Source organism: Rhyacophila brunnea, unplaced genomic scaffold (assembly GCF_057557595.1).
Source record: "Rhyacophila brunnea isolate RB1 unplaced genomic scaffold, BYU_Rbru_1.0 scaffold_58, whole genome shotgun sequence".
NCBI classification, from domain to species: Eukaryota; Metazoa; Arthropoda; class Insecta; order Trichoptera; family Rhyacophilidae; genus Rhyacophila; species Rhyacophila brunnea.
In genome coordinates this window covers 447151-519239 of record NW_028233255.1, presented here as the reverse complement: position 1 = coordinate 519239, position 72089 = coordinate 447151, and positions in this window count along the sequence as shown.

Below are 72089 nucleotides of genomic sequence, written 5' to 3'. Positions count from 1 at the left end.
AATTTATAAAAATCTATATCGTTAGAAAAATATATAAATAAAATTAAATGAAAAAAAATTTTACAGTTTAATTTAGTAATAAATTCATATATCTTGATTAATGTGTATTTTCATAATAATCAAGCGAAAATTTTTCTTGCTTTAAGGATTTGATAAAAAAATAAAGTTTATATCCCATTTAAGAAAGTTACTTCTATGAATTTAAGTTTCAATAGATTTATGATCTAGATTGATTGAATTATATGGTCGATAACTAATTGGATCTTTATTAAAAGAATATAGAACTTAAAAAAACATAGTTTTTAATGGTAAATTAAAATTTAAAATATCATAATAAAATTGAAAAGAAACAAATAGTATTTAGATTATGATTAATATTGTATAATCTAATCATTTTTATAATTACGAAATTTTATATCTTTCATCCTCTAATCTTTGTCATCTATTAACAAATAAGATACTTCATTTTTCAGTTTAAAATTCCTCATAGACAACATCATCTTGTTTATTTATTTTTATTATATTAAAAATCAAGCTTTAATTTTTAAAATTTTTAGTACACAAAAAATATCCTAAAGTGCATATATTGAATTCTAATTTTATTTTCCGCAATGTAATTCTTCTCTATAATCACCAAACTCGATTATTTCTGTATTTTCGGTTCTACGCGGCACTATAGAATTTTCAAAAGAATTTTCCGCCCTATTGGTGTAACCAAGTCTCGGTTGAATATTCCACGGATCATCATTACCAATTTTGTTTCCCTCACTATTCGATAAGGAATCAGTTTCACCATGATCATATATTTGTGAAGGCATAGGAGAAAGCATATTAGCCATTAAAATGACCATAGTAAATTCAGTCACAAATGCAATCTTTTTAAGAATATGAAGTGTTAGAGGCGAAAGAATGACCGGAATGGCAATTATGTTAATGTAGTATCTAACAAATCCTTCAATCATCAGTAATATTATTAAAAAGTTAATATTTTGCACTACTGTTTTTTCGCTTCGATCTGAAGCAAAGCTTCTCGAACCAAAAAGATTATTAAATCCACCATAGGCACTATCTTTTCTTGACATTATTGTCATGAACCTCGTTTCTAAAATTAAGAAAAATAAAACAGCAATATATATTTCTGTTCCGTAAAATACAGATCGATAAAAAATTATTGTTTTTTCTGAAGCATAATCGTGATTCAATTCCAGAACTAGCGCGAGAGGAATTCTCAACCAAGCATAAAGTTTTGCAAAGGTTACTATTGTTGCGTGTGATAATGCTTCAGCTACTTCGTTTTTTCTTTTAATTTGTTTTCCAACACCGTCATTCAAAATAAAGACACTACTCATTTCACTATTTCGATCAATGTCTAGGGCATCTTCTGTAGACCTTCCATTCCTTTTCTTTACGGCAAATGAATATGCACATGGAAGCCAAAGACCAATCAACATGAAAAGTGTAGATATTTTAAGAATATGGGAAAGACAATAACATAGATTAAGAATTTGAACCAGATCAAGTTTTCTTTTAAAATCAAAAATTTGTATTATATGAGATCCAGTTAAAAAACCAATTTTCTCAATCGCAGATTTTTCAAAATCGTAATAGTTAGTCAAATATATTACCAAAATGTTAAATGAAAGGGTAAATATTTGACTAAACAAAAGAAAAAAAGTTCCTGCTGCTCTCATATTCCCTTTAAACAGTTTTAAAAGACTGAAGCTTTCACTTTTTAACATTCGCCAGGCAATGTATAAAAAAAGCAGCGATAGAATAACACCTTCATCAATATACTCGACTACTTTTGCATTGCCATCTCCGATTTCCCCATTGATAGATCCACTAGCAACAGCTTCAGATAAATGGCTCTCATCTTTTTGATCATCTGATTCACGGTTATCTTCTTCATTCTGTTCATTTAACTCTTCTTCCTTTGATTTATTCTTTTCTTGAAAAATCTTCTTACTGATATGATTTGATTGTGAACTGTCCATATGAAAAAATCATTACATTACTCTTTTATATATATTTCTTGTTTCGGATTGACAAATTGAAACTTTGTTTCCAGCACCAATCGATGTGAAACGATAAATTATGTGTAGATAATTACTGATCCGTTTTACATGAAAACGTCATGATTTGGTCTTATATCAAATTTTACAGGTTATTAATTTATGTTATCGCTTCTTTGATTACTAAATTTTACGAGTGATAAGTGTTTTTATTATAATTGCCCCTTTATTTGCACCATTATAAAAATACCTTGATAACGTGGTTTTATATGATCTAAATCATAATTAAGAAACTATAAAACTAACCATTCATTCATATTTCTAAAAAATATCCATCTATTGATTATACGCACAACTGTCATATACTTACAATGCAAATATATTTATCTATCTATTCATCAGAATTCCTTTGAAAAATGTATTTAAGTTTATATATAATATTATTTTTAGTTTTTAATATATGCATTCATTTATGTTATACCAGAATTTAAATACATAAAAACATGAAATCTCCATACTTACGAATTTCACTATTTAAATTATGCTATAAATATTCCTTATTTTCATTATAAACATATTTTAAAAGCATGTATTATTCATGATAAAACTACATAATTTGAACAATAAAACGATATTCTTGTTATACTGTTAGTTCTCATTCATTAATCTAATTCGGAAAAAAATTATATAAAGACATGTTTCGGGAAGAAATCTAATACATATTAGTTTATTTTTTTTTGCTTTTTAACTTTATATCTACATATTTAAAAAAATATTTTATTCACCTACATTACTTTAGAAAAAAATATAATTTATTAGGTTTGATTATCTTCGATCTTATTTACACTGAAAAATGCTATTAATATTATTACAATTTTTTGAATATATAATTTTTTAAACTCTCAGTTTAATTTTCTACAGTAAAGTTTGATAAAAGTATACAACGGTTTTTTTTATATTATATTTTAATTTTATATGGCGTATTTTCATTATTATCTTTAGATTCAAATATTTCTTTTGTGGTATGAAACAAGTAATGCGATTGCGAATTATCTATTTATCATTTGAATCATATATTTGTTAATATTGCCTTAGATTTTTAAATTAGATCAATGAAAAATATAAATAAGCAGAAATGTTTATATATAAATTATATGAAAATTCTTGACATTATCGATACACCTGTATTTCACACATAACGCAATAAAAGATTTATTTTTATTCAAACTTTAAATCATTTGATTGTCTCGAAAACCGTCGTTGCATTACAATTATTTTGATTATAGGCAATCATATCGGAATTTTATTTGTATAGTAGCCTTAAGCAAATATAATACAATAAGCCGTGACATGTTTTGGTGAATTAACAGATAATCGCAAGGTGTATCGGAAGGATTACGAAGTTTATCGCTTAATAGAGATAGTAGATTTCAGACTGAGAAATCTTACGGACAATATAAAAACGCTGAAAAGTAAACAAATAATCCTTATTAATGAATTCTACAATCGACAAAATGCAAAACCATATATATAGAGGCGTTATATTTACTTTAATAGTTAATAAAAAATTAAATTATCATATATACTAAAAAACACCATAAAAAAACATGAGCGATGATATATAATCGGTTATTTTAACATTGGAAGGCGGAAATAAATCTATGTTTTAATTAACGCACAGAATTTACTATTTATAAATAGCGAAAGACTAGAACACACTAAATACACAGAAATATATGAATTTACATTAGTCGAACATATAGAAAATAATTTTAAAGAATACGTGTACTGCAAACAAGAAAATAGTTTAGATATAACAGGGCATTAAAAAAAGCACGATCCTTAATTTATATTCAACTAATATAAATAAACTATCCATCAATATTTCTTAATAACATTTGAGATGGTCAACCACATTGAAGTACATCATATAAAAAAAAAGTATCAACTGTAAAACAATTAATAGTAATGTAGACCAAAAAGCTCATATATAATTTTTAGGCTTGGACTTCTTTCGTTAAATTTTTTTGTAAACAAATATTACCGTTATAATTTTTTTAGTTTCTAAGTGTTTAGTACTGGTTTTCATGTGGTGAAACTGATAATGATGGTATAATTCTTGCTTAAAGATAATTTATATCACTTGATATTTTTAGATTACGGTTTAAAATGTTGCGGTCGTAAATAAACGCTTTCTTGTAGGTCTTTTCAATATTAGTATAAAAAACTTCAGCACAGATGCGATATTATACGAAATAAATCTAGTTTTATATTTATAATCAAATTCAAAACTGTTAAAAGATGGAAAAATTATCTAATAACATAAAAGATTTATATTATGATATAAGAATTTCATCAATATGATTAGATATATATCTGATTTTTTCCGAATGCTTTTCATATATTCAAATATAAAAGAAATACCTTCTAAATATGCTAAAAATGCGATAAAAACATTATAATCTTTTTGTGCTTACAAGATGTTTTGAAACTCTTTCGAAATATTTAACATAATAAAAAATAAATTTTGATAACGTTTAATATCACGCATAAGTAAATAATTTTATTTTTGTTGATAGCACTGTAATATAATAGGATTGCGAATTTGTCAATAAAATGAAATTATTGATGATTCGATATTTTTTATATATTAAGAAAACTTTAGTTGGCAAAGAAAAGATTTTAACAATACTTTTTGCAACATAAACATTATACATTCAATCTCAGTGCCGATTTTCATCGCAAGATTTATGATTTATGCGTTTCTCTTAATTCGATTTTTTGTGTGTATGTTTTTTTGGTATTTTACAATTCTTTTATGGATGATTTACATAATTTTTCGTTAATTATATTTTCGTATTATGACGTAAAAGGTTTTTCTTGTTCAGCAATTATAAAAAAGCTAACTACTTTGCTTTCTAGATCATGGTATCATTTAATTTCATTTACAATATTGACCATAATCTATATAACTTAAATCATTTTCAGATATTTTTTTTCTTGTCAAAATGCTAAATATCTGGTCAATAATGCATATATTTTTTGCAATAGTGTCATCCTTCATCCCACATAATGTGATTTATTATACTTTAATACAAATACTTTAACATGTTCTATTATCCTTTAAATTTAAAATTATAAAAAAACATTCCGATTTTATGAATAAAATATCAAATTTACATTAAAGGCGTGTTTAAGAATTTCAAAACAAATGTGTTTTTAAATTAGGGATACAGTTTAAACCCACAATATGCATTATTTCGTTTACTGGATGGGTAAAAAATTCAACAGGATGCAATTAATTTTGATATTAAATAATTTTTGAAGAAATTTTTGCAACACAAACTAAATTTTTTTCTTGTGATATACTTATTCAATGAAAAAATTATATGTTTTGGTGCGATACATCCCACGGATAAATTTTAAAAGCGGTGTTAATTTAAATAGAATCATGAAACTTTTTTTTTGTAAGCCTGTATAAAAATCATTTATTTATTTTATTATATTCAAATGTGTGTGCGGTGGCGTAGTTAATTTATCTACGGTTGCATAAGTGGCTTCTGTTTCAAGCTCAACTTACATCGGACTCATATTAATTTATTAAAACTCAAATACAACTGGGTTCTTTCTGTTAAAAGCATAAAAAGAGACAAGCTGAGCGTAATTTAGGGGCTTGCTATGTAATACGCAAGGTACTGGTCTTTAGAATTATAGGAATCCTGTATCGAAAAGCAAGGAAATGGACAAATATAGTGTGATGTGATATAATTAAACAGGAACGGAAACAAGATATAATCTCATACCCCCACCATATTGATTATCCCAAAGTCAAACTGGTTCAATCTATATATATCAAACTGGTAACAGAAAATTTGAGGGATCACACGCAAGGAGGTATCAGATAAGCATGAGTTTCAAATAATCATAAGCGGACTCTATAAACAGAAGATACTTATGAGTAAATAAAAAAAAGTCAATTTGTGTAGGATTTAGATTTAAAGTATATCGTGTTTATATATTTTAGTGCTATATTTTTTGCAAATTTTATACCAATATTATTTGTTATAATGCATGATTAAAGAGTACTTAAATATCGTAAAAACTAGATATTTATACCATTCTAGTGACGAGTTGAAAATGTATACCAACAGTAATAAGCTAAAAACATAAATGTTTCATGGGATGAAGTTTGTAATTTATATAAACAAATAAAGGCTTCAAAAAATATAAAAATATTTTTCGACTATACAATAAAAAAAAATTGTGTTTTATAGATTTTATATTTGACTTATCATCGCTAAATATATGTACATAATTGAAGAAAGACAAATATACTTCTTTTTTCAAAATTTCGGATTGTTTTTTTTATTAATTTACTGTACCTAATATAAATTTATTATATGATATATTTTGTGATTTTTTTATGTATATTCTATGAATGCATATATTATTTTTATATTGTATATTTTCTAGTGCTATATATATATTTTATATACACATTGCTATTAGTACATTTGTCTTTCAGGTACTTTTTATATATGATGTAGTTTTTTTTCACTTACGATTTACAATATTTATAATATATATTACCACTGGATGTTTATCATGCACTATTAATAATATGTATTATGCCACATTTATATTACTATACTATATGATCCATGTACTATTTATAGGCATATAATTCCAAAACCATTTTTACTTCTTTTCTTTTGTTTTTATAATAAAATGTGCTTATGAAGTTCGCAATTGCGTAGTTATATATTACGCATCATATGCAGTGCAATTTTTCATTTGTGCTTAATTTATGTCGAGACCATTATTTTTTGAATTATCTTGAACATGTATTCGAAAATCGGATATACGCTATTAAATCTTGTGTACATAATAATACATCAAGTTATATTCAGCTTTTTCTATTTCAGTGCACTTTTGATATGAATATTTCATTTTAATTATAAATATTTTAAATTTCTATTCTTCTATAAAAACATATTTACACGCAATTATGTTTATAAAAAGAATTTGAAAACCGAATATGAAGAGGTAATATGTACCCATATTTATCTGCAACATTTTATGCATTCCATGTAATCTTAAACATCCGATTTATTTAAATTTTAAATCAGCCATATAAAATATTTTTGTTTTGAACGTAAATAATTATTTACATTTGCTAAATTAAAAATAGATTTATTTTCTTCTAACCCGCCCTGCGCATTTTAAAGTCATTCGTTAATTATTAGAAGTATATAATGTTCTTAATAAGTAATTTTATTTATGGGTTGATTTTGGTATTATGATTTTGATTTTTTCTTCAAGCTTAACTTGATTGATTTCCTGTGAATAGATCAGGTATATAACTTGGCCATGTCCAATCCTCTTCATTTTCTTCATTACCTCTCCACTTTTTATAAACTAAAATTTATTTATTTATTTTAGGACTAAATTTTTCTTATAGTTTCTTTACTGTTCTCAAGCACACTTGCTTGACCTCACATGTGCACAGCGAATTAATGCTTTCAGCTTTTTTCTTCTCACTGAAGTCTTCTTCATTACCTTTGCTCAGTTTTGAAATCTTATTTAATTTAAATTCCAAGCAGACCAATATTAAAATTTATTTAAGGGTTAATTATTCTTAGAAATTTATTTTTTTCGCACAAAACTTTAGATTGTTCTATAAACAGACTGCAGTATACTATTTTCGAGGACATAGTTCTTACAGTCTTTCTCAATACATCATCTATGTTCAAGACTTTTACACTCAAGCTTTGAAACCAAAACATAATTCGATGGAATGCTCCTTACAGTCTTTTAATTCAATCATCTGTGTTCAAGACTTTTACACTCAAGCTTTGAAACCAAAACATAATTCGATGGAATACTCCTTACAGTCTTTCTGAATACAAAATCTGTGCTCAAGACTTTTACATTCAAACATTGAAACCAAAGCATAATAATTTTTGCTTGATACCTAAATTATTATGTACATTAGCTAAATTAATCAATAATTAATTTTTTTCTAACCCTGCATTCAAAAATTCATATTTTATTAAACTAGATTTAGAATATATTTTGAAACCAACCCATTTCCAATATGGAACGAAGAAAAACTTTAAAGATGATAAAGACCCCAGATGCATCACTACATCACGAAGAAGGAAACACATTATTTTTCGAAACACCAGACAAGCGAAGATACGGAACCAATCGCAAAAAGAAAGTATATCGAGATTTAAGCGAAACAGATATTAATAATACTATAGGATTTACACAAGATTCGATTGATTTGAGCAAGAAATTATCAATAGAGTATATTAAACAAAACAAGATCACAGTACTTATATTAATAAATGTAAGTATTATTTTTTTGCTGGTTTATTATGTAATTTGTGGGCAAGAATACAGTGCATCCAAATATATTTATAGAGAAGAGATAGCTGAACTTAAATATGCGGTAGAGCAGTTGCAAAATGAAAATAAGTTCCTGAAAGTCAGTATGAATTCTATCAAACAATTGAAGACAAAATCTGATATTAAATATGATTTTGCACTTTTGGAGCATGGTGCATCTATTGATTACAGAAAGACAAGTCCCATTTTTAAATATGGATTTCTTAAAAGAAAGAGTGGACATGATGCATCTATAATTCTTAGTAATCGTAATTTTGTAGGTGAATGTTTTGCTTTTATAGGAACACAAGGATTTGTCACTATAATATTTGCAAAACCTGTCATGGTAAATGAAATTCATTTATATCATCCAGAAACAAGTGATAAAAGAAGTTCGGTTAAAGACATTGATGTGTTTGGAATAAATAATATCAAGACAAGTGAATATGAGGGCCGAGAAGAAAAGAAAGGACTGTCAAATAAGGATGAAAGAAGTAATATCGATAATAATAGGAACGAAGAAAAAATGAATTCATCTAAAGATATTGATTCAGGTGAAAAAAGCAGTAATACATATAAGAAGCTTCATATGGATGAATCAAAGTCAGTTAAAGATATTAAAACGAAAGGCCATATCGATGTAGATGAAACAAATAATGATATTAAAAAGAAAGGCTCTATAGATGTGGAAAATTCAGCAGAAGATATCAATTTAAAGGAAACAAATAACTTTAAAAGAAGGCATATAAATGAAAAAAAAGTGAGAATAGGAAAAATTATGTATAATGGTGATAAAGGAGGTTTACAAGAATTCAAGGTAGACGCTGGTATTTATTCTGGACTTGAATTTATGATTAATAGCAACAATGGCGATTTACGGTATACTGTGATCTACAAAATTTATGTTTATGGTGAGGCATTAGAAGATTAAATAGTGGGGTTTGAAATATCTCAAATAAAATTAATTGAATAGAGGTTTCTGGAACCATTATCTCACATTTAAGAAGGCTATATTAAGTTATTGATTAAATGGTTCCATTATATGTTTTATATCCTTTATGAATACACGTTTCTCTATTTTTTAATCTTTTTCAACCAAACAAGCTAAATATTTATACTAGTTTTAACCAGTTATATGGATTTTTTGTATTTAAGACTGAATAACAGAATAGGTAAACGATTTCAAGACTATTTTGTTTAGATAATAAACAGCACAATAGTCAGTAATTATATTATTTATATGATCGATTTGGTTTAATTAGACCCTACCCTTTCTCTTGTTCTAGTAAAAATCTTATTTTCATTTTTTTGTGTAGATTTTGAATATTTCTTTCAATATCTCCAATAAAACCTTCTGTCTTATATCTCAAGATAACTTATTCATTATATATTCACATGCATAGTTTTTCATTCATATTCATAAGTTTGGTTTTTTATTTATTTGATATTCACATGTTTTGTTATTTAATTATTCGATATTCACATTTTTATTTATTCAATTATTTGGTATCACATTTTTATTTATTCAATTTTAGATATTAACAATTTTATTTATTTAATTATGTGATATTCGCATTTTTATTTATTTTTTTGACATTCACGTGTTTTTTATTTAATTATTTGATATTCGCATTTTTACTTATTTAATTATTTGGTATTCACATTTTTATTTAATTATTATTTGATATTCACGTGTTTTTTTATTTAATTATTATTTGATATTCACGTGTTTTTTTATTTAATTATTTGATTTTATCAATTTTTTTTATTTTTTTGACATTCACGTGTTTTTTTATTTAATTATTTGATATTCGCATTTCCAGTAATAAAATTGTTTTTTATTCAAATTCATATTTATTTACTCATTTGAAAAAATTATCAACTTATTTTATTGTTGCCTTAATTTTAATTGTGCAGTTTTCTATATTATACCCTACGCATATTGTAACATTTCCCGAGAGAACATGATATCAAATGATTCAATGCAATAAATCGTACTTAAACGACAAAATACAGCGAAAATATCTCTTATTTCATTGTAACCCATTTCTGTTTCAGCTATTAGATTGTTTAATCTCAAAGTACTATTTGTATTTTCAACATTGTGTAATTAAGTCGAGTAATCATTATATTTACCCTGGCAAGTAAATTTGTTTAAAATATTATAAATCAGCTTCTTTCAATTCAAATTTAGTTAAGTGATTATTTAGATTATTAAAGAGTTTATTTTTCTATATCTTGTTATTCAGATATTATTCCGTTTGAAAATTTTTGTTTCTATATAATTTTTTTGATTATAAAATGTTTATTATCACCCAGCTAAAACAATCTATTGATTTTACCCTTAAAATTTAAAATCAAAATCGAATTCGAGGTCTTATCTAAATTCATGAAAACAAATTTATAATAAAATAATTGAATAGCTAGTCAATTTAGCATCTTTATAATAACAAATAGTAACTTTATTTAAAACTAAATTTAGCAGTATCTCGAGTAAGAATGATATTCTTGAAAAGAGCATACAGTTAACCATTTAAAAATAATTCTAGAATAATTCGCATGTTTTAATGAACAATAACACAATTCAAAAATATAAAAAGCTAAAAATTTGAACAAAAGTTAACAATATATCGTATTAAAACTATTTTAATAAAGTAGAACTAGTATATATACATGTATCATATAATATACCATCTAAGTCGACTTTTTTAAAAAATAAACAAATTAATATGTTCAGAAGTAAGAGAATCTTGTTAATATATATATACATAACTAAATTTTTTTATGATCAAATTCTTATTCTATTAAAAATATTGATTTTTATTTATGGGTTATTTGATTATTGGCTTTTTAAAGTAGTTAATCAAGACTTATGATTGCTCTATAGAATAGATTTGGCTGATAATTCTTTCCACCTCATCATATTTACAATCTTACTCAATACATCTTCTTCTCTCAAGACTTATTAGTATAAGTTTATTCCTCAATTCCATTACTTGTACATATACTCGTGCTTCAGTTGGCATCTAAATCTTATAATACGACTTTGATAATATAAAATAGAGATATATTTTTGATTGATTATAGCTTTAGAATTTTATATTTTAATAACAACAAGAAAGTGATATATAGATAAATTGAAATTTGGACCTGCAAAAAAAAAATTGCCTGTGTATGTGTTTTCATAGCTGTCGACATGAAAAAAATGTTAAAGCTAACAATATTCAAAAAGGCTACGGATAATAAAATGTTAATGTTAATTTGTAAACCAAGAGAATTCGAAAACGCATCACTGCGGGTGCATTCACAATATGTAGGTTTATATCATAGGTTCGTTGATAAACTCGAATATGATGCCGATTCGTTTAACATTAAAATCTTTATTGTCTGGATTCAACGAAAAAATTGCTCAAATGACGCGCTTGACAATTTTAGTGGACAACTTTTAACGGAATTTTACATTTTTATTAGAATACACATCGTTTTATGATTTTTTTCGATTCAACTGATTCAGATTATGTACTAACAGAATTTATTTGGACAAGTTAGAAAATAATTTTAAAAACATAAAGAAGAATACCAGTTTATGCATATATCGAAAACAAACAATTAAATGTATTTATCAGATTTCTAATATTAATTCTGAAATGTTGGAAAAAAATATAATCTTAACCATTGAAGGATATGAGATGGTTATGAATAAATGAACATCATAATAATTCGTAAAGTGACCGATTAAATTGAATTCATTATAATTTTTACGGCTAGGTCAATGAATACAAGCCATAAGAAGGTATGGAATTAGGGGAAGAAAAATTAAGTCATTTAAAAGAACTATTGCGCGTCAAAAATACTAGAATAAGGAACAAGAACTTCAATCTGATTTCTTTATATATGACTTCGAGGTGCAATACTCAATATTCCTACATTAGTAAAGGAATTAACGAAATTTAAAAGCGAAAAAAAAGGTTTACGCACTCCTATAGCATCAAATAAACCTATTAAATATTTCCAAAATTTGGGCGTACTTGTTAACTAGGTATATAAAAATTAAATATTATGGAAAAATCTTCACAGGAATAACTTAACAAGAAATTAAATATACTTGATCAAATTTTATCTTCTTTAAAACATAATTATATAATAGTTGTGTTTTTTGATATCACAAAACAAGCAATTGAAAGTTTTTTATAGAGCACCAACATCTTATTTTTGGCTAAAATGATATAATTGCAGTAAATTTATTGATCGATATTTTGAATCTACCATTTTGGAGAATTCGCAATTTCAAAACTCCACCGTAGAAGAAATAGTTAAAAGATATCAAGAATTTGCTCAATGTATTTTTAACAAAATGCGTGTATGCTTTGACTACAGCTTATTCAATATTTATATGTTAAACCCAATTTCAATATTCAGAAATGATATGGAAAAAATCTGCTATTTCAACATTAAATATATCGCTGCTTAATTAATGTTTAGGATTTATATTATATAAAAACTTACTCCTTAATTTTTTATGTTCATTTTTATATCACAGAAGCTTTCTTATTTCATGGTATATTTTAAATTTTTTAAAATTATTTCTTTCCAAAATACAGATGATGTATTTCATCATGTCATAGAATATCAAAATTCAATTTTGATACCAAATAAATACAATTTCATGCCAAATTTAATTTTATTTATTATGTCTTGAATTTCTTTATATCAATTTTATCTATTGAGACACGGTTAGCCTATTGGAAATATTGCATAACCCCTTAATACATCTTTAACACCTTACCCTTTTCTATCTTCTCTAAAATGAGATGAGTACATGTGTATCGCGAAGTATATTTAAATATTGCTTTTATGTTTATGAATTGTTTATTTGGTATGAATACATGCAAGCTCTCACACTCTGCAAAATACTTAAACCTATCTAATTTAAGAGAAGAAGAGCAATTGATAAAGATCGATCAGGGGAAGAATTTAAAAAATACATCAAAGGGTTATGCAATATTCCAAATGGACTAACCATGTCTCAATAGATAAAATTGATATAAAGAAATAAACCCATAATAAATAAAATTAAATGTGGTATGAAATTTCTGACTTAAATATACATAGTATATATAGAGGGATGCGATAAAAATGAATATATTCAAAAATAAATGATATGTTTGTAAAACGAAAGCTGCGCGGTTTGAAAATTCAAAAGAAATAAAATCAAATAAATATTAAAAAATTATTAATTTGCACTACAAAAAAATACTAGCGAGATAGGCCTTATTTTTTCATATTACCTTGTTAAATGATCCATTTGAACAGATTTTTTGAACCAACTTCCTTTTTTGTACATAATTGAGGAATATATATAATAATACTAGTATTATAAGTAAATAAACCACGGTAATTTTTTTTAACAATATAAACTATAATAAAAGTAAATAGACTTATATAATCGTCTGTATAGAAAAAACATGTACTAAATACTACCATCAAGAATTGCCGATTGCTAATATACTTGATTACGCAGATTTTACGAATCAAAGTTTTTTTTTAAATTGAAGTTTTTGTAATTTAAAATGCAACCAAACAATCCAATTTGCTTGAACAATGCATTAATACAATTTTATACGTATAATATTTATTTTCAAAGGAAAAGCATTGGAAGTACAAATTATAAGAAATTAAAAATAAAAAAATTACCGCGGAAATGCATATAAATCGCATAAAAACTTTCGTAACGATTGAAAAAAAATTATTGAATTATAATAAAAAATATTTTTAGTACTTGAAGCATGATTGTGACGATCTTAAGAAATGAAACCAATTTTAAGCTAATTTAAATAAATAGCTTGTTTTTAATATGATTTCTAAAAATATGTATCACATCGATCAGCCAATACGATTATTTTAACGCCAAAAAACATATAGCAATATTTCTATTCTAAATTTCTTAAAAATTTTTCTTGCGTGAAAAAATCAAATTTTGAATAACAAAAAATTATTTCTCGTTCTATTTTTTGTTTTGAAAAGCGTAAATTTCAGTAAACAACATTATAGAGCTATACAACAAGCACAAAAAATTTAGTTTGGCTACAAATATGTTTTTTAGAATATTATAAAGGTTTTATATCCGTGTAGTACCACATATAAGCAAAAAAGAGGTATTTTGCACTGAAATAAAATGTATATTTTCGTATATTATATAGGGCTTACACCACATTTTAACTACAGAAAAACCTCTGAACATCTATGATTATAAACACATAAACTCTAATAAATCTCCTAAAGCGAACATAATAGGTTATAAATGTGTGTTCTAGTTTATAAAGAGAATAATTACAAAAAAGGAAATATTTCGGTTTTTTTCTAAGAATACAAGACCATATGGTTTAATTTTATTTGAAAAGCAAAAATATAAATTTTCCAAATTTGCATTATTTACATGTCTAGAAATGGTAGTTTTGTAATTTTAATGATTATATAGAACAAAAAAAAACCAAATATTTACGAAAAAAAACACAATTTTCATACATCTATAGAAATAATATTATAAGAATTTACTGACCAGCTATCTAAGATATCTAAACTTACTTCATTCAATGTATTTACTCTATTAAGCATTTACTGAATAATCATTAGGTTTTATGATTCTATGTCGAATCAAGTCTCAAGTTCACATAAAATAAAGTCGCCGTTTTTCTCAAATAGAATAACTGTCATACTTCCTATATAAATAAAAAAATGACGATAAATATAGGATGGTGAACAAAAAAACCTCTTCATGTAGAAAAGAATGTGATATATCCGTCAAATAAATCATATAGCGATTCTTATGAAACAAAAACAATTAATAGTGCTTGTAAATTTAAATACACAGCGCAGTTTTCTTCGACTACAATTACTAATCCTTTAGGAACTAACTTACAGCCTATCACACAATTGGTAAAACTATATTGTAAAAAACATTCATATATATATGCTATGATCATATTAAATTCAAGAATCATTGAGAGAAGCTTTCAATATATTATAAATGAAAATAACAGAAAAAAAAGAATTATCGCGGATACTTTGCAAAAACAAAGAATTAGCTTCAAAATTATTACAAACTTTTAGCGTAGTTTGCATCATATTATATTTATTGAGCAAAATAATATATATGAAAAAGAATTACAATCCATCTTTATTAAAACACAAATATCACTACAATATAACAACTATTGTGTGATTTTTTTTTATACATCACTTAAATATTTTGATTGTCAACGTGTTTAAGTAGATAAAAATTCACATAGTTGAATGCTTAGTTTCACATTTTTTTACATTTAAACATTGATACTTTATAAAAAGAACCCTCTGAATTCATTTATATTAGATGAGCAGGCTAATAAAATTTTAAATATATAGAAAAATAGTAAAATACTAATATACAAAAATGATATTTACATATACTTTATCTTTAGTTTGTATTTTTACGATTACATGTAATGCAATTTGAGGACGTTACCTTACAAAAAGACAATTTACGTATTTTAGTGTTAATTGTAATGTAACACAAGCGAAATTTATGTTATTGACGCATCAACAATTTTATACTTCAAAATATCATAGATGATCTATATTTGATGCATGTGAAAGCATTACATACCGTTATAAATCATATTAGTAGTTTTTGCAAAAAAAAAACCATTTAACAACCTTTGAAAAAATTTCTTTTTAATGATAAATGATAAGATATTTTTTTGTTTTTTTTTCATAATTATGTATATTATTCAAATTGCACAAAAAAAAGATTTTATATATTCTAAAAATGTTATGGGTGTGCAATTGCCATTGAAACGATCTTAATTTAAATTATATTCACCCAAGAGAGTATTAAATATTGTAAACTCATGATCGATACAGAATTTCATGCTTTTAAATCCTAAGATGTTTTTAAAATTAATTATATGCTGTTTGTTTATCCTATCATATTTTAGATTTATATTTTTTTAGTGATTATACTCAAATACAAGCAATCATTGTAAAAATTTAAGGATTAATATAATCTAATATTAAAAATTTAAACACAAAAATACATCATATATTACGCATCGATTTGACAGCAGTAGAAAAAATGTAAACATAAAAAAAGGTATTCAAACATACATATGAAAGTTGAGGCTGTAATAGCCGTTAATCAAGTTATATATTTTAGATTAGCTTAATATACAATTTTTAATTGATTTACATGTAAATTATTATCGGAAATAAAATAATTTATATAAAATGCATTTCTTTGAGTATAAAACTTATTTTGTTTACTTAAGCCAATAAAATGAGGCTGTAATTTTTTCACGATAAAAAAAATGTAAAACAAAAATTTAGCTGTCTTAATTAAGATATATATATATCCAAAAGAAATTTTGATGATTAATTAAATGCATATTTTTACAGAAAAACACAAGAAAAATTTTATTACGGATGTTTTCTTTTCTATTATTTTCAGTTTTCTTTTTAGTTATGCGATATTTCGGCAAATTTGAAAATATATCAAAATAAAAACATACGTTTTTTTTGTTTTAAAACGCAAATATTGAATATTTTAAACTATAGTAATTACTTTGATCTTTTTTATCAAATGCAAAAATTTGAGCTCTGCACATTTAATACATAGAAGAAAGATAAAGGTTTATTTTTACTGGTATTTTTCTTACTCTAAAAAATTTAAATTTGTATATTTTACCTTAAATAGAAATTCCATTGTTAAAAAAGGATTATAAAATGAGAGACATACAAAAATAAAAAATATTTTTTAAGATTTTCTTGGCAAAAGCACATTTAATTCTTACCTTTATATCTTGGACTCTAGCCCTAGAAAACATAAAGATTTTTGTAAATAAAGGAGGAAGATGCATGTTTTTCTTAGATAATTTCGTGTTTTTTTGCTATATTACGCAGCTCTGCAGTATTTGCAACAAAAAATTCTTTAGATCTTATGGCATGAAAAAATGCGCAATTTATTTTATTTTGCTTTTGCTGAATTCATTTGACAATAATATGCATATTAAGTAATCCTATACAAAAAAAACAAATAGACGATCAATTGACAACCATGTTATGTATATCAATATTTCAAAAAGAAAATTTTGAATAAAACAAAAAATGGCTATAACAAACAAAGAATTACATTTTATGGATTAATTGCTGTTAGTGATGCATATAAATTTGTTTTAGAATTATAGAAAAATAAAGTAACGTCATTCTGTAGAAAATCCATTTTTAACCCTTAAATTGACATAAAAGAAAAAACCAAATATGCACAAAATATCGTAAAGAAAGCTGAAAACTCCGAATTAAGTCTCAATTAGTTTCTGATTACATACTAACAACAAATTTTGGTGAATTATAATTGATTAAAACATTTATTCGATATCTTCATCCACATTTCTATATGGAAAACACGATAAATAGGTTTTATCGCAATAAGTTATTTTTATTATGTTATTCCATGCACATTAAAATTTGCTAAAAAAATATATTTTAATTTTATAAATTGATTTAAAGGGATCCAAGATTTATATAAATAGAAAATAAATGCTTCTATTTGAACAGTATCTTGATTCACTTGTATTTAAAAAAGGGCACAATTATTAAACTCACCAAATATATAATTTCTCAATTCACAAGCTTCAAATACAGTATTTTGTAATATTTTTTTTTCTAAAATTCATTAAACTATGAACCAAATTTTAATAAATAAAGTAAATGCTCAAATTTTTAATTTGAAGCTTAATCTAGATTATTTTTCCGCATGAAATTAGACGATTTTGTTTGATAAAAGCAAATTGATTTTAATCAGATCTATTTTTCAACATACAGAAGTTGAAGGTGTAATCAATGTTTAAAAGATAAACAATATAAACTACGCTAAATTAGTTACAACTACAGGAAAATAAACTTCAAAACAATATTATGCGTCGATTTAATGTGTCAGAAGAAATTTATTTACGCTGTGTCTGCGCCAATCAACCGTATTTTAAAATCGAAAAATTCTTTTGACTGCAGGTATCCTTAGAAATATTAACTGTATCGCTTAAACCTAAGCTTCATAAAATTTTGCTTAGTAGCTATATTTGCTTTTATCTTGGACGGGTAATACTTTTTTAATTTATTTTTAAATTTATGATTTGAGGCCCATAATATACAACACAGAATTATCGCATATAGAAATAAAGTTTTTTTTGGAATGGGAAATCTTAAAATATTAAAAATTACAATATAAGCTATATAAAAAATAAAAAGACTGATAGAGTATATGAATAAACTGCGCAGATTAACTATAGTATTTAATTTAAATATTTTTATTTGCTATACTGGTATATTGCATCACAAAAAAAAAGAGCTTATAATGATAATACAACAAAATCATAGAGAGAAATCTGAATAATGGTATGATAAATAAATTTAAATTGCGATAAAAATGTAATTATAGGCCTACTAACAAGTTTCTAGAGCTCTTAATCGTAATTAATTTTTGAAGTGTCTTTATATTCATATAAAAATTTCTTATATTCAAGTTTATAAACGCTACCACATAGAAATCCAAAGAAGAGCTTAATATTTAAAAACTCCGTAAAGTTGTGTATTTTTTTCGATTATAAAATAAATTAATATTTTTTTTTGAATTGAAAAATCCTCTTGATTTTACAAATATTGTATTATTATTTGATTTCTACGACACATTTTTGAGAAATAGTTTGTATTTAGTTACTAGATATTTACATATTATAAAATTCACCGTCAATAGATTGAAATACTTTGTAAAATTTCATCATGAACTGTAATTTTTTTTGCCTTAAAAATTTAGAACGTACAAAAGATTTTTTTTGCATAAAAATTAATAGATAAAAAAATATAAAAATCTATCATACTTTTTTTATTTGTAGCTATTATTGAAAAACGAAACAATTTTAGATAATTTATCACACTTATTGAATACCCTATTTAAATTAAAGACTTCTTAAACAGATTCGTGAATAAAAAATGCCAGACTCATTTCCACATATAAACTCATTGTAAAATTTAATTTTTTTTATGGAATTAAACCAGTCAAAAAAAATTATTATATAGCATATATACCATGTAGTGAAATCGAAATTTCTCAAAATCCTTTTTTTAAGGTTTTTATGACCAGTTTAAAAAATTATATATATTGATTTAAAAAAAAAATAAAATGCAAATTCAGCCCAACATACATTATAAATATCGCTGTGATACTGTAAAATCTATAATATAAAACATAATATATATAATATCATTGTTTTCATATCGAGAAAATGTTTAATACTTTAAAAAAAAATATGGTGTAATTAAGTTTGTTCTTAGTGATGTGTATTCTGGAATAGTAGTTAGTATGACTTTTACCAGTAGTTTGCGCTATAAATTACTTTTTTATAGTATAAATTAGTAGATTTTTCTTTTCAAACACATTCTAACTTACAAAATTTTTATATTTATTTTATTGGAGTCAATGGTATTATTAAAAACATAAAATAATACCAAAAATTTATATAAATAATTTCTCCTTTTTCTTGTGTATAGTAATAGCTTTTGAGAATAATGTGTATATTGAAGACACAAAATAGCATTTTAATAAGGTTTTAATCATATTTTTTTTTCGGAAAAGCACACATATATTTTATAAAAAGGTTTGTGCTTTAATTATAAGACACGTTAATACTGGTTCGTCTGATCATGTTTATCTTTAGCGATTAGTTCAATATTTATATTTTCGTATACCATTGCCTGTATGTTTGATCCTTATTATCTGGAATGAAACAAAAGATGCACAAAAATGCATGTAGTAGATATATGAACTTACAAATTATATATAAGTTTATATATTTCCTTATCCCCTATTCAATCAAAGTTAAATATACATTTTTATCATGCATGAAATTACTATATTTTAATAATATAGCTGATCTAAAATTGAAAATATGTAATTTTATCCCATCTAGCATAGAAATATCAGACGATGATTGACTATACAAGTAAAAAACTGTTTTTATGTAGACCCGCAATTGAGAGTGTGCTATAGAGGCTATTTATAATCCAAAACGTCTCGATTATATTTAATTTCATTTCTGATGTTTTTTTTCCTAACAACTTTATATATAAAATGAACAGAAAAAATATTTATCAAGTACCAAACGAACTGACGGATCTATGAATTTATATCTTAAATAATACCGAAATATATTCCGTGAGATTTCTTACAACATTTACATTTATGTATCTCTTATTATATAGATTCTGTGCGCCTATCTTAGAATGCTAATATATCGAATATTTCTTAATTTGTAAAAATAATAATTAATGGCGAAATCTTTACTTTCTTAGAAAATGATTTTGAAAAAAGCTTTAAAATATGTTTTTAGTGCTAAAATGATATAAAAAAGTTACATTTTATAATAGCAGGTTATCTGTATTTATATTGTATGGTTTTATGCCGAAATCTGTAGAATTGTTAAAAGTCAGAAATTTAATAAATATAAAATTTTCAAAAGCAGTATTATATTTAGATTTGTATTTTTATATCTGTATACTTTACACTACATGCAACAGCAAAAACATATACGTCTATGTTTTTATAGGTTCTGATTAAGATAGTTTTGATCCACAAGCAAATCCGATCAAAATGATATGTTTCATATGTGTAATGTCTGATTTTTTCTTTGTTTACAATTTAATGAATTATAATTTGAGCGTTTCTATCATAAATTTTCTATAATATACACTGAATACACTGAATCGTTCTATTTGTCTCTTAAGTTCTAAAATGTTATTTTTTTGATGAAGCATTTATTCAAGTGGTGATACGGAGCAGTTATTTTGTTAGAAAACTTAGTTTCTCATTAAAATTTGTGTTCTTCCCAATATTGGCTGTTATATTAAGTTCTAGAATAACTATATATTGTAAAAAATAGACATTTATTTATGGGTTAATTTTCTTTTTAACGATCTTATCTTTTTAGACGTGGTCAGAGTGTTGGAAATATTTCACAACTCCTTGATGCATCTTTTGACACATTACCCTGATCTATCTTCCTCAACTGCTCTTATTCTCTCAAATTAGATGAGTTCAAGTGTCTTGTGGAGTGTGAGAGCTTGCATCTATGCTTCTACTTCGTCCGGGATTTTTAACTCCTAAACATATTTTTTTTGATATTTACTGATCACCCCACCCCATCCCAATATACCTCATATGGTACTATATTATAAAAAATACTTATATTTAATTATATGTGGATTATTTAAATCTTATAACGAATTTTAATTTTACGAGTTAGATAGTTTAATAGAAATATCGCAGCTTTCCTTAATGGAACTTGTGAAATCTTACTCAGATCTATCTTCAACAACTGCTCTTCCATTGTAAAATGATTACATATAAGTTTTTTGCGTAGTGTAGGAGCTTACATGCCCAAATCTTCTTTTTTTGGAATCTCCAGCTCCTTATCATATTTTTTATGGAATTCTATAACCACAAGACTCCAACTCATTACATCCTGTATTGTTTTTGTTTTAGATTTGAAAACTCATTCTTTTTATTGACCGAATTTAATATTTCCATATTTGCATTCTCAACTAGAGCAAAGTTGTCAAAAACTGTTATAATCATTTAAATCAACGTGATCGTATAATCGTTAAAGCATTATATAATATAAATTAAATGTTATATTTTCTTTATTAGAATATTCTCTTAAATCTGTCACTTTCTAGTTTATTGCATGTTTATAATCGCAGATCTCTTGTACTGAGTTTGTTTCGATCTTACTGTTTTTCTCACAGTCGCTGCGTCTGGATAAAAAAATAGATATAACATGAGATAAGAATGTTTTTTTATGTGTAATAATGTCTAAATATACTCTTGCATTTTATTGCCAGATAAAAGATTGATCATTGAATATTTATAATAGGGGCACTTTATAAACTCACCGGGGAATGTATTTACGTTTTATATAACAGAAAGTAACTTATTATTGGTTATATATTCTCTTTCTGATATCATTTTAAAGATTTAAAGACAACAATTATAGCTTTATTCCTGCCTATAAAAAATTTTGATGCAAAATTTTACTCTTTATTAGACACAATAAACCTTTTTTTATTGTTTAGTTAGAAGCAGTCGATGATATCGAATTAAATTTATTTTAAGAAATTACAATAAAAGATAAGGTTTAAACCTATATTTATGTATACTTCACATTGAGGCACTTCTTAGCATGCTGTTTTGACTACTTTTAAGCAGTTTTTAGAGGGTAATTTAATATATTAGCCATAAATTAATATTACATACCCACGTTTTAATACATTTTTCTTTATATATAATCTAAGTTTATTACTAAGTTGGTGGTGGAATAAAATTCTTTTAAAACATCCTTTATCCAATAATTGACATTGTTTCCTCTAGTGATTCAAATTTTGAACACCTTTATAGTCTTGACAATTTAAACCATATAATATTAAAAAATTGATTTTAATGTTTTTATCGTAGTCTCAATGGAACTAGTGTCCATTTGTGTGGCATAAAATTCCTAAGTTTGCCTTTATATTATTTTCATAGCTTCTATTGTTTTAAAAAACCCAAATTAATATGATAGTAAAAACAATTGTTTATAGCATATAGTATTTAAAGATTTTTTCAGGGTATAAGTATATTTTATTTTCCATCCTGAAAACTAAGAAATTTCTACCCATTTGTATCGTTTACCATCATTTTTCTATCTAATACGTCAATTATTTCTGAATTATATTGGGTAAATTTTATTTTACATTAGCTGATTTACTTGTAAAATACTTAAAAAACGAGAAAATTAATTTTCGAAAATATATTAATCTTACAATTGTGTTAAAATAGATATTACATTTTTGCTAAAAAAAATTCACATGAATATAACGTTTTTCTCTGTTTTAATAACAGCTGAAAGAAGAATTTTTTTTTTGTGGGTATAAAAACATAGTTACATAATTTAAAATGCGAAAAAATATTCATCCAATATTTAAATACTATTTTATATGAAATATTGATTTAATCAAGAATTCTAGAGATATTTGACTAAATAGAAACAGTTAATATTTGATAGATTTCAAAATTATTCAAGGTCTAAATATTTCATTGCGCATATTTTTGTTTGGTTTTTATATTTGATGTTTCAATTTCAAAAACAATATATATTAGTTTACTAGAATTTAATTCAAACTTATTTTTCGATTTTTTTACTTTTTGTATCATAAATGATAAGAAAATTGTACATTTAATTTTAAAATTTAAAATAACCATAATTTTATAATTATGATTTGATCTTTTTTTAAACGTACTGCTTTATATTTCATAATAGCTGCTATCTTAGTTTATGTCCCACGATCTTTGTATTTTTGATCCAAATCGGATTAACAAAAACTATTTTCTTATTTATTTACATGAAAACTTCTTCTTAAGCGAGAAAAGAGAATATAGTTTCAAATCACAAACTACAATTTTCTTAAGCTCCAAATTTATGAATTTTGATGGATTGTATACGTTATAAAATCCAAATCGATTATATTGTTAAAATCTTTGTAATTTTATTTTTTAATCATTTAAATTGGTTTTATAATATAACGTAAATAGTATAATAATATTAAATGTATAAAACTTAATCACTGTATTTGAAGGATAGATATATGTTTGACATATGTAAATATTCAAAGACAAACTTATAATTAAGTTATAATCAAATCAATTTTCTATACTATTATGTAAAAAAAAGATCACTAATATATAGTCATATTTATACAGTTAAGCATATTTTGATATTGAAAAGGTTTTGCTTGCATGTTGTTTTATAACTCTGAGAATTAAAACCCACTTTTTTCGATGTAGACTAAGTATAAGCAAATTAATGTATATAAAACCCATGAAACAATCATTATAAGATTTCCTTTGTTTTTGTAAACAAATTTTACTATGTCTATTTTTTGACAACTTTATGTTATGTATCTGGATACTTTTAATCATTCTAAGCCTTAAATTTTCCGACCTTGTGATATTAAATCATAAATTACCCATATATTTATTTTGTAATTTTTATATTATATACAAGATAGCTACCTAAATTCTTGTATTAAAAAATGCCCTGGCACATATTTAAATAAAATAAAATTTTTTTTATCATTTTATTTTGATATAAATTGCATCAGTGGATGTGATTTTTACAGAGCTATTCGGCCCGTAAATTACAGACAATTTTATATAATAAAATTATTCTTTATTTTTATTAAATTGATTTTAAAAACATTTGTTAAATAGCACATGGGGCATAATAACACGCCTTTCTTATAATCGGTACTATATCTATGGTTAATTGTTATTTTATATGGTGAACATGACAAATTTATTATGTAATTTCAACAATAAAATGTAATAAAAAAAATTTAAACCATTGCAATTGTAAATAAAATATGATGTCTAAAACTTACCCTAATATACAATGATACATATAAAAGATAACAATATAACAAAACATGATTTTTTTTATAAACTAACAAAATATCATATATTATCGGACCATTGTTTAAATTGAGCAACGAAGAAAATATGATTTACCAACCGAAAATAACATCATAATATATATGCATATTTAAAAGGTGCATACTTCATGGATTTAAAAGCACGATCATCAATTCAAATCTGTAGTATATCATGTGATTAGAAGGTCTCACTAAAGCTGAAGCATACAGACCAACATTAGGCTGACAGAAAATTATACCTACAATAAGAATTGAAAAAAGAGAAAAATATTAAGTGCTATATTTATGAGTGGGGTACAAGAAGTATTAGCTCTACCGAATAATATGTATTTTAATTTTTGCTTGAAATTGATTAAGTAGATTTGAATTAGAACACAATAAGCAAGTCGCAAATTTTAAAATATAAAACCCAATGTAAAAAAAACAATAATTGGCGACAATTTCAAAATTTTTGAACACTTTATTATATTGTAAGCATAGTGGAATGACTTATGAAAAAAATTAATAATATATAAAATTTGGATTCATAAAGTAAGTTACGATGGTTCGATGTTTTATATATTTAAAAAGAATCTTTAATTTACATCATTTAAGAATCAAATCATCTTCAAGCAAATATAATGTAAATTACACAACAGGATTTATAAGCCTCATAGCAGATTGCGACTTAGCGAATATTTGTTTAATAGCCACAGTGCATATAAGCATTTTCTAAAAAATTCACTAATTATAGAGCTAAATCAACTTGACTATATTTTTTATAAGTAGGGGCAAGAAAAAATAGCCATTATTTGTATGAAGAGGGTTTTAACTACGATCTACCACAAATTACGTATTTAAATCTGTATTAATCGTATTAAATAATCAATTTATAATGGAACCACGTAGATTACCCTGGCGGATATAATAACGAATATATTAATGGTGTTTAAATACCCGGGCAACCTATAAGACATTCTAGAATATATATTTCATAGAATATAAATAAAACTAAGTTTTATGAGTATCAGAAGGAGTCTTAAATATATAAAAAACAAACGTAATAGAGGCTATTATAACGATTTTATCTTTTTATAATTATATCCACAAATGGTTTCTCTTCTTAAAAGTAAAAATTAGAATTTTAATAATTCAATAAGAGTAACAATATATATTTACATAATTACATATTTTATTTAGCATATGTTTATATTATCGTGATTTTGAGCCTAAAATTACTACATATTATCAGAAAAAACATTTAATGTCATTAAATATATCTTGCATGGGGCAAAAACTAGTCATTTCATCTTTTCAAATGGCAAAATTTTATTTTTCTTCTGCTCAGAATCATCAATTAGATTTTATTGTACTTCTAAAAGCCAAATTACTTGAAAATACAATTTTCAGAAAAAAAGGATTTGAGATAATGCTATTACCTTTTAATTCTTTTCAACATAAGATCTATTATTTAATTTTGCGACAGATTTTTAGAAATCGATTATTATTTTCTATATTTATAAATAATTCAAGTTCCTTAATGATTAAAACGATTGAAAATCAGAAACAAAACGCGGCATCGAAAATATATATTTTTTCGTGCTGCATTTTGATATATTATACATTTTATATTGTTTTAGGGTATAATACACATCTATTTTATTTATAGGACTAAAAAAATAGAAAGGCATGTTCATAAAAAAGAAGTTTATTTTTAGTTGTAAAATATCTCACGATAAAAAAACATGATAACTTAATGATACTATATAAAAATTTCATTATTCTCGCACAAAATTATTTTTAATTCTTTAATGAACTAAATAGCATTTTTATATTTCGTAAAGTTTAATTTTAATGAAATTCTATGAATAATTCGTTCTCGGTAATAAATCTAAATGGTATATAACATACATATAAACAAAAACGTATATTTTAAACAGTCACAAGAAGTTGTCCATGAATTAAATTATTTTTTTTATTATTTAAAAATTTTGTCGTTATAATATTTCATTTAAATGCATAACATATTTGTTCTTAAAAATTTATGTAAATAGTTTTTTAATGGAATACATTTTTGGTATATACGTAATAATACGCAATTCAAGATGAAATTCGACCATAAAATACAATATATTTTTGATTGCTTGGTGAATTTAATGTGAGTCCCTAGAAAAATTTACTTACTATATTGTAAAGAAATCTCTAACGATCAGATAACTAAAATAATTCAAAAGAAAAGGAGTATATGTTATTATTATTTATTCTAACTATATTTTTAGCAAAACTATTAGTCGCAAACTTTTTATTCACATTTTTTTGTTAATCTTGATTTATATTTTCTATCTTCTTTGAAATTTCCACAGTGTCAATTTCCTATTTTAATATATAATTATATGGAAAGTAGTTTTTATTGTACATCATTATTATAATATAACAAAAAAAAAGATTTAAACAACATATATTGATATAATTTTATACTTTGGTATTAAAAATAAGGATTGTTAATTTTTTTGTACAAACAAAATATCTTAATACGCTATACGTGATTAATATCTTAAAATGTAACCATAAAAACATATTAAAAATACACCTGTCAAATTTTAAAATTCTAATTTGTCTGTATAATACAATATTACACATTTTAGGGTATGAAACGGTAAGAATTATATTCGGCGTATTAGTAATCCAAATAAAATATACAAAGGTATTCATAATGCACAAACAAATCAGATATTCCATCAAATATTAATATTCTACGACGATAAAATAAAACAGCACAAATTGCATCATTAGTTGGCGCATTTAATGATGATTTATAAATATTGAACTGTTATTCTTATTCACATTGAATTATATTGTTGCCGCCATGAAAAGTTTTTCATAATATACAACGTATAAAAAAATTAGTAGAGTTTAATACACTAAATAACTGAGCATAATATCATTATCTGTGTGTCATAAGATAAATTAAATTTTAAACATTCATACACCAAAAAACAAAAATATTTTTTATAATAACACCATATTGTAATATTTTTTATGGTATAATTAACAATTTTACTAGATCGAAAGTCTCAAAAAGTTTAAAATCTTATTAAAACGCGTTATTAACTTTTTTCACACAAAAAAAGAGTAATAAAGATGGATTCGAACAATTTCAATATCATTATTGCACATAAATGATGTGACATATATCACACAATATATATACTTCCATTTTTAATTATAATAGGCCAATAAGATAAACCATACTTAAATGGCATAATGTAAATAATTTCTATATTTGCACCATAGCCCCTTTTTTGTCTTTTCTTGATTAGTTTGCCTCCAAGTACTATTTATATTTTTTACATCATGCGGAATTTTCAATTTATTATTATATTTACCAAACCAAGGGCAATTATTTCAAACATTTTGTTTTTGCTTTTTTCATTTTAAATTCACAAATTTAAACCATCTATTATACAATTTATGTTTAATTTAAGCATTTATTCCGTTTTAAATGTGTTTTATAATAAATTTAGTACAACAAACATTTATTATCACAAGTCCTCAAAGGAAATCATAAGATGATCCTAAGTTTAAGATTAATCATCGAATTCGAGATTTTATAAAATCTTTCAATTCAAGCGTTCTAAAAATAAATCACCAGAAACATTTTTATTTAGCATAATTATTATAGAAAATTATCTGTATTAAAAAGTACATTTGGCGATATGAAGGATGATATAATTTTTAAAAATTTACTATACGATATTTGTTGGTAAAATTTGCACACAATATATATTAAATTTGAAGGTAAGTCACGAAAAATTTATAATTACCATATATAATATTCTTAGATTCTAGGGGATTTTTTTTGGTTTGCCGAATTCGTTTATATAGCAATCATTTTCAAATTAACAACGAATAAACTGTAAAGAACAAATATATATTTAAACTTAGCTTGAAATAATTCGAATTAGGATTATATAATCATATGCCAATTTACCCTCGAATTTGACGTTTTAGATATATATGGCATTTAAAATGATCATATCTATTTTTAATTTCGTTCTATACTTTAAAAATAGCTTTTTAGTCAACAGCAATCTTTTATCTTTGTCGATAAGTTTTCGATTGGCTAATTCACAGCTTAAGAATTTATCACTATCTTATCTACCCCTAGAAATTTATATATAAATAATTTTAATATTTTTAAGCTAGATTAAATGAAACGTAAATATATTATCATCGGCGTGACAATTTTTTTTGTTTTTGTTTTTGTGTTACGTTTTCTTATTATCCCACATTCAAAGGATACGCAGGATTTTAATGATGCTGATAAACCAATAGAATATGTCTTCTTTACTACCGAAAAAACCCATTTATCGAATAGAAAAGTCTTTAAAAAGGAGACTAAGTGCGAGGAAAAGCCCATAGAGGTAGGAAAACAACAATTCGCAAATAGATTTGGATACGATGCAGATTCTATTAATAAATTAAACGCTATATTATCAGAAACAAACAAAATAAATCAAAGAAATGATAATATTGACATTACAATTGAACAATTAATCAAGGAATTCTTAAAATTTATTAAATGGGAAATTCCTCCAAAAAATGTATTAAATTCAACTGATTCTAAAAATTTAAATGTCCCAGAAAACATTTTGAGTGAGTTAGAAAATTTTAGTTCTTTAAATCAAGAGGTGCAATTGTATTTATACAAATTGAAAAATTTTATAAAGCTTGTATGCCGTTCTTCCAACAGAATTTTTAAAACGTTGTATAAATATAAAATACATTCAATTGAAGCATATGAGATGGTTGTGAACAAGGGAACTCGTGATAGAATTCTCAATGCGTGTAGAAAAAATTGTGTTCTTTATAAATTATTTAGTGATGTAAAAGAAATACAGCCATTCAAGTGCAAAAAAATAGGAAAAGAAGCATTAGAAAATCTATTGGAGCTATTACGCGGCAAAAAAGACTATTATACTGAAAAAGATTTAAAAGAAGATTTTGTTTTATTAGACTTTCGGGACGCAATACCCAACACTCAATCATTCTACAAAGATCTATTGATGAAACTGCGTACAATTATTAATGATAACACCAAGAATAAATCACCCAATATATGTGATAAATTTTTTCCTTCGAACTCACAAAAACCCTTTTGCAGCGATTTAAATGATAATGATAAATTTTCTATGGAGTATTTAAATAAGAAAATAAAACAACTGCTTGAATTTATTGCACCTGGAAATAACAATATTATAATAGATGAGTATTTAGTTATCGCAACAAAAGCCAAAGAAAATTTTAATGAACAATATAGACAACGTGTAGAAACCAATGATGAATTGGCGTTAGAAAATGTTCTAGATCAATGTTTTGGTTATTTAAACATGAACTATAATTTAAAACAAAACGCATCTGATGACGAAATCGCTAAAAGATGTTTAAAGTGTGCTAAAACTATCCTTGAAAGAAATGCTGGCATATTTATTATACAACTTATGCACGATTTCGATATTTTTTATAAAGATAAAAAATTCAAAGAGCAAGAAAAAAATATCCTTTCTATACCTTAAAAATATAACAGCATTATGCATATTAAAGATCTTTTTAAAAATATTTTTCTTGAAATTAAATTTATTGTGGTGTTTTAAAATTTATCTGTACGACTTTTCTTTCTAAAACAGATATTGATTGAATTTATTTCGTTTTTTTAAATGGAATATATATTATAATGCATTATTTAATCGTTTAAATTGTTTAATTAAGGGTTAATTTTCTCTTTATCTGCTTCATTTATTCTAACGTAGTCAGCTCAATTGTAATATTGCACAACTCTTCGATGCCTCTTTTGAAGCCTCCCTTGTTCCTCATCATCAACTGCTCTTCTTTTCTCTAATAAGAATCGATAAAATATAATTATAAATATAATTATAAATATAATGATAAAAATTGAAAAATTGCATAAAAATTTTGTAATATGAATGTAATATGCATAGATAGATATAATTCTGGTTTATACTCTATAAAAATGTGAGGTTGTGCGATAAATTGTATTATTATACAATACATATTGTATTTTTTAATAATTAAACCGTAAAAACGTCAATATTAAATAAGTAATAATCTTTCTTATTAAATATATCAATTTTTGTTTTTGCAGATTAATAGTCTTATATAACTTATTTTTTAATACAAAAAAAACAAACTATATGCATGTTATATTCTGAACGTGTAATTTATACATATTTCGGTTGCAAAAAGTAAGAATTATACGCAAAAGGCATGTCTATCATAACAAATATACTATATAAAATATTACTCTTCTAAATTCAAATGTAATTAAATAACCGGCTAATGGCAATTATAAACGTAAATACATAGAAAATTCAAAAAATCAAGATGTAATCGGTTCATTTATCATGAATTACATAGAATTATCATTATTTTATTTACATATTGTCTTTGTTTTTCGTTCTACGTTCGATTTTGCAAATATTACATATGAAGTTTATACTTGAAATTTGTTAAATTAAAATATTGCCAGTACATCAAATATCATAAAAACTAAAATTCAACAAATTTATATAAAAAAAACATATTAATCTTATGTTAATCAGCATAATAAATCCCATTTTTTTTGCTTTATAAAATGTAAAGCCTATTGATTTATATAGTTAAATATAAGAAACTATATTTTATGGGTGGTATAGTTGAGTGGTTTATAATTATGACTTCAGTGTAGGGTCGCGGGTTCCACCCACCCCACTAATTTTAAACAAATTTACTCTAAAGATAAATACTCAAGTTGGTGGCCAGAGAACAATAAAAGATATACCAAAAAGCATTGACAAGTCATGAGAAATAGAAGATTGCTGTGTAAGATGTTAAACTGTGCCCCCAGAATGAAAAAGGTTCCACACCGATAGGAAGGATGTAGGTTAATGTATAGTGTGGTTGTGACTATAAGCAATGAACATAAATGGAATCACATTCTCTCTTTATTAATGATTGCCGCCTATGAGAAAGGGTTCGATCCACGGTGATTATGGGTGACAATAAGTGCTAAGAGAAAAACAGAGAGACGCATCAGTTGAAAATAGTTTTTATTAGTATAAAGCGAACTTCATAATATGTAATAGAATTGATACATAAATAAATAAAGTAAATTCGATTTAAATATTTAATTATTATGATACTGATCATTTTATGAATATACATATGAAGACTTTGAAGATTGAAGCTTTATATATATTGATATACATTATTTTTATTGCATTGTTTTATAATCAGATTTTTTTTTACGTTACATTTACAATATTAAATATGATTTTTTAAAATTTACATAAATCACTTTGCCTAATAAAATATAAAACCTAGAACTAAGAATAATAGTTTTACAAATGATAGCGTTCTATTTATTACGAAATCTATAACAATATAATATAAAGGTACATATCAAACCCATAATGACATGATGGCCAAAAAATCATATATAATATATAAAGTAATATAATTTCGTATTCCTGCGCTGCACTTGTGACAAAAAATAAGCGTAGAATGTCACATTATGAAACTGGCCAATTATTTCTCAATGGTTATACCGCATAGAACATAATGTAAACCAGATTAATCTAACAGATGAGAAACCAAGTGAATTAATTTATTATAAAAGAAAAGAGAATTCATATTGTGATTTTACGATGCTTTTAATTAAGAATATATACAAAAATTTTACATGTTTACATATATGATACGATTTGCTCATATCTGCGAAAACAATCTTTAATATGTGATATTTTATGGAAAAATACTAATATGTTGCAGTTGTATTTAAATTATGCCCAAAAACCGCAAAGAAGGATTTTTTAGGGGTATATTTGCTCGTAATTACAATAATCAAGTATGTTTTATCAGACTGAAATGCGTCTAAAAAAGAAAATCTAAGTATATAGCAGAAATATTTTTTTTCAGATTTACAAGTAGATTTTTTCATATATTATATCTTCGCCAAAATATTCATTTTATCACATAAATAATGATCAATATAATATCTAAAAAAAACTTACTTTTTAATTCTTAACAAAATTTGTGAGTTTCTATACATATACTATATAAGAAAAAAATTATAAGTCTGAATATCTTACATGCATGCAAACTATTTTTCAAAAAGTAAACAAAAACGTATATTGATTCTTTTACAGCTATAATATTTTAAAAAAAATCATACATAAAAAGCCCAGTTATTTCACAGTAAAGCTTACATTATCTAAGAACTCACAACTAACTAAACGTCATAGAAATTTTTTTTTGCATTTTGGTTTAGTGTATTATTGGAGAAGTTTTTTTGAAATATATTTTACGATGATAAAAAAAATGTAAATATCCATTATATTGAATTGGATTTTCAAAGCATAAAAGTTTTGCCCAAAATGCCTAAAACGAACATATTTCAATAAATAATTTGAAATATATAATTGTATACTACTTGCAACGTAGTCGAATGAATTTTAAATGCCAATATTATACCAATTGAAAAAGTATTAAAATACTCATTAATGATAGCGGAACGATTAGAACCTATTCTATGAACCAAATTTTATTTTTAGATTATATATGAAGATTATTAAATTATAAAAGCGTCTATACAATGCAACATTTCTTTGTTAAATATAAGTTTTAAAATGATTTTTATGGATTTATTATTGCTACACAGAAATTGAACCCACTATAAATCTATTAATTCGCATAAATATTCGCAATAAAATAGCATATACCAGTAAAAAACAGAATAAAATAAAAAAAGTTATAAAAAAAACACCGAAATTTATTTTTTGTTTCTGTTACTTATATTTGTAATTTTAGGCTTTAATTTTTTCATATAGGTAAACTTAATATATGAAGATAATATATGGTAAAATAAAGGCGATTTTGTGTTGATGTCGGCTCGTAAATTTCATGCTGCAAAATAAATTCTGTACATCAGCACCTTGAAATCATTGGTTTTATGTGTATACATGAACTAAATTATATTTCAAATTCATAATTAAACTTTTTTTTGAAACGCACAGCAAAAAATGGTCTAGTTAAAATCAAACCATTATTCCCATATACAATAAGTAAAGAAAAAATCCAACACTTATGGCAAAGAGAAAAAAATAATAAAGCTACATTAAATATAATAACAATATATCATAAACATAAGAAAAACGGCATCTTGCTATAAATTTACACCCAAGAAGGTTTACAAACTAACAAACATAAAATTTATATATGTGTCATTATGTGAGTATTATGTATTTATAAATAATAAATACTTTTAAATTGACAATTTTTTTTAGTGATGATATTTTAATCAATTTTGTAAAATGTCTCAACTTTATCTATCAATATTTATAAATAAAAGATTTTATTACGATATTTGAATTTTTTCACCGATAAAAGATTTTCTGACGCGTTAATGAAGTCATAGCTAAAAATAAAATTTTAGAGATAAAAGTTAAAAGTTTTTTTGGAAAAATCTATGGCTATTGTATATACACATGTTTCTAAGATCAAGAATAACACAGATTTTAATACTTTCGAACTTAAATATATATTGCAAACTTATTATATGCTTCTAACTTTTCAGCTATAAGTCATAAATATAGAATTAATATATATTTATTATGTATTAAACAATTTTTACATATTAATCTACATAAAAGATAGTAAAAAGACAATTTGTTATCTTTTTTTGCAATTTTCTAACAGCCGATATTTCATTGAATACATAAGTTTTGCTTTTTGATAAATTTATTAAGCATTTTTTCTTTGAGTTTATGCTGGTAAAAATATGCGTTTTGCATCAGCTTCTTGTCACGATTTAATATATTATGGTTTTAAAGATTATAGAAACTCGAAAGATATAAAAAATACGCATATAAAACAATTTTTTAGCGCATAATATTTAAATGTATAATCTTTTTGGTATACTGTTTATTTGTTTTTTTATGAAATTTTTGTTGACTAGCTCAAATAATTTAAATAGAAGTTCGTTTAGTGTTCTATATTGCATATTATTTAAAGCTCGATAAAATACAATTGATGATATTTTCTAGCTAATATGAATTTTATTGCACCTCAAATTTAATAATGGAGATAATCTGGCTCTCGGATTAAATTATTGTGAATTTATATTATAAACGGTTTTCTTATATAAGTGTATGCAATATGAAACTTATTTTGGGTAAATTTTTGTAAAATGTATGATACTTCCAGATTTTATAGTTAAGAGTTACATTTGAAATTATTTCTAAATCTAAAGTTGATTTTGCTGTTTAATATAGGACAAGAAGCCTTTATATAAACAAAATAAAATTCAAAAAATGTAACTTTAAATAAAATAAAATATAGAATATTGTATATAATGTAATTTTTTTCGGATTTTACCATAAAAACATTGTTAAAATGTAAAAGATATATACAAAAATTCATTTTGACGTTTTTGAACGTTAATTTTTACATTTTGCTTCCATAAAAATAAAATAAATAAATTTATTTTTATATGCTTCTAGGATATAGATCGTGTATCATAGGATAATATGATGAACAAAAAATGGACCATTATATTTAAAACATATAATTAATGTTTTTTTTACGATCTTGAAAGAAATATTATTAATTTTTTTTATATATAAATAATATTAATGGAGTATCTGTGGTTTGGTGTAAAGGGATGTTTGCGAAGCAAATAAATTATGCAACAAAATTCGCGAGTTCTAATCTAAGAACACGGCAAAGACGTGAAAAAAAGCTATTTAAGAGAATATTGTATTTTACTGTAAATTTTTTTTGATATTTTTCATAAGCTCATCTGCAAACAACAAATATATTAAAGATTCCATTAGCAGATTTTTATGCATGTAATATTATAGCGTACAGAATAAAAAATTATTACGTTAAGTCTATTTTAATAACAGAATATATAAATAAATAATATTGACAATAAAAACTATAAATAAATATTAAAATTTTTTTTTTAGATCTGTATCCATGAAAGTGTCAAAATGCGCTATTACTATATAAAAAACATCAAATGGCATATTTAAAATTAAAGCACTAACGCATAAAGTCAATTAGATGTTTTCTATACTCAGTAAATTGGTGGTTTTTTGAAATATAGATAGCGTATGATCATTTGTAAATTTTAAAATTCGACTTTATTTTTTTTAGAATGGATTGAAAATTTACTTAAAGTGCAATAATTGCTGATTCACTAAAATTAAACGATTAAATTCACAATAAACTTTTTTATGAAAGGTTTTTATCAAAGAGACGGGCATTAAAAAAATTTAGAACCGTCTTACTATTTACATTATTTATGTTTAAATTATATTTCAATAAAAATAAAGCGATACCACCATCTGTATCCTGCATCATTATCATAACAAAAAAACCTAGAAATCTTTGTTGAAAAATGCACTCTTAGGACCATTAACATTCGCACGTTCTTTTTCAATGGATTCTATTATCCAGCGAATAAAAAGTATTGCTATTTTCGTATCGCGTTTGTAGTTATATTCAATCAGCCCCTTGGTAGAAATACGATATCTCTTTGCTAAATATAATTTTATTTCTAACTGATAGCTATTTTTATTTAAATACATATAAAGTTAATTGATGCAATTTAGGGTGAATTAAATTTCTTTGGGTTAAAAATTTAAGTTCTATATTACATAAAAGAAACAGATAGAATAAAATATAATTCTTTATAGACTGGTTTTTGCATCTGTCCATTTTCTATTTAACATTTTTAGATTTTTTGTAAAAAATAAAGTTCTATTGTTTTTGTATCTTGTGTTTGTGTTTATTTGATTTTTAAAATATAATTTTGATTAATTTGCATGATTTTGTTCATTTTTTCATAATATTAAACAATTATGGAAAAGAATGTAAATAATATAACCTTTTACTATAAATGTTCTTTTTTATGTATACTACTAAACAGAAACATGCAAATAATATGTCAATGACAGAAGTGTTTATTAAAATATAAAAATATTTATCTATTATCTTGTCTAATTCAAATAGAGTGTATTTAAATAGGAAAAAATTATATTTTCATTGATTCTAATATAAATAAAAACTATTACAGAAGTATATTATCTGTTGAAAATTATATTTGGATTGAATTACTTTACTCAAAATAAATAGGTAATTTCTGCTTATTTTTGCTTAATAGTCTTTATTTTTATTAAATTCATCTTTATTAGCTAAAAAACAAAATAGTAATATTTAGAGCTTATTTTATTTCAAATGTTTTCTATCATATTTTGTATATTGTTTTTGTGTGTTGATTTTTCGTGATGATTGACTTTTGTATTATTTTTCATATTACAGATCTTAGTGAAATGCGAAAATTTTCGCATATTCTATAATAAACTTCATTATAGTAAAATAATCCAATTTTGTAAAATCTTTATCACCATATAATAGTAGCTGAAATTTTTTCTTTTAAATTTCAGAATATTTTCATGTAGCATGATGCATGGTCTTCCCCAATCGTTTATTGATATTTTTGTATTTTTCTAAACTTTTATATTTTGTTTTAAAAATTGATATAGATAATCTTGAAAGATGTCAAACATACTTAAATCGATATTTTTGTGTTTTTTTTAATATTTTAATTTTCAAAGTATATTTAATAATAAAAACTATAAGATAATAGTTAAAAATACTGTAAATATTTTGCGTTTCATTTCGCTTGTGTAATAGCTACATAATCTTCATGTTCCTTTATTATCGGAGGATCAATATTTCGGAATAGGTATGGCCTTATCTTTTTTAAAGCAGGTTAATTTTTATTTTATAAAAAATTCGTATTTTTGCGACTTAAGAAGGTATACAATGGTTTAGACATCTTACAATTTCATATCTTGCATATTTTCGTGTGACACGATTTGATATCTTAGTAATTTAATCATCTGTCAAAGAAAAATATTAGCTAAAAATATGAAAAAAATCATACATAGAACTTTCAGAACGGTAAAAATTCAAAAAGTTTAGTTATGTGTAAAAAACATAATATATGAGCATTCAATAAATTTATACACGTTTTTTTATCTATATATGTCGACCGAAATCTAGTTTCGTTGTTTTTTTTTCAAGCGCAGTATTCTATTATGATTATGGCTTTTAAAAGCAAAAAATAACATTTATAGACCTATAATTGCATTACGAACTAGACAGTTTTATTAACCGTGAAAATTATAGATTTAAAGACCTAAAAAAATTGAGAAAACAGATGTATCTATTAAAAATACAAGCATAAAAACCTTAAATTTACAGTTAAAAGAACTATAGCTTAATAATAGGTTTTATTCTATATTTGATTTGTATCAGACGTACGACAGAACTGAAAATCTTTATTTTTAAATCAAGTATCTCACACAACATTCAAAGATTTTTGGCATTAATAATATAAAGTGAATGGCTTTTTATACATCATTTATCATAATACACATCTTTTTCATATAGTATTCGCGAATTGCGATATATAGTCTTTAGGATAAAATCGTTTATCTTCATATATAAGGTCTTAATTGGTTAAATATATAAAAATATAATTTGTAAAAAATTTAAAATAATCTTTTTTTATTCAATTTACTATAGCTTATATGCATATATGTTGCATGGTTTAGGGCAGAATCCTTTGATCCATTATTTTAGAATCTAGAAATCAAATATAGAATCATGATCATATTTTATGAAATCATTTGATTTTACAGTATTAGAATTCGTTTGAAAATATAATGCATTGTTTTTTTATATGGTCCCAAATTAAAAACTGTTTTAAATAACGCTCCCATAGCAAAAATAATTTGATTATATTTTATTAACATTTTGTACGTCATTTAAATATTGGAATTGATTTTTTATATAAATTTATAAATTTATTTTAGTGTTTAAATCTATCATTCCATGGGTTTTTTCTATACATATTATATCTATTGCAGACTTTATATTTTGATAATTATCAATTTTAAGTTTTTGTGCATAACTATTTTATTTAATGTATGTGTATTTTTTAAAACAATTATAAACCTTTGTAATACAATTTATGATAATAAGTTAGCATAAAATATCTTTTTGTAAAAAATATGAGGAGAATATGATCTAACAGCTATAAAATTTGCGTTAAAACAGTAAAAAAGTTCCATAAAGAATGCTGGAATATTAAAAGTAGAAAAGTATAACACAAAAATCTTGTAATGTTAGAGAATAACATAAAAAAACATCATGCCATCATCACCGATCTCAAGACACAGTAGAAAAAGCAGCAATAAAGTTTATTGTGTAAAACAAGACGTGAAACATTACACCGAAAACTTTTACAGCCAAGGATAATGATATGTTTGATATTATTGGATTATCACGTTGGAGAAAGACTGTAAGATTTAACCAATTTAAGAAGGGAAATTTGTTTTATTCAAGACAGAAATGTGTTTTTCGGCAGGTTTAAAATGTGCACTTGTAACGTATCCATGAAAACATTCGATCGCTTTGCAATATGATACATAAATGTTGGTCATGATTACACGCGTGGGCACAATACGAATTGTAAGATGTCTCTATTTCTCTTATCAAGACGATACAATATATAGAAAACCCAAAAGATTTAAACTCACTCAGTGCATGAGATCTACAAGAACTTTAATGTATAAATAAAGGTTGAAATTAGAATAAAAATAGATATGCTAAAAAAACAAAAAAGATGTAATATTTTTCTGTACGATAAAAAAAATATGATTAAGTTGTTTAAAATCGGTTCAACTACCCTTGACAACTTATATGAAGTTGAAAATATAGTATATAGGGAGTATGTCACTATATCAAATGAAATATCTTTAATTTACAAGTGATAAACAATGATAATACTATTTTAATGACTTGGGATGGAATTTTTACAAAATTCCATAAAAAATATGTCAAAGTGCTGATATTCTCGGAAGAAGATCAAGCATACATGCAGGCTCTCACACTCCGTAATAGACAAAAACTAATCTTATTTGAGAGAAAAGAAGCAGTTGATAAAGATAGATCAAGGTAAGGTGTAAAAAAATGAATCAACGAGTTGTGCTATATTACAATGGGCTGACCCATTTTATACACATAAAATTGTTATATGGGAAATTAACCCATAAATTAATAAAGCAATTGTTAAAATATAAAACATGGTTTTATTTTAGTCAGCATCACAAATAGAACCGAAAAGATTTATTTTTTGTGGCACTAAATAAACAACATACATTTTCATCGTAGATGTTCTTGTGAACATCAAATCAATATAATTATGTGTAAATATATGTCAAAACGATATATACATAGATTAAGCTATAGAAATCATAGTTGGAAAGTATCATGTAATACAAGGAATTACTGTGGGAAAAAGACAAGAAAATACTAAGCAAGCATAACAGTTACATACTTAAAAGTAAACTATTTTGTGTAAAATGCAGAAACAAATCATTTTTTAAATATGCATTGTTAGCGGGCTTTTTTTAATTACATAAATCTGTCAATTATTACTTTGACCAGATTGATATGTGTTTTTTTAACATTTATACCTATACAGAGATTTTGCATTATAATTTAATTGTATATAAAAATTCTTTCCCCTACAACATCACCTGTGTGACACTTCGTATGAAAACATATTGAACGGCAGTAACAATGAAATTTTAAAAGAAATGCGCATAAGATTTCGAAATGTTACAGTTCATATTTTGACTGTATAATGTAAGAAATGCAAAGTATTATGATTTTTTAGGATTTTTACTCACTAAGTTTTTCTTAAAGACAATAAAAAATCGTTTTTTTATAATCAGGAATAGACGTAAATTACAAAAATTATGATTTAATAGAGTTTTTATAAAAAGTGTATTTTTTTGTTCGTTTTATAGCAAAAAACATAAAATAATATCTTTATCGATACTTGTAAATAATTTGAATTCATATAATGCGCAAAGAAAACAAAAAACAAAAGTATAAAAACGTATTATTACTGCAATTTATACATTATTCTAAAATATCACCAAGATACTGATTTATTGTTCAAGCTGAATTGAAATATCAATTTAGTGGTAGAGAATGCTATTTAACAGCTTTTGAATAATTCAAAATCACTTTAAGCCTATATAAAAGAAAAATAATAAGACTCAAGCGAACAAGGAATATTATTGCAGTTATTACGCAATATAAAAAATTTGAAATTATTCTATTTTCTAAAATTTTGTTCAGAAAATTCTATGCAATCTCTACATCTGTTTGTAATAAATTTAAAATAATAGAAGTATATGCAAACTTTGATTGACGAATTTAAGTCTACAAATCTCAAAGCTTTAATTTTTTGTATCTATATAAAATTTAGCAGAACAAAATTCTAGATTTCATCATAAAACAAAATCTTTTCTTGCATATTTATAAACTTTAAAAATAAACAAATATGTAAATAACAAATAAAAAAAAACCAAATCAGATTATAATTATATAATCGATTTCAAAATGAATTATAATAAAATCGATGATTAAAAATTTATTTTCTAGAAAAACACATTTTATATTCTATATGGTTAATACCATCAAATTTAAGCCAACAAATTTTAAAAGATCCCCTTTGATTTTATGCTTAACTAGAACAAAAAAGATTACATATTTCAAAATAATGCGTAGCATTTACATATAATTAATGTAAAAGGTATTTCTTAAATTCTAATTTTTGCATTTTTATATATAAAATAAATGAATTCTGCATCCCCACGACAGTTACTCAAAGTCAAATGAAAAAGTTACAGCTGCCTTATAAAAAATTAATATTATTTTTATCGAAGGGCAAAACCATGCCTATTTGAACAGCTTTAATTTTTCCTTTCAATAAGCATTCACGTAATAATCTATGGAGCATATTCATATCAGGGTTTGATATTTTAGTGTAAACATGATTTTCATTGCAAAAATTTGACTGTAAACAGGTTATTATCTTCAAGGCTACTTAAATTGTTATTAAGTAAAGCTTTTGATTTGATATTTTCATGCCATATATTCCCAGTTCATGATTTTTATTTACTGATTATTTCTATTTTCATATAATCGTATGTTTTTGTATTAGATGCCTAGCTAAATATTATATGCAGTCTTATAGTTTTAGATAATTACTTACATAGTAAAACAAATCATGAAATATGAAGATAGATCAAAAAATTTTTATATTTTCTATTTCAGTAACTTATGTCAGATAAACTAAAAACACCAGAGGATATAAATAAGCCTGCAGGTATCTAATTTACTTTTTTTATTTGCTTAGTATAAGACGTAAAGTGTATTCAAATACCTTATTTAGTGCTAACATACCATCTTATACGAATTTCTGTAGATAATAAGTAAAAGTCCCATATCAAGCCCAACGCATTAATACAACTAGTATATTATCTTAGTATATTCATAATAATGTCAACTAAAAAGTACAATATGCTTAGAAATTAGATCTATTACAAAAGAAATTTTGTTTTGATAATCATCCCGGTTATTTTGCTATTTTTTTTACGTTATTGAATTTACGCGAATATATATTCATTTCACTTAAAATACTGTTAAATGTGTTTTATTAGATATTGAGCGTTTTATTTTGTGAAATTATATATTTCCTTACTTTACTATTTAAGGATGGGTGAAAAATTAAATCAGAAGCAGAGCACTACAAAGATAAATCATGCGAAACTGCGGCTGTAACTGAGAAAAAAGATGTGTTGGCAACGGAAAAGGCACAAACCTCCTTGAAAACATCAAAATTTTCCCTGGAGTTAGAATCGATGTTCACATCAACAGAATCTTCTTTGAATGAATGGGTTCAAGATGCCTATGCGGAAATACTACTGCACTTCAATCATATACCACGCTTTGGATGAGAAACATAAAAAATATTACAGCGGAAACTCCAATGTAATATGTCCCAACAGGAACTCAAAAGAAAGCGATGAATATGTTAATAGACTAAAATAGAAGGAAGTCGATTGTCAAATGATCTGATGCCGAAAACGTCAAAAAGAGCTAAATAAGTACTTCTCTCATTTTTGAATAATCGTGTCGACTTCTGTAGAAGGAAATTATATGAATATACGAAAGCTTAAAAAAGGCAAAAATCGTTGAATTGATAAGGACAAGAAAAATTTCATACTACAAGGTTGACTCTAATATTCTCCAAACTATAAATAAGATGAAATTATCATTAAAAAACATACATAGAATCTCAAGAATATCTCCGATGTCGCAGTATTGCTACAAACCGCACAATATACTTAAAACGCCTCACATTAAACCCGAAAGAAGACAGCCAATATATTTTAGAAAAAATTAGACTTTTGTAAAGAATAAGAAATGGACTAAAATATTCAAGAAAAAAATACGCATTGAAGTTATAGAAGAGAAGTAAAAAAATTAAGAAAAATAATGAGATCAAGAAACATGATCCTAGACATAGATGATCATATTTAAAAAATTCATATGTTTATGCTTAAAATATCAGAATATTAAAGAAAAATAATGAGCCGTACATAAAAAATGGGAAAATACCATTACAAATAACTGCTTTGAGCTTAATAGAAGATTTTTTTACAGAGGATTGACTCAAAACAAAAATTATACAATAGAAAGCTTCAGATTAACGAATCAAAAAAATTTGGGATAAAGTTATTTAAAACACAACGAAAATAATCATAACGATTACCTATGCTAATTACCAGTCGAAAAACAGGACAAAGTATGCTTCAAAACAGAAGTTGAATATGATAATATAATAAAATCACTGCCAAACTGGAAATCTGCTGGCAGAGATGGAATCTTTAATTTCTTTACTAAAAAAATGACGAGCCTTCGCAAATTTGTATATCTGATTATATCGAATGAATGTTTGAAAAATAAAATCTGGAAAGAGCAAATAACTCAGGTACGACAAGTCTTATAGCTTTAGAATATGTCAAGAAAGAAAACTACTAATCAACAACCAAGTGTATTTCATATAAATATAAATTTTCATGAAAAAAGTTTTAAAACAATTTAATATGAGGTAAATACGTAGATTTGAATTGTAGAAAACTAGTAAGCTAACAGTAAGGCGCGTGCAAGGAGCAAAAGAACAAGCTTTTACTAATATTGCGATAAATAAATAGCATGGGAATAATTAATATACAACGTGTATTGATGTAAAAAATGCATTTGACTCATAGGTAAATAACTACCTACATGCATGTATCACAATTTTTAACATCCAGCATGTAAAACGTCTTTTATAAATATGATTACTAGTAAATGGTGTATATCTTTAAGGTTAAATGGAGAAGAAATCATGTATAAAAAAAAATAAGCAAATACACAGGGAGACAGTCCGTAACTTTTTTTATTCGTTTTTTGTATTGTTCCTTTTCGCAAAAAATTTAATGAACGTTTTCTAGGGTTAAGTGTAAGTAACTTTGCAAACTCCTATACAACAAAATATCTACTCTTCATAGATGACTTTAAATTAGTATCAAAAACTCCAGAAACACGTAAGTTTATGACGAACGTAACAGATACTTTCTTTAATGCTGTAGGCCTTCAAACAAAAACAAGTGGCCAACTAACCATGAATTATGTGCAAATGTAGCAACATTTATAGAAAACTCGGCAGCATACAAATATCTTTGGGTAATTGAGAATAGAAAATCAGAGCTAAAGCAAGAAACTCTAGATATAATTGCAGAACAAATATTAAATCGAATAAGAAATTTATGTAAGACTAAACTTAATGCTTGTAATTTATTTAAAGACATTGATGAACATGCAACATCAGTCATAAATTACCCATAAGGCGTATTAAAATTAGAAGCAGTAGAATACATCAAACTTTTTGATAAGATAAGAGATATTTTACTAGAATTTTCCATTCAACTATAACCTAATAATAAACAAAGATTATATATAGAGAAACATGAGCTAGGGCGTGGGCTATGATGTATCGAATTTAAAGCTGAGAAGATGATCTACCAGCTAAAACTTTTGCTTGAAAACAGTAATAACAGCCCCCTGAGGAGGGCTGAGATTTTAAAAGTAGAAAAAGATAACAAGACACATCTCTCACTAATTGAAGAATATCTTGTAAGTAAGTATCATTGTAGCATCACCGACTTCGAAACACCGGAGAAAAAGCAGAAAGTAAGTCTATTTTGTAAAATAAAAGAACAACCATTACACTAAAAACTTTTTATAGCCAGGGAAAATGATATGGTTGACATTGTTAGATCAACAAGATTGATATAAGACGGTGACGTTAAACGAATTTAAATAGGAACTTTTTGTTTTATTAAAAACAGAAAAATGTGTTTCGGTGAGAGGATAAAATGCCCACATTGTAACGAAGCTATTAAAACAATTGACACCTTGCAACACGAGGCAAGAAAATGTCTAAACATGATTACATGCGAAGACACAATGAAGTCGTATGATTGTTAATTTTCCTCCTTCAAGACAATACAACTTCAAGCAAAGCAAAAAGATCAGAACCCATTAAGTACAAGAGATCTGCAAAAACGAAAATGCAAAAAAAAAGTTGATTTCCGAATAAAACTGATATTTACATCAAAAAATAGAGCTGATTTTTTTCTATACGATAAAAAAGAAAATATGATAACGCTGATTGAAATGGGCATAACTAGCCTTGATAACTTTACTAAAGTTGTGAATGGAAAATATAGGAAGTATGACATCTTGGAGAATGAACTTAGATTGATTTACAAATTTAAACAAAAGATTGTACCATATCTGATGACTTGGGATGGGGTGGTCACAAAATTTCATAAAAAATAAGTTAAGGAGTTAATAATTACAGGCGAAGTAGAAGCATACATGCAATCTCTCACAAACCACAAGACACTTGAACTCATCATATTTGAGAGAAGAAAAGCAGTTGATTAAGATAGATAAGGGTGAGATGTCAAAAGATGCATCAAGGAGTTGTGCAATATTCCCAGCACGCTGACTACGTCTAAATAGATAAAATAAATTTACCCATAAATAAATAAAATATTCTTTACTTTACTTGTAAAACATTTATTTATAAAAATAATAGAAATTAAACATTAACTAGTAAGAATATATTTATGACATATGCACAAAATATTATTTTACCTCTATAATATCCTAAAAAGAAAAAAATAAATACATTTACGTTTGGTTTATTTTTATATTTGAAATCATATAAATTTGACAACCTGTATTTTTTTGCGTTATGCGTAGAGTCTATTTTAATACGATCCTAGCAAAAATTTTGAATCAGTTCACAACTAATAAAAACAATATACAGCCAGCAGAAATAGATGAAAATAATAACCTAATGTATTAATAGTATATGTCTTGAATTTATATAAATAATTAAGAGACTATAAAAAGAAATTTTCATAAATTATTGTTGGTTTTGAAGAAACTTTTCAAATGTTTTATGTTAATGTTTAGTTAGAGGTTAAAAATATATTTAAGATCATAAACGAAACATTTTTTAACGTGCCAATTTTGTATAATTAATCCTATTTGGAATAAAATACATTTTTTTATAATTCCCAATGCTATTTATCGATATTTTGTGAAAAGTATTGAAAATCACATAAATATTAATTTTTGTTATTATTAAAGAATAAGACAATTTTTCAACTAAAAAAATGAATTTAATCATTGCAAATAACACTTCACAAAATTTGTATATGAGTCTTGCATCATTAATATAATTTTTTTTATTAATTAAAAATCACTGTCTATCACAATTGTTGTTATCTACATGTTAGTTTGCCTCAATAAATGATTCTATTCTAATTTAAATTTTGAAACGGAAAGTAGCATTTATTTCTCTCATCATAAAATAAATCAGTAAAAAGTTTATTAAGATTACGATGAATTCAAATAATTATATATTTTCTAAAAAAACAACATACATCATGACGGTTAATATAGAGAAATAGTTAAAGTTTAGAAAATTTGTTTTTTTTAAATGCTATAATCTTCATTTTAAAAAGGTCAATGGCATTTATATTAGATGTTTTTGTTCTATATTATTAGGCATAAATACTCATTACATTTTTTTTTGCTTATAAAATATAAATTATCAGAATATTGAACGGTAAAAATCAATACGTATAATAAGTACATCTTCTAAACTTATTTTTTGCGTTTATGATAGAATAAACCTTATGTGTGGATAAAAATGATTAAGTTTACGTAGATATCAAATTATAATTTTTTTATCATTTAAATATGCGCTTATGAAAATAAAAAATATTCTGTTGTGCACTGTTATATGTATATTTATATTGCAATAATTTTAAACACCCCACGATACTTTATTTGAACGACTAAATCGTAAAAAGATTATATTATAATCAATTTATATATAATATTATTTCTAAAAAACATTATATTGTACATAATTTTTTTTAATATGTCACAATATCTTTTCTTAGATTTTTACCAATAAGTTCATTTTAAAATGCATATAATTACATTTTTTTAGATGATTAAAATACAAATATAAATTGTTGATTTATTTTTGAAAATATTTTTACGTAGAATATAGCAAAAAAATGAACTTTTATTGCTGAAGTTTCTACAAATATCAGCCAAAACAAGACTTGTTTTAGATTTTTGATAATTTTATAATGATAAACTATATTTTTTTTTAGTTTTTGCGTATTAATTTATTGGTTATCTAAAATACCGTATAAATATATTTCATAAATATCTAAAATACTAAGCAGCGTTTTTCATCTGAATTTTCTACACGAAAATCACTTTTTATTTTAATAAGAACTTCTTTAGATTGCTATATGTATTTGTAAATTTTATTTTTTTATTCATGAATCCAAAAAAGGCATTTTTATATAAGATTATTGTACAAATATATAATCTTGTTATATTAAGAAATTGTTAGATCTTTGAATTAACTTTATTTTATTATTTTTTTTGCTTTTCTTTAAAATAAAAAAAAAGTTATTCTGCATATATCCAATAAACAGTATAATCTATAGTTAATACTTTTTACATGTATTTCAGAGTGCCCCTGTAAAAGTTTATCTGGAATTTTTGAGTTTATTAGGATTCAAAATTCAAACTTGAACTTACAATTTATATAATATTAGACCCCTTACGTTTAAATGCACTCTCTAAAAATACAGATACAAAACGAGCAGACACAACGTTTTTCTCTGTATAGAAATAATACCACAATATAGCAGTTTTTGAGGGTAACAATCGAAAAGGTGTTTTTTTTATGATGTGTTAACTTTTGACTTTTGTGTTTGATATATGATAGTACTAAACTAAAAAATTTAAGACAATTTTTGATAAATATTACCAAAATTTTGTAGTGATAATAAAAAAATCTTCTTTATTACCATAAAGGCATATGAATTAAATGTATCAAAAGATATTTATTTTTTTGCCGAAGATACTAGAATTTATGTTTATTATTTCTTCTTGGTATATTAAAAGCATTTATAATTCTGTTTGAGTTGCATTTTTCTAGCCAAAAAAAGGTATATTATTACAAAAATCTTATATCTTGTAAAAAAAAATTCCTTTTTATTTAAGAATAACTAGAAATAATAACATCGCATTTTAACAAATACGGAAAAATTGCGCATAATATTCATATAATGACATTTAGTTGTTTATTAGTCATATTTTAGCTTTATCTTTAGGCTGGAAAAAAATAGCCAGTCTCTATAAGCCAAGAAAAAGTAACAGGCAATTTTAGAAAGAAGGCAGAATTTAGTTTATTTTTAGATTGTCTTAAATTAAAGATTTATATTAAATATGTAAATCGACGCCTGTTATTTTTTTTCATTATTAACTTCTCTTTAAATTAGGTTTGATTCCAGAAGAATTAATTGTTGTAAATTTACATATAGTTATCGAAAATATATTAAAGGTACTTATAAAGGTTTTTTTATTGTTCCATAAGTAATTTATATTATATTTTTAGATTTTATACGATGAATAACACCATAGTGACACAATTATAATTATAATTCCAATTGAAAAAACTTGTGCCAAGATTCCAAATGAGTGGTTCAAAACAGTAAATTTTGTCATATAAAATAGTACAAATCATGCAAACTAAACTTATTATCGTAGCTTTTTTATATGAAAATCTGCTTTTATTTTAGAATGCAATTATGTTGAGAGTTTATTTATGAAGATAATAATTATATTTTTGCTAAGTCAAAAGATGATCAATAATAATTGTGTAGATAAGCCCTTATATAGCTTTAAATTGCTTTTATATAAATAATAAATATCAATACGGCTTCGTGTCTAAAGATAACAACTTTGATGTTACTCGTATATTCTAAAATTTATTTAAATATAATTGTGCTGATCAAAAAGGATTATATATTTTCTATTTATTTTTTGTGTCCAGCAGAATTCATGTTATTACAGCAAGAATCTATTTTTTATGAAATTTATCACTAAAAGTAATATCATTATCACATATTACATTTCATATCATTATTTTTTTTGCAAAATCACCTATTCAATATAATAAATTTTGCAATTGCAGTAATAATGTGTTTTTTTTTCTTTTCTATGATTAAAATGTGTTGTGGGTTTCTTTCTACATGCAACACATTTTATGGTACAAGTAAATAATTAAGCAAACCTTGATGCTTTGTCATCTTTTTTTTTGTATACTTTTTTCTTTAAGGCATTAAAAGAGTATTTAACTATTCTTGTTTCAAATAGTTTTTTTTTTATCACAGAATGCTTTTACATCCTGTAGCTAAGATAATTTTAAGAATAGTTCTACTAGTGCGTAAACATTTTACAACGCCTATAGATGTTTTTTTCTTTTTTTCGATATCCTAACATTAACTAAAAATTATATACAAGCATACACAGAATTTACTTTTTGATTTATTGTGCTCTTAAAATTTGACGCATTTTACTCTGAATTTACCAAACAGTTCATGCTTAAATCTACACTGAGAATTTTTGTTGCATACTTAGCAATATTGTGATAAATAAAAGCTATTTTCTGTGAACTTATTGATTTTTAAGAAGCATTTTTTCTGTAAGATAGTTGAATTTCTGATTATAATATTTAAAAGTTTGTAAAAAATCCTTTATAACAATTATTGTGATTCTATATATAATAAAACACTTTTAGTATCTTTTGCGGCTGACTATCATAACATTTTCTAGCATTTATATTTTTATTCATATTTTTTATATTTCATCATGAAGCCATAAATATTTTTTTAAGTTTTATTTTTTTGCAACTATATATTTATATTGTATATGAAACGTTACTTTGTGTATTTGCATACAATATACATGCGTTGGTTTTCTTTCTATTATGCGTTTAATGTAAAATATCATATTCATCTTATTTATGGTTTGATGCATGATTCGTGGTATTGGTCTTAAATAATCGAATAGATTTGTGTCGATGATTAATAAATAACTGTCGCTAGAATGTGTCGCCTTACGTGGTGTGTTATTAAATTCCTTTTATAAATGTCATATCTAATTGTAAAAAAAGAAAATGTTTTTTTACGAATTTTAATTGTTTTTTTATTGTCTTTTGTTATATATTTCTTTAGTCTATAAAAAGCATAATTAAATTTTTATATTGATCCTAAGAACAAGAAGCACAAAATTTCTGTTTTTTGTAGCTTTAAAGGTCAATAAAGGAAATAAACTGCATTTCATCTTCAGTATAACAGGAAAATACATTTAAAATTATTTTTTCATTATTTTAAAAACAAAAAAAAAATGTGATAATTAAATATTTTAAAAATAACCAGTGATTCAATATGAATCCAATCAAAAGAATTTTTTTAGATAATCCAAATAGAATTTATTACATTTATTAACGTTGAATTTATATAAATTTTTCTTTGAGGACAAACTTTTTTTAGCTGTTCTTAGTAGATTTTATCTAGTGGATTATAAGATGAATTGATAATTTTTTATGTAATTAAGTAATTTGTTAGCAATATAATGATAAAAATTACAATAAATTTTTTTAATTATTTTATTTATGTATGAATAAATAGAAAGCTGTATAGAGTCAAAAAACTAAAAATTTTTTCTTACAGATATTAATATATATACAACTTACTCACTTGATTCTTTGCACTTATAAGAGTACCATATACCAATAAATAAAGCAAATTTAATGCAAGAAAGAATAAATTAAATCTCATTATAGGCTTATTTATATCGAAAAAATACTATAAAGTATGGAACTTAAAAACTATATATGAATTTGATGTTTTAATGAACAGAATGGCTTTATTTAAAAAATTTTTAATGTCAAAAATATTGGTTTTTTTTTAAGATGCTTATATTAGCTTTTTAATTTCTGATCTTTATATATTTCACTTAAATTTAAAAAATAGATCGTTTATAAAATTTAATAACATTACATTGTTTGTATTATGCTTTTTTGATTTTCTTTCGAATAATAATATCTGGAATAATTTATTCTTGCAGATTTCTATTTAAAAAAACGATATTTATGAAATTTTGTTTAGAGATTATTTAATCGATGTTTTTTCGGTTTCTATATTCCTATGATTTTATTTTTTGATTTAAATATGGACAATAAATTTGTCGATGAAACACTTTTAATATCACCTATATATCTTGGCATGTTTTTTTATTACGTTTTTGGCTACTTTATCGTTGTTTTTGGTTTTTTTATATGAATCTTGAAGGATTACTTATATTGTTTAAAATATGTTTAGATCGCAAAGCGTTTCAAATGTTTTATACCTTTTTTAAAAAATACATTTTATTATATTTATTAGAATTTGAATAAGTAATGAGAAACTAAATATAAGCATTCCGAATCTTATAGTAAATTGAACATCAATGTTATATTATATTGCACACATCTGCATTATCAATGCTTTGTTTGGATGAAAATTATGCATCGAATTTGGCCCATACTTTTTTCCCTGTATATTTTATATCAGCTTATGTTTTTTATGGCTTAGGTATTCTTTTGCTTTTTTTAATTTATAGAGAACTTCATTTTACTATTTTTTTGAATACCAAACATTTAGAAATTATACTTTTAATTAATATTTGTTCGGATAGTTTTGTGTCTATGCAGATAGCTGCCAGTGCATGATATGTAGATCGCTATTTTGTAAAGCTGTTTTTGAGTTTTAAGAGTTTATGGCTTGTCTTTTTACTAACAGATAAAGTTTATTTTATATAAATCTTTAAGATACTTGTCCCTGTTTATTATTTTTAAATAAATATCATGTATCTATACAGTTTGGTAATACAAGCCATTTTAGAAGCCTATAATCGCCGTGGAGCAAAAAAAAAGTATGTGTAAAATGTAGTAGACGTATAATTTTTCTAAAAAGTTTAGTATTTCAAATATCAAAGTTAAGTTACGTACAATCGAACCCTTTTATTTGCGGCTCAATATAATTAGCGTATATTTGCAATTTTTAAATCATATTGGATTTAAAGTACTGCAATGTACAAGATCTCTCTGTTTGATCTATATATAATATATGCATTATATGAACATATGCTCAAAATTATATAGCTATAAAAAAAAAAGTGCAAAGAAATCTTCTATCGCAGTGTTTGACGATAAAATTCATAGATATTCATTTAATATAAAGTATAATCAATAGAATGCATTCTTTGAAGTATGCTTATACACATCTAAATCTCAATACATAGAATATGTCTTAGCGTAAGTTTTTTTTGCAATATTAAGCATATTCATATAATTCGAGAATATTTTTTCTATTTGATTTATTAATATTTTATGTGTAATGGTATTTTTATTTATTCACATTCGTATTCTAATTATTTATTTTTTTAAATAAAAATATATTTATCTAAATTATTATTAAATTAAATCGATCTAAATATAATTATTTACAGAAAATAGATTGTAATCATGTTCTAAAAAGATTTTATTTGGAAAATGAACAAATTTCATCCATTCTTACATGATTTGTATACCTTTATAGAATTTATATTGTTATGATAGATGCTGTTTAAGCCAAAACACAAATTGGCATTAGCGTTCTATAAATTTTTGGCGAAAAGAAAATATAAATCCCTAATAAGAATCTGTGATCCACTTTAGAAAATTTGAACATTTACAATGTAAAATTAAGTCTCTCGTCTAACTAGCAAACAGATATATATTAATATGCGTGTAAAAAAAACCATCTTACTATATTTCATAATATGAGATAAATCGTAACACAATGTTTTAGGGGTACCAGAAAAAACTCGAAGACACTAACCAAACGAGGTAAATCTACAAGTTATATGATTAAGTAAAACCGTTCAATATATGGGTCCTGATAAAAGTAGTAGTATAGAAGAATTTGTGAGATAAGATGTGAGATAGAGGATATATCAAAGTTATATATACACTATACTCATAAAATATCAAATACAATATGCTTGATGAAAAAATTAAAATTGAAAACCAAATAAATTTATAAATTGAAATAACATAGATGATATTGATTAACCAAATGATGAAAATTTTATATTACTAAAATATGCAAATGTTGCACATTTCTATTTAATATTTCAAATTATAAAGCAATAAACTTCAATTATCTTTTTATAAAACAAATTTAAAAAAAAATATTTTAATGAATACATAGACGAAAATACTAAACCATAGAAACAAAGACTGTTAAATAATTTCTCGCACATTTATTTGAATTTCGACAGCAAATGTAAAATATCTGTATATAAATAAAATTCAAAAATTTTTGATTCAAAGAGTATCTTATAATAGTTCACATTTCTTTTCATATATTTCCGCCCAAAAAAAATCATGTCTTGCATTAAAAAATACACTTTGATGATAAAATATTTTATGCTATTCGCAACAATATCACAAGAAACTTTTATATTTGTGAATTTCACACGTTTTTATTTACAAAACACTAAAGAGGTTATGTCGATTTTTCATAGATAATATGTTATACTAATATAAAAGAATTACTTATATTATCCTTTTAGCCGAAAGTTCTTCGATTCGTATTTTATTGGCCTTGAAAAAATCCTTTGTGAAATTTTGTTCATTATTTAACATCATATTTGTAACAAAATAAGAAAGAGTTATGAATGCTAAATTGAATTTCTAAAGACATCACAATTGAAGATTGATGCATTTTAATTGCACATTTTAAATTGTAATTAAAGATAACATATATTGTATTTAATTTCAGATATTAGATGATTTCTTCTTTCATCAAATATTGTGCTTCTTCTTGAGATTTTCGCAATTTAATACAAATTTTCTGCTTACTTGCAGAAGAATACAGTATGCTACGTCTTTTTTTTTGTTCTGTATATGAAATAATATCATTTTTTTTATGCATAAAATAAACATACTAATTCATTTTATTTACGCAAAATCGATATCTTTCGATATCGTAAAAAAATTATCTAATGCATGATTTTTGCTACTTATATAAAATGTAGGAGTCTGGGATTCTTTTTCTAATAACTCGAATTTTTTACAGAGGGGCTTAATTATTTTGTGTTGGTTGAAAACAAAATCTAAGTAAATTCATGTTTACGTAAATTTTACGTTATATTAAACGTTTTGCTGGTATGAGTTTTTGATTTTTATACTTGAAAGATTTATAAGAATTATCGTTTTGTGAATTTTTAAGGCGGTTATATTAAAACAAAACCGTGAATTTATATTGTTACCATCAAGTTTTTTCTTTGCATTTTTATAATGAACTTTAGCGCTGTTTACGCTTGATCATTCAAGAGTGATTAAATTTATACTTTCTGATTTCATTGCCTATTTTACCTTGTATTCAATCAAAACATTTTTTAAAAAAATGTTATTTGTAATCTAAGAAGATTTTTCTGAATTTTCTTCAATAGTTAGTAAAAAAAATATGTGCAGACATTCTCTATTAAGGATATAACCATATATTTCATCGAAAAAATCCATTTATATTGAAATAATTATTTGAAAAAATTATATGTTTATAAGATTGTAGAAATATATCGAATAAATCGCTGTATTGTATATGTGTTTATGGCACATATCTGCATATTATCTTTCTTTCCATTATCCATCTATTGTGCATACATGTAAAGAAAATCTTTCCTATGAACCACAATTTCAACGTTAGAATATGGACTTATATAAGTTGCTGTATTTACAACCATGACCTCATATAAGCAAATTTCTGGTCTTAAAAGATGACCAAAATTGCAAAGGTGAGTTTTAAAGTCACCATGGGTTCGACCATTTGAATTATGCGCCACTGGAAGTGTTTCAATTGTATCAGCAGAAGCGCGATCTTTCTTAAAAAAATTCATAACAGTATGACTTCGTAGAAAAGAGTGGCTCGCCTTTCTATTATTTGTAAAGTTAAAGTTGTTTTATCATATACTTATTTTTGTCAAATTCTTTTTTTATTATATTTTTTATATATGAAAAGAACTTTTTGTCAAAAAGTGGTGATTTTCGCTTTTTTCAGTATATATGTTTCACAGCCATAAAAACCTAGTTTTTCTGAAAAAAGGAACTTTTAAATAATGCACAACAATTTTGTTTTTACCAAATTCAAGATTTTTATGATAGAATTTTGGCATGATAATAATTCACGTACATTATTCATTTTTTATTTCCTTCCCATCGAATTTTATAATTAAAATAATCAGCAGATTTTTTTAAACAACGTTTAGCACGCTTTAGGTTGTAATACAATTTTCTTAAGTCTCGTATCTATATTATAATATGCATTGATATTTCTTAAAGAGTATTTATTCATAAAAATAAAAAATTAAAAAACGGCTTTTGGCTATAAAGGAAAGTTATTCTCAATGAATTCTCGATTTTGTTTACAATTAAAAGCCCACTGAGTTTAAGTTTGCAGCAAAACACAAAAAACTAAATTATTTCGTGTGCGATAAAAAAATAAAAATTGTAATTAGTCATGATACAAGAATTTCTTAAACAAGATCGTATCAAAATATAAAAAACGCAGCCTGAAAATTATTACAGTTTAAATAGAATAACAAAAACATTTAGAAAGACTAAAAACAATCAAATACTGCGATATAGTATGATAAAAGGGATATTTAATATAGAAAATGTGATCAAACGCTTCGAATAAAAAATAATTTAAAATATTGTTATAAAAGCTGATTCAATAAGATTTATCTATTTATTAATATTTTAAATCGAGTAAAGAGCGCTCTAAAAATCTGCAGTGGCAAAGGAAATCAAGAAATACTTCTTAGAGCCACTGGTAACGTTATATTTTTCTTCACTATACTTTTCTTAAATTTGTTATTATGACAAACAGATCAAAGTTCATGCTTATATGCTTTATAGCATCAAAATTAAAAAATAATCCCCAATAATTTGTTTGTCCGAAATAGGCATTAACTAAAATAATAAGGATGTGTTTTATTATACAAAATGACTTCCCAAATATGTGATATTTATATTTATAAGTTTTTCATTAACACGAACCTTGTGTTGAGAAAAACCCTTGAATAAATAGATCTCGAAAGAAGATGGGGCATTGAAGAAGACTTTGGAGAGGAGAAGATAGCTGAAAGTATAATACGCTGTGCGTGTAGAAAATCAAGCAAGCTGTACCTGAGAACAAAAACTAAAATTACGACTTAAATATGGCCCATAAATAAAAAATTGGTATATAAATGCATAAACGAAAAGGTTTTCTATACATAATCTTTGATGTCTTGTAACTAAACGAAAAAAAAACCTGATGAGTTGCTTGGGCCTCTTGATTAATTTTGTATAGATCAACGGGCAATATATACATCTTGCATCGAAACTATAGAATGATTTTAGACACTAAGATAATAAATTATATATATGCGTACATATAATAGCATACTTAAAGACAATGGTATCATACTACACGATTAAAATATCTATTAGCTAAATTAGTGACGGGAGATTATGATTATATATAAGAAAAGAAATTTCTTAATTAAGACATCATTAATTATATGAGTTATATCGGCATTATAAAATGAACTTCCCCAATATCGCGTTACAAAACAGCATCTAAATTGTTATAAGTATCGAAACACAATTTTACTTCTAAAATTTATTTTATGATATATTAAAACATGATAAAATTAAAATTATTTATTTTGGGCTAAACTTTATGGTATAAATTAAATTTTTGTTATTTAGCACAAATTGCTTGATCACTCGTACGCACAGCTTATTAATACTTATGGCTAATTTCACCTCTGAAAAGTCTCTTCAAAACTTCTTCTCCGTTCAAGACTTATTTATTCGAGGTTCTTCTCATTCCCACGGTTTGTATATTTGCGCCACAATCTATTTAGTTACTTCAAGTTCGTTCTGAGACCTGTTATGGTATTGTTTTATCACATCTTCCTAAGCTATAACATATGGAATAATTTTATAGTTTAACTATTCTAATAATGATTGCTCGGATTGTTGTATTTCATACTTTCTTAATTTTTCGTTTTCAATTATGTTTATGTTTTCAACACTAGTCTCAACAATTTCTATATGCGTGAATCTGTTATTGGTTTTATCATAAATCAAAATGCTAGGTCTGTCGTTTGATAGGTTTATATTGGTTGAAACTCTCGTATCTATTTTGATCTCTACAAATCTATTTTTCTTTATTATTGTACTGAGTGTCTACGGATTTTATGGTTTTTATTTGAAATTATATGATTTGCTGTAATAAAATGAAGACACCATAATATCTCGTTGTGTCTTCATAATATTTATGGTAATCATCTTTTTACACCTGCTTGTCAAGTGATCGACAGTTTATAAGCAATCGTTACAGTGCGGGCATCTTCCTCTTTCACCAGAAATTTTTTTTTCTGACTGAAGCAGAAAATAGCTTCTTCTTAACAATTTTAAATAATGAATATTTTTTCTTGGTATTTAATCGATATCTTGCTTTCATTATAGCCCTTTGGGTGCTTATCAAAAATCGGCCGATTATATCCTTTTAATATTTGCATTTATAACATTATGTGATCCATTCTATCATAGATCATTATATTTTGAATATAAAAGCCAATAATTTGAATTATATTGTCCTGGTTTACGTTTATTTGCGATTAATTTATATTTTTTTTCATATTCTTAAGAATTTGGAATTTTCTTCTTGTTTAATTGGTCATTATTTAGTTTGGAAATTTTATGTTGCTCGAAATCTAATTGATCAATCATTATTCTTTATCATCCCGTAATCGGAGTCAAAACACAAGATAATTCCACTTTAAGCTTTCAAATCAATTTCAGATCCAAATTTAATTCTCGATATAATGATCGAAGTATAAATCAAAATAGCCATTAAATTTAGCACAATTATTAGGATACTATAGTATCTTTAGAAGGAAATTTAATTGAATAACAAAAAATATATATATTTAATTGATCATACATCTAAATTCCATAAGATATTGGCATAAACTCTATACCGTTAATAATATATCTAGATACTCGGATCATATCTTTTATAGACATACTCATATCACTCCTTTAGAATCCCCTAGAACGACAGGAATCTATCTATTTATATTAAAAAACTATAAAATCAATTTACAATCATAAGAACTTATTTTAGTCATGAAAAGAAAACACATACCAAATTTAAAAATTATTTGTTATTTTACACCAAAATAAATACAATCTGCAAATTAGACCATGGATGTTGTCTTTTTATAGAAATATGAATATAAATAATTTATCTATCTTGGGAAATCTGTTTTTACAAATACAGGAGAAATATGCTTAATGTGTGATTCTTTATCGTTTTATGCATATTTCCCATTTTAAATAGATTAAAAGCTTTTGTCTTTTATCACTCCTTAATTTGTGATATAAATAAATTAAAATTTAGTCCTCTTAAAAAGAATGAAAAAACAATGGAAACGTGCTGGAATAGTATCTATTGTGTTAATTACACCACCCCTTGTTATATTTATAATAATAAAATGCATAACAAGCGATAAAAATGATGTGGGTATTGAGGTGGTTAATAGTGATGAAAAACCAATATCATTAGATTATACTTCGACCAAAAATGATATAATAGACAGCCAAGAAAATATTGAAGATCCAAAAATTGATTCTACTAACTTATTAAAACGTCAAGGAAATAAAGATAAAGCTTCAAAACCGAACGTAACAACAATTGATTCTGATAACTTATTAAAACGTCAAGGAAATGAAGATAAAGTAACAAAAACGAACGTAACAACAATTGATTCTGCTAACTTATTAAAACGTCAAGGAAATGAAGATAAAGTAACAAAAACGAACGTAACAACAATTGATTCTGCTAACTTATTAAAACGTCAAGGAAATAAAGATAAAGCTTCAAAACCGAACGTAACAACAATTGATTCTGCTAACTTATTAAAACGTCAAGGAAATGAAGATAAAGTAACAAAAACGAACGTAACAACAATTGATTCTGCTAACTTATTAAAACGTCAAGGAAATGAAGATAAAGTAACAAAAACGAACGTAACAACAATTGATTCTGCTAACTTATTAAAACGTCAAGGAAATGAAGATAAAGTAACAAAAACGAACGTAACAACAATTGATTCTGCTAACTTATTAAAACGTCAAGAAGATGGTGAAAAAAATAAAAATGACACTGCTCAGTCTGATTCATCAATTTTATTAGAAACCGAAAGACAGTGTAAAAAAGTGAAAATAGTGATGTCAGAGCCTTTACAAGAAGAAGGTGAACAATCTAAAAACGAAGTTGACTATGATGCAGATTCAATCCGTAAACTGAACGATTTATTAGCAAATTTCAACAATGAAATAGCTCATAACATTTCATTAGACAATATTATTAGACTGTTATTTATAGAAATAGACAAATTTATGCAATGGGGAAATTTATATGAGCAAGTTTCAAAAAATACCGATTTTAAGGATTGCTATGTTATCGAAGAAATTTTTAAAATTTTGAAAGACCATTTCAAAAACAATAAAGAAATGCTTGGGTTTGTCGATGAGTATGAGCAGATATATTCGTTCTGGAATTCATTGGGCATTCAAATTTCTAAATATTTAGAAGGTTATTTAATATATAACGTTGAGGCATATGAAATGGTTGTTAATAAAGGAACTTTGGATAAAATTCGTAAAGCGGTTGAAAATAATGTTGTTTTATCCAATATGTTTCAACAAGTCAAGGAAGTGAATCCATCGAAATGTAAAGAAATAAGTATAGAAAGTTTGGCTTCTTTAAAAAAACTATTGCTCGACAAAAAAGACTATTATACACAAGAACAACTTCGAGAGGATTTTGTTATATTGGACTTTCGAGGGGCTTTGCCTAACACCACCACAATCATTGAAATTTTAACCACGAAATTTTCAAATTATAACAAAAAAAAAACCAATCTGTCCTCTCCATCGATATCTGGGCAAAGTTTTGATTCTGATAACAAAGGGATCGAAGTATCGATTGATATTAAAAAATTAATAAATTGGGATTACATTAAAGAAAAATATGTAAATATCGGTGATATACTATCTCAATTTGATAATCATATTATATTTTATGAATATTTTAATATTATATTGGATTTATACGCGATTTATTTGGATTTAAAAAAGCATTTGGATTTAAAAAAGCCTGAAATAACAGAAAACGATTATGATGAAATTTTAAATACCTTCACAGATAAGTGCTTTTTATTTATTAATTCGAAGCAAAATCAAAATCAAAACGTCTCTGAAGAGGAAAAAAATATAAGATGCTTAGAATGTGCTCAAAATTTACTTGAAAAAAATGTGCATTATTTTTTCTTTCTTCTTTTTTCCATATTTATTGGGCGAACTGAATCTAACGATACCTAGAGTTGCGATTTTAGCTACTTTCTATTAGGATTGGTTGCTTTTAAAGTTTAAAATGATTGCAAATTTAGAAAGTATTTACGTCGAATAAAATTTTCTTATATCTATCTATTTTACAAAATCTTTGCTTCGTTTACTTTTTTTTTATTAGAAGTGCCCTCTACTAAAATATAAATATTTAATATTTCAATAGATTTAAAACTTTAATTTTGTAAGAAAACAGGGAAAATATATTTGAACTATTTTTTTTGATATCATCCATTCAATGTATATAATGTCTGATTTAAAAATTATCTAAAAATACATATTGAAGCAAAAAATATTAAAAAGTGATAAATCATAAGTATATGAAGAAATCAATTTTGCGCACTGAAAATTTTCTAGAAATAAGACGTTTTTGTAATTTCATATTAAACAAAGAAAGCAATATTTCATAAACGTATTATTTCGCTCTTATATTTTTATTCTTTTAAAATTATATATTCAAGCATAAAAAGGGATTTAAAATTACAAAATAATTAAGATCTAAAGATATAATGATCATTCCTGTTAACTGTTGTATAATCTCGAACATTCATAAATGATAAACATAAAAAATGCATAAAATAAATACTGTATATTAAATTCCTTAACACTTATCTAAAATACCGGATTCAATGTAGCGGATATTTTTTTGAAAAAATCCTAGCATTTTCGATTAGCATTGTTTCAAAAAATTATATTTTTTGTATTATTATAAATTGATTTTAAGTTGTGAATCATGCTTATAACTCAAAAGAAAAAGAATCAAATTAAATTCTAACGATTTCTCTTTAAAAACACATAACTTATTTATGTACATTTAAGATGCAAAAAACTTTTTATGCGGATTGCAAAAATGGTTAATAAATGTTATATAGATACAAATAATTTCAATTAATTCTATGTAATAAATATGTGCTTAATGCCGAAAAATATTTTACGAATATAAGAGATGTTATTTTTTATATAGATAATTATGAGTGTTAAATATTTTTAAGAGTTCTTGGCTGTGATTTTGTAGCGAAAAATTTATAATATTATATATTCCGCTTAAAATTTCTAAATACATTTCCTGGCAAAAAAACACAAAACTAGTGTGAAAAATAGTTTTTTTGTAATCTTTAGTTTTGATTAAAAATACAGACATCTAGAAAATATATAATTTAATCCACAAAATGTATATTAAATATAAAATTAGAGCCATTTTTAGACAAAATAAGAAGAGAATATCAATGCACAAGTAGATTTTAATAAACAAATATTTTAGTTTGAATGCGGTATATGTTCTAATTTTTTTTTTATGTGCATAAAAGACCAATGCTTCCGTTAGAATTAATCAATGACGGAAAAGCATTGAATTATTTTATCTAGATAAACAAAAAAATGTTGGTTATTTTAGTTTATTTTTACTTTTATGCAACAAAATAAAAGGGTTGTAGTTGAAATGTTCTTGTATAGTGCAAAATCTCAAAATACTAAAACAATAAACTGCCATAAACAAAAAAAACTTGTTTCTAAAATTATTACTCAATGTGAAATAATAGTGATACGGATAATATATTTTCACATATTTATAAAACTTAGCGATAAATATATTAAGGTGTGTTGGAATACTATTTTTTATCAAGTCATGTTACTTTTTGCTCTATAATGGAACATATATGTTAAAATATATTAAAATAGAAAGGCGACCTTATAATTTTTAATTTAGAATAATCCTAAGATAAGCTACCTCAATGCGAAAAAAATGTCATTATCTAAAAGCAATTAGGCATAATCTAAGAAACATACACTATTCTATATGATAACAAGTTTTTCTTGTATTTTAGAAAGTTTAGAGATTATACAGAGAAATCTACGCTATATTCGACGATTATAGATATTTTCAACACATTTTTAATGTTATTAGTCTAAATACAGGTATTTAAGATCATGAAAACTTATTAATTGTACTGATTTTATGAATAAAACGAAAAGTTTATGCAAAAAAACTTGTGCCTTTTGCATAATAGTTATAATCAAATTGACATCTATTTAAGTAAAAAGATACGTTCTTTACAAAATCCTGTGCAGATTGTATTGACAAAAGCAAGAACTAAAATATTACATTTTTAGATAAATTAAGCTGTATTTAATATTATGTATAATGATTTTAATTACAATGAATCATATTTGTAAATATATATGCTTGAATAGCTTTTTGCGTATTTGTTATATTTTTTACTATATCCTCTAACAAAAAATATATAATTTTACATTGTTTGGAGCAATAAATGTTATATTTATATTATATAATATTGTAAAATTACGAAAATATTAAATGTAAGATTATAATATTATTATATTACATTTAATATTCTTTGAGTCAAAATGTGTATTATGGCTGCTTTATTATATAAGCAAGTAAGTTTCGTGCATGTATACTCCTTATTCAATGAAGGCGATAAATTATTCATGATCTTTATGTTTAATTGGTAATATAAAATTAAAAAGAAGTTACATCAAATGCATTTAAAGGCACATATTTTTTACACTGTGTTTTTATGGTTTGCATTTACATATTATTTTTATAACTGTCTATAAATTTTTTTCTATCATACATGCCATGTCTTATATTTTTATTAAAAAAAAGCTATGTATTGATAGAATATAAATAAAAAGAACTTAGATAGTAAAGATTCAATAACGTCTATATTTATGCAGTAAGTTTAAATCACTGTAACTAGTAACGAAACTAATTTTAATTTTTAAATTAGCAAGAAAAAAATAAAAATAGAGTAGAAGCACAAGAAATTGACTATTAGATACACAAAACTCTAGATTTTATTAACATCATATTATTAGTATAATTTTAATGATTTCATCTAGTAGACATAACAAATTTAAATAACAAAATACATTCACGCTACTAAATTTTTCAATTAAAAATTTTTGAAGCGCTTTCTAAAGAACCAAAAATGTATCTAGAATATCAGTGGAATGAAATTCTTTGTTTCTATATTTGGAAATAAAAAATAAAGTTTATATTTTACACGAATTTAACCGTTATAAAGACTTTAAAAACATATTAAAATTTTGAAGAAACAAATACGAAAAATAGAAAGTTTATTTTTTGTAAACTTGTAATTGAATATACTTTAATATATTTTATAACAAAAATACTATATCTCACATTATATGTGACTTTTTTTTTGGTTCATAACCTATTATATATTATATTTGACAGAAAAAAATTTAAGTATCATTTTAACCAGAGATAACATTAGATTTTAGTATGCAAGCAAATATATCTGGCAACTTATTTTGCAGCATATTATTACACGTAAATTTTATTAAACAATTAAATAAGTATAATCATATTTAACAGACCGTTAAATACACACTAATTCACATTTATATCAAAAAAAGGCGATCAATATATGCATATCATTTCTCTATCTATATTTAGTAGAGCTTCTATTTTCTGAATGTAAAAAACTAGTGAAAAGGTTTACTTTTATCTACGTTAAGAGAAAAATTTATAAAATTTATCAAATATTCTTATATATCAGTATCAATATATTTTTAATAAAATATTTAGTTTTAAAAGCCTGTAGAATAAATATAATAGATCTTACTCAAATATTTCATTCTATTACATATTCATAATATAAATATCACTCGAAATAACTACCCCATTTTATAAAATCAATAATTTTTTGATATTATATTCTAATTTCTCCAACATTTACAAAATTATGTACATATAGCTTAACAGTTACAACTTCATTTTTTTATCAAAAATTCGCTGTAGTATAAATTTTATGATTATTTATAAATAAGGAAAATTATTTTCAAATTTTTGCCAAATACGCAATTCTAGATAGTTTTACAGCATCAACATTGATAAAACCTATTCATGCGTAATAAACTGCACAAACCAGACATTGGTCTGATTTTATTATATTCTAGAGATATAAACATGTTATCAAGTACAATTTTTTAGCGATATTCTATATTTAAATTTATAAAATGATTTGACTGTAATAATACATAAGAATTTTATAACATATTTCAAGTAATGAATTTATATTTTTCTGTTATGAAACCATGAATCACTTAGTTTATAGGCAACAAAATTATATAATTTCATCGGATTTAACATAAATTATTTTTTATATTACAAATGTTCGTTCTGTAAATTTTTAATATGAAAATGCATCGTTTTTTTGCTTAAAAAATATTTTTATGTATTACCACATAAAACAATTAAGTTTTACATTTAATATAGCGAGAAGAAGTTAAATTCTCACATAAAAGAATAAAAATCAGAAAGTCTGTACACTAAAAAATGATTTTTATATAATAAACTACATTTTTCTGCATAAAAACATTATTAAAAGCTTTCACTATAATCATCTAAATTATAATTTCTACAGTATACGCAATAACTTTTACTTATTGCTGTTATTTTAGTTTTATGTAAAGATTATACGTAATCCGATGACAAATAAATATAAGCTATAGATAAATTTAAAATCTGTTCTAATATAGCAAATATTTGCTATATTACAAACCTATCATCAACTTTACCATATTCTCATATATTATAATGGTTTAGTAAAAATGTATTATTTCAACCATTTTTGGTGATTTTTTGCATGATTAGAAATATATGGAGCATGCAATTTAAAAATTTGACATGATTATTCAATTTTTTTGATATGAAAACTCAAACGTTTTAGTCATTGATTTATACATAATATATGTTTTATTCAATTGGATATTTAATCTAAATAAGTATATATTAATTAAGAATCAAATATCATATTTATCACAAAATATACTTTTTAAGAGCAATCTCAATAAAATTATAAATAAATAAAACTAGATTATTTTACAAATTTTTTTTTGATGGATTTTTAATACAAATTAATTATCTGATTTTTTTCACTATGAATAATATCAGATCCCACTCTAAATCTGCACAGTTTAATTATAGTAAGAATTTTTAATATTTTTTTATTTATGCAAGCATTTTCTTGATTATAAAATCGGGTCTTCATAACATATGTCATATAAAGGTACCGATTATTATACCCTATCTATGAAAGAATCATTCTTTTGATCAAATAATAAATTTTTTTACCATAAATCCAAGTTTGTGAAACATACAATTAAAAAATATCGTCAGGGTTTTGTTTATTTAGCATAATAAAATTTCTGAAATACATTAAAGAAGTTATAAAATACATTGATACGATTAAAAGTGCATAAATTGTATAATTCGGTATATTTCTTAGCTACAAGTTTTATCGATTTTCTTTAAGATTTTTTAGCTTGCTTTTTTAATATAAATAAGGTCCTATACCCTGTAAATTTAATTTTATGATAATCTAAATTTTAATGATAAAATTTTCTATTTTGATTTCGAGTTTGAATAAATTTACTTCTTGTGATTTAATAATCCCTTAAAAAAATCAAAATTTATAAGAGATATTCAATTTATAAATTTTTTTTTAATTAAAATATTTGGATTAATTTTTGATTATACTTTAAATTTTCGTCAAACTGATTTTAATTTATAAAATCTAATTTTTATTTAATTTTGTCTTTAAAAATTGTTTAAAAATTTGGTCCCTCTTGCAGTATAAATAAAAATGATTTATTTATTTACTCGTTTTTTCTTGGAAAGATTGCTGCTGAGACTAGTCCTTGGATTGTTGTTTATATTTTGACTATTATACTGAGAACACAATAACTCATAAACACTCTATTTATGTTTGTTTATGCCACCTTTGACTTTATATGCCAACCCTATTCAGAGATTTAAATTTAATGTTGATTTTTTTCCTTGGATTTATAAGTTATATAGCTGAAAAAATATTCAAATTGATAAAAAACCCTATTATAATATAATAAAAAGAAATTTTCTAATGTTTTAATGCTTCGACATATGTATTTTTTATCACATGAAAATGTGCCGAGAATATCTTTTTATTAGAAAATGTACTTTTTAATTTTAAAAATGATTTAAAAAATATGCAATAAAATATTTTCATTTTTGGTATTTTATTCATACTTATATAAATTAAAATAGACAAGAATTTATTATGCTATTCTAATAATAAATTTCTCACCAATATCATAAAGTTGAATTTATTATATTATTTTGTAAATTACATGTTTTAGTGTGAATTTTGGAATAGCACATGGTCAATCTTATCGCACTAAATTCTAATTGCGCTTTTTTATACTGTTGTCATTTTTTTTTTGGATTTTTGTGTAAAATTTATTTATTAATTATTTATTCAAATTTTTTGAAACGAGCACGCTGATCTATATATCTATATTCAACTATTGAAGTGTTGGTTTCAATAATATTGTATATTTTCAAACTACAAGTACAATACATGCTTAATATTGTTGAGGCTGTTGTATTATCAAGTATAAAATCTTCTAAAATTTTTAAGACTTGTATTCTTGTATAATAATTCTAGTCCCGTTGATGCACACGCCTCATACATGAATGTATATTTAATATATTATTACGAATTTTGATTACCGTGTATTTATATTTACAGTAAATATTCTCACGTATATAGCAAAATTTTCTTATTAAATAAAACATATCGCTTCATGATCTAAAATTCACATTTGAAATATCTAACTACTCATAAAATATTTTTATTCGTGAGTAATGAACTGATAAGGGCATTTATTGTTTATAAATGGGTTAATTTTCTTTTTATCAAGTTTATCTATTTAGGCATATTCAACATATTGGGAATATAGCACAACTTCTTGATGTATCTTTTGACACCTTCTCCTTATCTATTTACGTCAACTGCTCTTCTTATCTCAAATGAGATGAGTTCAAGTGTCTTGCGGAGTGTGAGAGCTTGCATCTATGCTAATACTTGGTCCGGGATTTTTACACCTGAAAATACTTTTTATGGAATTTTGTGAACTTCAAATCACAAGTCATTAAATATGGTATTATTTATAAATATGTTATTTTTCTTTTTTGAGCTAAATTTATAGTTGTAATTTTAGTTTTTGTTCTCAGACACAGCTGGCTTGATTCTCTGTACGCACAGCGTATTTTTACTTTCAGCTTTCTTCTCCCCTCCAAAGTCTTCTTCATTCTCCTCCTTCTTTCGATAACTGCAATTTAAAAGTTATCTAAATTCCAAGGTTTGTAAATATACCTCAACCTGGTTCGTGACATCTTTTTCCTTCAGGCACGTTTTATGATATTGTGTCACCACACCGTCACATGCATAGCATATGGAATTATTTCGAATATATAATACATAAATTAATATGATTTTTATTATATTATAAAAATTCTTTATTACAATCTTATGTGATAGTAAGGGCAAAATTTCTGATTTAAACACTAGTTAAGCTAATAAAATATAAGGAAAAATACAATTTTATTTTTAATTAAGCATAGTATGTCTGTAAAAATAACTTTTTTGCTCATCGGTACTTCAAAAGTATAGAAAAATTAAAAATATATAAAATAAACTAATTAAGACTTAAATGGAAATTTTTGGATTAGAATCTGTATTTTGCAATTACAAAGAAATCAACATAATGCAACCTCCTTTAGATTATAACGCTCTTTTCAAATGTGTTTCAATATATATCCATAAGTATTGGTACTGGGAGAGGGTTTATTTCGTTAGCAAAGGAACTATGGGTGAACTTTGTTAAGGTAATATTTGGAAAAAATACTGTAAATCCGCTTTTGCCACTAAAAATAATCGAATAACATAAAAAATATCCTCGTCTCATGAAAGTAAACTTTTTCTTGACTAATATTAAGAATAAATGGAGTAAATCGACCATTGTCAATAAAGATAAGATAGGAAATTATATGTATTACATTACAAATAAAGTGACTTTTTATTCGATTGCAAAGAGGCGAATTTTATAAATCGGTTTTGCATAATTAATGGTCATGTTATTAGGTTTTGATCCTAACACTATAGATTAATTATATTGTGCATAGTGATGCGTAGATACTACCCCGAAAAAATACTAATATTAGTCTGAAAAGATCGTAAATTATAAAATTTTAAAAATTTACAAATTAAAATATGCAAAGAAAATAAAATATGGTCGCAAACTGTCTTAACCATACTGAAAATTTAAAACTAATTAGAATCATGAGACCATATGATCTAATAAAATTATGTAAATTTTATTATTTAAGACATAAAATAAAAATATATTTTAATTATTTTTTTATTATATTCATATGTATTATACAGGCCCAGAATTTCTTTTTAATCGAAAAAAATAGAATATTGAATATTAATGATGATAAATTTGTATCAAAATTTTTTATTCAATCGAAAAAACCAAAATAAGAATCGAAAATATTTCTATTTTCGATTTTCACTTTATAAGAATATAATATTTCTTATTTTATATTTCAAGGAGAACGTTCATAGGTAAAAAATGATAATATTTCATTATAATGGCGGAATTTTTATTCATCAAACAGGCAAAAAAATCCCGTGCATTATCCGAACATATAAAATAGCTATATATGTAACAGCGAGAAACTTATATGCTCTTATGCCAGAAAGCAAACATACATCGTCTTTTTAATAGATAAATTACTAATTGTGTATAATTTTACTAACGAAAGATATCTATGAAATATATTTGTTGCCAATAAGATATGTTAAAAGAGACTTTTTTTTCTTACTGATATATTTCAAGGGAAAAAAATATTTGAAAAATATTGTCAAAAAATATCTTAAAGGTATAATTAGGTAAAATAATTGCGAACCCTGTTAAATTTTAAATCTAAAAATAATAGTAGTTTTGCAATTTTAATGTTCACATAGGCTAAAACTCTAGTAAATCAATTAAAAATTCATACCGATTATATTTTTCAAAAAATTCTGAAAGTGCATAAAAATATTTAATTTAAGACAATACGAGGCTTTTTATTATCCATTAAAATCATTGTACTTTTAAACGATTAAATATGTCACATTTTGTTTCTTATGGACTCAGATATATTATTTGGAAATAGCATAAATTAGAATGCTTAAGAATTACTGTATGCAAAATAATATCCAATATGAATACATAATTTGATCAAATAGTGTTTAGTATTAAGCGAAAATGTATACTAGAACATAAACAAAGGTTCAAATATTCGACTATTTCAATCTTTAAAATTACGAATTTAAGAACTTAGATTCAGCCTTCATTACATAAAAGTTTGCCAAAAAAAAATAATTCAAGATAATTATTTGATGATTTTTAAATCATAATACTAACAATAAAAAATAACAGAAACACTAACCTAAGCTGTACAAATTATAAAAATAAAATCCAACAGAAAAAGAAATTTTTTAGATATTCGCAAAAAGAATGCAGTATTTTTCTTGTAAAAAATAAAAAGTAATATATTTTATGAATGCTAGGATATACTCGCTACCTTTATATATTCAGAACACCTGTTTTCATGTAATAAAAAAAAAATTGGATTGGCAATATGTTTATTTTGTAAAATGGTTTTTTTTACACAAAAAAGAAGTTCAAATCTTTTTTATCAATAAATTGAAAGTAAAAAACCCCGGTTGTAAATAGTGTTGAACCAGAAAATACGCGCAAAGTACACGTGATACGAGTATAATGCAAAAACTAAACTGGTGACCATGATGTTACTGATAAACAAATTAAAAATCTGTAGGTCTATACATCCGTAAAAAGCCCATATTTATCCTTAGAATTACGATCAATGTATATGAATGTAAACTATATTATAATGAATGCAAAGGTACTATTTGACGTTTAAATTTACTTTATACTTCGAAAGTATGAAGTATCGTATCTAACATGATATTTGTATCATATAGCGTTTAGAATTTGATAGTATTTATAAAACAAATACAACCTATATAAAACAATCATAAACATTATAATTTGGCAATTTATTTTATTGGCCATATCATAAAATATTTCGTTTTTTATTTATGCTTTCTATTCACTTTCAATTAGTAAAGATATTCTTATATATTCATCTATAATGAATTTTAAATTTGTTCACATACTTTTATATATACTAAATAACACAAAACAGAATATAATTAGATAAACAAATTCAAGAGAAAAAAAGTAATGTAAAAATCATACATACAATATAATAGGAATAGCTTTTGAGCGACTTTTTGTAAGAAAAAATTGTGTAAATAATTTAAATAATTTTTTAAAAAACAGCTTTTATATACAATATCTTATACTTATGTTCACATTTTACTTATCTTAAATTAAAATTACTTACATAGAGTAAAAAAAAATTTTGTTATCGTTCAATCATAATGATATTTTAATTGCAAAAATATATATATTTAGTATTCTTTATGTTGTTTATGAAGTCAAAAAACATTCATGAAATCTATTTATATGTACTTATTTAGAAAAACTGTAAATGAACAAGCATGAAATTTTAATTACAAGGAAGGCAAAGAATGTGAATTTTTTGAATATTAAAAATTTCATGATAGAAGTAAATTTTTGATTTAGTTTTAAACTACACATTGTCAACAAGATTCTTGTCGCGGTGAAGTATCGTTCTCTTATTTATAGAACTAATTTTTCTAACCATCAAATTACGGTGCAGCATCTATTTTAGAACTTTATAAGTGTTTTTTAATAATATTAATGCTTATGAAAATGAAAAAATTGATTTTAGCCTAAATTTATATAAAATGAACGCACCTTTTCGATACATGCAAAAAATATAAGAACGATATTATCTAAAATAAATTTGTGTTTTTGTATTCAATATTATTATTTTTAGGCAACTAAATATGCAAATAAAACAAACATGAGGTTTTTTTTCGGTCACAAAAATATTAAATTTATTTTTTTAATCACTTAGTCATCACTATATTATGTTTTTTCAATTATGTGAGTATTTAAGCATTGCGAAATATACAGACGGAACACTTTCTAATGCTATATTTATATGTTTATACATAACAAAAAAATACCATGATTTTTGCCTGAATATATTTAATACGCCTCTATAAATTATAGTAATGAAAATGTCAAATATGCACAAGATTGGCATGTATTTTTTCGTAGAAGGTTTTATTTCCGTTAATAAATTTTTTTATATAAATTTTTATAGTTATCATGGCTGTAAAATGCTTAAGGTAATGTAA